General features: G+C 42.2%; 1 protein-coding gene across 1 annotated transcript; it reads right to left on the reverse strand.

The window, feature by feature from the left end:
• Positions 1-7,808: 7,808 nt before the first annotated feature.
• On the reverse strand, positions 7,809-56,855 carry lama4 (laminin, alpha 4). Its single transcript, XM_034212406.1, has 40 exons — positions 56,591-56,855; positions 40,469-40,567; positions 40,264-40,391; positions 40,092-40,172; positions 39,598-39,812; positions 38,955-39,055; positions 35,172-35,352; positions 34,619-34,699; positions 34,358-34,509; positions 34,060-34,170; positions 33,650-33,761; positions 33,275-33,439; positions 32,186-32,379; positions 28,669-28,785; positions 28,352-28,500; positions 26,048-26,189; positions 25,871-25,964; positions 25,655-25,771; positions 25,059-25,244; positions 24,266-24,405; positions 20,690-20,854; positions 19,347-19,492; positions 18,979-19,141; positions 18,754-18,887; positions 18,238-18,409; positions 17,947-18,078; positions 17,711-17,853; positions 17,194-17,323; positions 16,648-16,785; positions 15,943-16,076; positions 14,975-15,139; positions 13,866-14,019; positions 13,587-13,777; positions 13,306-13,495; positions 13,074-13,229; positions 11,704-11,863; positions 8,926-9,053; positions 8,725-8,818; positions 8,107-8,226; positions 7,809-8,020 (listed from the first exon to the last, which is right to left on the reverse strand). Exons 1-40 carry the CDS (start codon positions 56,690-56,692, stop codon positions 7,875-7,877), a joined length of 5,628 nt encoding a protein of 1,875 aa, XP_034068297.1. The 5' UTR covers positions 56,693-56,855; the 3' UTR covers positions 7,809-7,874.
• Between the last annotated feature and the right edge of the window lie 15,234 nt (positions 56,856-72,089).

The following is a 72,089-nucleotide window of genomic DNA, read 5'->3' on the forward strand; positions in this document are numbered from 1 at the left end:
GAGACTCGAGAGGGGACTTGAGAGGGAACTCGAGAGGAGACTCGAGAGGGGACTTGAGAGGGAACTTGAGAGGTGACTTGAGAGGGGACTCGATAGGAGACTCGGGTAGGAACTTGAGAGGGGACCCGATAGGGAACTCGATAGGAGACTCGGGTAGGAACTTGAGAGGGGACTCGGGTAGGAACTTGAGAGGGGACTTGAGAGGGAACTTGTGTCGGTCGGTACGCCGACAGGACACGGGGAGCTGGCGTTGGCTGGAGAGCCAACAAGAGACGAGGTGCTGGAGTCGGCCGGTACGCCGACAGGACTCGGGGAGCTGGTGTTGGCTGGAGAGCCAACAGGAGACGAGGTGCTGGAGTCGGCCGGTACGCCGACAGGACACAGGGAGCTGGCGTCGGCTGGAGAGCCAGCAGGAGACTAGGTGCTGGAGTCGGCCGGTATGCCGACAGGACTCGGGGATCTGGCGTCGGCCGATGAGTCAACAGGTGACGAGGAGCCGGAGTCGGGACCATGACTGCTGGGGCCGGTACTTGAGCCGGAACCATGGCTGTAAGATCCAGTTCTGGAGCCGGAAACATGGCTGTAAGGTCCGGAGCTGAAGCCTGGATCATGGCTGTGTGGACCGGCTTTGTAGCCAGAATTGAAGCCGGAACCATGGCTGCCGAGGCCGGAACTGGGGCCGGAACCATAGCTGCTGGGGCCAGAACTGGGGCTGGAACCATGGTTGCTGGTGCCGGAACCATAGCTGCTGGGTTCAGAACTGGGGCTGGAACCATGGGTGCTGGGGCCAGAACTGGGGCTGGAACCATGGCTACTGGGGCCAGAACAGGGGCCGGAACCATGGCTGCTGGGGCCAGCACTGGGGCCAGAATCATGGCTGCTGGGGCCAGAACTGGGTCTGGGACCATGGCTGCTGGGTCCAGAACTGGGTCTGGAACCATGGCTGCTGGGGCCAGAACTGGGTTATTTCCAAGGTTTGACATAATGAATTGTGCTACTTTTAAAGCAAGCAACGATGTTTTCAAATCTGTAATGAAAGTCAGTTTTATAAATATATTTACATTTCTTCCGTTACGAAACAAACTTACGAAGCATAAGATGGAAACATTTAAGATTAACTTCGACCTCTGGGGGGGTCTTACTATGGAGGAGTGAGGAGTGCCTATCTCCAGAAAAAAAAAGCACCTAAACGACGACATGCAGAGCTACGTGAAGAGCAGGTAGACCAACTGGAAAAGTACCACCATTCAAAAGCTTTCTGATGCGGGTCTTGAAACTAAGCAGAGAAATTATGACCGTTAGTGGCCACAGGTGCAAAGCTCTCTCCAGAGCTACTGGAAGCCCAATCTCGGGGACCGGAGAAAGTGGAGCAATATTCTCGCCACGCCAAGCAACAGCCTAGAACAACCTCAACCTATACAAGTAACCACATAAGCCAGTCTACTGATGCTGGACAGGTTTTCAGTGGGTGCACAATAAACGGCAACATACAAATGAATGTAAATAAATAGCCACATAATGGATCAACGCTCTCTGTCTAATATGTTCGCTAGCTGTTAGTGTTGTTGCATAGCAACCACCTCGCACTATGTTTCGTGCAGAACGCAACAGAGGGACTATTTTATTTTGAACATCATTATTTACTAATAAAAACTATTTAAATTAGAGTGTGTATTTTTCTTTCATATTGCCACACTTGGTAACCGTTTTATAAAAGCTCACTTCAGGCCATGAAGTGAGCTTCGCGTCGGGCCGAACCACGCCCCTTAGCTGTGATATAATGAGCATATACCATGGCCTGTCGTGAGCTATTGCTTAAACATACTTCTCCACACACAGATAGAATTATGTGTTTTATGTGGTTTCTAATTTTAAGATAAAAAACCTTACATAAAAGTCTTTCAACCTAGACTGTAGAATATTCAAACACCATTTTATTGAAGTTAACAGTTTATGACATTTGCATAATTCCATACGCTTCAGTACACACTGTACACAGCAGATTTGGATTTTCACCATATTTCCATTTTTCATATTCCAAAGTCAAAACCATACACTGTTCATTTTTATCTATTTAATTCTGATTTAAAAATGTGCATAATTTGCATTACATTTTTCCAATTTCAAAATTTTAATTACATTTTTCTCATTTCTAAATTTTGATTTACATTTTCCAATTTCAGTTTTACAACATTTTAATTTAGTTTTTCCGATTTCTGTAAAAAAAAAGTTAAGTTCTGACGCCATAGGATACTTTTATAAGGAATACAAAGGTACTAGTCAGAGGATTAGTGCTTCATCTTTGATAACTTAGTAATTTCATTAAAGTATTTAAAGAGCCTGTGACAGCATCCCAACAACTGTTGTGCAATGAAATATTGGGCTACTAGTAATCTCGAACCGTCAGTTTAAAAAAGAAAAAGCGATACCGTTCCGTTAAATATCAATAATTTCGAACATCGCGGGGAAATTCCTTCGACTCATTTTGAAGTTTTGGGGGAAGCCGGAAGTGACGTCAATGCGGGAACGCTTCACTGTGCGGCGAGAGAGCCAAACACGGACAAAGTGTGTTGTCATGCGTAGAAATGGTGAATTACTGAGTTTAGGCACGTTAATAACGTTTGAATGAAGTTGACTACAGTATATTCATATTTGTCAGTGCTTTCATGTCAATTCGGCGAACATAAACATAAATGATCGTGGTGAAGATGATGATTACATTAGGATTAAAAATCGGTAGTGAGAGCTACTGAATTTCCTCCCGTAGGATGTGATATAAAAACAAATCGATTATTTTTGTAGTTGTAAACTCAAGTGGATGAAACTACATGTATTAGTGCTTTCATGTCAATTCGGCGAACATATGATAGATTAAATGATCGTGAGAATGATGATTAAAAATCGTTTGTTTGAGCCGGTCTGCATTTCCTGATGAGAAAACAAACCGATGCTTTTTGTAGTAGTAGTACACCAACATGGATTAAACGTGTGGTTTTTTTACCACAATGTTGGGGAAATTAATGGATAAAATGCACGGATTATTATTATTATTATTCCCACTCCGATCGGGACACTAGGTCCACCGTTTCCCCGCAGCGAGGCTCCCCCCGTTGACAGTTTACGTGGGCTGGGTGCAGTCGCGGACTGGCCATCGGGACGAATCCCGATGGGCCGGTACCGAAGTGGGCCGGTCGGATAAGTCACTAGCACATCCCCCATAGGCGGCGCGTGAGGCTCAGGTTTGGGAAGGCTAAATAACTTTTTTTACCTGACGCTGCCCGCCTCCGGGGTCTATAGAAAAGAGATCAACTCAGTGTGCGGAGTTTAAATCTCTCAAGTCATATTACAGGATAAAGGAAATACAGTTTAAACTGCCGTAGGCCTATGCAGAGAAAACGCAGACGTGTCGCACTTATCATTCATATTACATCATCAATCAGATCATCGATCATATAATATCATAATATATCATATATTTCCTTATCTGCCATATCTGGCCGTGCAACACTTACAGTGTCACATATTGTATGCAGAAGTATTATTTTAAGCAACACATTATGTTGACGAAACACTCGAGTCAAATGTAATTAAAGTCAGATCCACTCGTGTCTTTAGACGTGAACGCGCTCTCAGCTGGTGAGAGAAACCCTAGCTTGATTTACCGAGTTGATAACCAGCGTGACTCGTAGGACCGCTTAGCGAGATCTCGTTTGTTAGTTTGTTGTTGTTAGTTAGTTTGTTACTCAAACATATCCAGGGTATGTTGAACTGGCTTCGTAGTACAGGGCACAGGTGGCTGGCAGCGCTAATGTCAAAGACACACACATTGCATTATATTTGTATTTTACCAGGATGCAGTGACACAAATATTTACATATTTACATTTACTATCTACAGCACCCGCCGCCCCTGACATCCCCCACTCCCCCCGTTGACAATTTACTAGCGGTACCGAAGTGGGCCGGTCGAGAGTCCCGGGATGATTTTTAGTCCCAGTCCACCACTGGCTACATGACCGTATGATTGCCCATATTGACGCACCTAATTCCTAAACTTCTAACAGATACAACATAAACCAATCCTTCAGCCTCATATGAGCTCTCAGACAGGTTCAAAATTAAACTGTCATCGCTGTTTTAGCTTGCTGCTGTGTGCGCCATCGTGCGTTTACATGCAAATGCTGGGATCCTGAACGGTGCAGCTGGAGCGCTGTGCCCGCAATGACGTCACACGTAATTTGGCGGGACTTGAAGAATCCCCGAGCAGATCCAGGAATGGTCAACATTGAAGGGCAGATTAATGGTTATCAAAGTACAAATATCCAAAATCAGTTCAGTAACGGTTTTCAAGGGGACAATATTTACTCAAATTGATGGGTTTGGATGATGGGGGAAACTCGTGTCACAGGCTCTTTAACGAACATGTCACCGAAAGAAACTAAGTTGAGACCAGACGCAGTGCCAGGCTCAACTGCAGCTATTAAGGAGAGGATACGCATAAGATCAGATGCTATGACACATCCAAATTTTAGACAAAAGACGTGCAACCAAATAGATAAACTGTTGGAACAGTGGCGAACGGGAGGATTGATTCCAGCAGATGATCAACCTGGACCAACAGAAGCCCATGTAATAGCAGTATTTGACTATGAACATGAAGAACACCTACAACAGCAAAGTGCATGGGTGAAAGCTGAAAAAAGAAAACCAAGAGTTATAGGTCTGTTACATCTTCTAAAATATGTCAGTATTGGGCCGGCAGACAGCATGGATGTGGTCCAAGAAGCAGATCTGCCAATGAGGGAAGACATAGCAGGGATAACAGAAGCCGCTCCAGTTATCCAAACTCCAAGGCAGTATCCAAGCCTGACCGGAGACTCTCCTCCCGACATACCAGAGAACAACACTTTTCACCATGCTTCAATTCAATTCACCACAGGAGAGAGATAATTGGCTTATGAGGCAGGAAACCTATCCAGTGCCACTCAGCTGAAGGCGGAACTCAACAGAAGAATGGGAGAACACCGCAGAGGAATGGAAGAAGGACTCAAGACACAAGGAGTTGAAAGGCGAAGAGAAGAAGAAGCATACAAATTAATTACAGAACAAGGAAACGCAGTGAAGGCACTAAACCAAAGACTCTTGAAGCAACACGTTCTCACTCCCAACCTGTCTCATGTTGACGGTCGGTCAGGGCCCCTCTCCGTCACGGAATTACGTACAGGGTACCCCTTGAGAGTCAGTTTTCAACGGGCAGGGCGTCCCATTGACTTGCATAGAGTTCCCTGAACGTTGGTAATAGAGGAGTTGGGATCGCGGCGAAATGCTCTCCGCAGATCCATTCTCACAGCGTTTATCAACCTTTTTCTTACTCAATATCAAGCCACACTGTTACGTGCCGTAGTGTTTGTGTGGTCGTGGGTGTGTTTTTCTCTCTCTCCCTCTGACTCCCCAGGTGCAGCCTGATTGTCCCCAGGTGCAGCCTCTCCCCAGGTGCTCCCAATCCTCAATCAGGGCTTCCATATAGGACCGGAGGAGGACGGCAGTGAGAGGCCTTTTCTCGCCTTCTCATCTGGCTGCATGTGTGCAGCATGTCTCTGTGTGAGACCCAGCATAGTTGTGTGTTTATTGTAAGAGTGTTTTGTAATTTGGCTGGTGAGCCGCCTTACTTATTTACCAATTAAAACCTCACTTAAACTCCTTCAGCATTCAGTTTCCTCTCCTTTTTCTCTCGTCCGGCTATCTTGTGTGTCGCTACTTCCCTTGGTACCCCTAGATCTACAAGGGAACGTAACACACACTTATTGTTTTTACTTCTTTATTTTAATTGAATAATGTAGGACTTTTGTTGCTGTCAGTTATGCGGAGAGTAGGGGCTCAGAATACTGAAATCTGTATTGTTTCATCGTTTTTTCCTTCTAATTTTGTATTATTTTCTAAACCACACACTGTTATTTACTCAACAATAACACATAATTATCCTTGTGTTTATTTATTTGTTTGATTAATAAACACAAGTTGGAGTCCGTCAGGACCGAGGGTCGGAGCAGCTCATAGTAGTTGCTTTAGAGAATTTTACACCCGGAAGTAAGTATTCTCTCCGCTTCGCTTGACAAACCCCGTGATAGTCCTCAAGCTCTGTGATTGGATGTTTGAGTGTGCGCCGAGGGTTACGCCGAGCGTCGAACAACACTTTGAAATGGGATGGAACCACGGGTCCACCCCGTCCCCCACCCCGTCCCCAGAACTACACATGCTGGCTATTGTGTGTTTTGCAACATGTTCTATGGCACGTCTCTACTGGGAATTGTAGTTTTAAAAGACGTTTTCGTATTTCCCTTAATAAGAAGTTGCCAGTATTAAACTGTGTACATCCCTGGAGGTTTAGGGGATAGGAAACACACATGTAAAACATATAATTAATAAATGGGTGAAAATTGCTTGTGCCCATAATGGGCAGCATTAATATATACCCACATGCCAGCTAAGGTCAGAAGAGCTTTATTTAACAGCTGGTCTTATGTCTGTGACCCCTCCTGTTGTTCATTGATAAGCCTGAAACATGCACTTGTCAAGGTTCGGAGGCACATTTTGCAAATATGGCAGTAGCCATCGATCAGCTTAAGATAAGATATACTTTATTGATCCCAAGTTGGAAACATTTGCGTTACATCAGCATGTGTAACAGTTGTAAATATGCAGTGGTGTTTATTTGTAAATCATTTAGTATAATCACACAAATTCTGTGTTTTATATTGAATAATTCTGTGTTCTTTATTTATTGAATGTTCAATACCTGACAAGGTTGGAGATGAAAAACCTGGGTCGCAGGTTCCTCAACAGTGCATTACAAGACATCTATCAATATGTGTGTATACCTCCATTAAACTGTCCTATTCTGCACATTTCTTATACTATCTACATACATCTTATAAGAGTATAATACATATGTATAATATCAGTTAAAATAAGTGCTTAAACATGCAGTAGTTAAGGAGACGTAGGCGCCCTGTGACCATCAGATTTGACGACGCTGATTGGCTGAATTTATGTTTCGGCGGCATAGTTTAAAGATAGCAACAGTTGGCTTCTGCTGCACTTGCTGCACTCTCGTCTGGGCACTATGCACAGCGCCCAGACGAGAGTGTAATGATACACGGGCAAGGCCAGGCAGGAAACATGTGACTTATCAGTAACTTTAGACATCGTAACGCAATTTTAAACGAGATTTTATTGTAGATTATACATTTGACTGATACCAATTATATAATATTTACCTTGTTTATTAAAAATAAAAAATATATTTTTTTAATATATATATATATTTTTTTAATGTGGGAAGAGGGGGGGCGGTGCCGTTTGGGCAGACCGTCACTGTCCTTAGTGCTTGTGCCTGGACTCTATCTAATTTTTGTAGGGAAGAGTATGCATATAATATATATATATATTATAAACATTGCAATTATAAACATCATAAGACATTATAAATATCTCAGTAAGTGAATGCTCGCATAGTATGGTTGAGAGGTAGTACCCATAGAATCCAGTAGAGGGCTCCGCCTGTGCTTATATAACTAGGGTTACAATACGTAACCCACCATTTTGAACACTTGGTACAAACAATGTGCCAATGTGATTAGTGGGATGGTGTAAAATACAATAACAGCAGATGTGTCCCTCATATTAACACTGTAAAGAATGATGGATTATTGTTTCTCAAGGGGGTTCTGAGCCTGAAACATTTCTTTTATAATTAATCATGGTTTTATTTTCTGGTTATATACAAAGGTAAAATAAAGAAAGAAGAAGAAACATCTGACACATTTTTTATTGAATGTTAACCAGCGAGAGTTTTTCATGTGTTTCAGTGATGGTTTATGCTGCTGGACAGGTTCCAACACTGACCGCTCCACTGACCAGAGCCGCTTTGCTGAAGCTCACCCGGCTGTTATTGATGGTCAGGTTCCTCATACAGCCTACGTAAGCCTTCCTGGTAGCAATGCCCTCTGGGAGGGAGGGATCTGAGAGGTGGAAGAGTACATCACAGGATTAGAAAGGAGTCATGTTTGTTTATCAGGAGATTATCAGAAATGTATTGGTGGTTCACCTTGGGCTCCACCGATAAACACCGGCTTCTTGGTATCTGTGGAGCTGGGGTTCAGAGGTCCAACCACATGGTTGACCTCAGAATCCACGTCCAGCTGGACAACGTTGGCATCACGGATCACTAACATCAAGCAGGAATTGATTACACAGTATTCTTCAAGGAATGTAAAAGTGTACATTCAGTATGTGAGCAAATGTTCTTAGTCTACCACTCAAGTGGCCAAAAGTGAACCATTGTGCCTCTCAAGGGGCTCTTCTTTTTTTATTTTGGAAGTTCCACCTCAGCTACTTAATTAAGGTTAAATAAAGTGTGAATTAAAAAAACAGAGAGTCAGAGATAGATTAAGGCATACAAATGTCCCCATGGAAACCAGTTAAAGTCACCATTTTTAATCTCACTATAAAAACTGCAAAATGAAACTATCCCATGGCAAAAAAATAACCCTTTAAATGATAGCTTTTGAACAAGTTTTAAAGTTTTAATTCCTATATCTTTTATGAATTGTCTTTTATTTTCCATTGTTTTATGTGTTATTGCCTTTGTAAAGAACTTTGAATTGCCTTGTGTCAGAAAATGAACTATATAAACTAACCTTAACCTTAATTGGGAAATTCTTACCAGTGATTCTGTTCCAGTGGCCAGCACACAGACTCTGTCTTGGTTTCACCTTTGTGAAGAACTCATGAGACCCATCATTCACAAGAACCACCACCTGGAAACACACAGCAGCATGTTATTATATTGAACAGAAGACGTGTTTTCAATTGACATAATTTGACCTAAATATGTTGTTTTCTGGATAGCAGTGCCATGACTTACCACTCCTTGATCAAGGAATATTGTGAAATCGCCCTCTGCTGTTTTCACATGCAACAGCATCCCAGATGGCACCCGGGAGCGCACCTCCATCACCAGCTCAAACCTCAACCCGAGGTCAAAAGTCTCATCTGAGAGGAGCAGGAGCAAGAGGAAGTGAATTCTGGGTACCTTATCCATTTAAAGCAGGGGTGGGGAACCTTTTTCCTCTCAAGGGCCATTTCAATTTTTTCAACATCCTCCGAGGGCCGTACAAATTATTGACCTCTGCTTAAAAATACTAAAATCACAGCCCATTCATTTGGCCTTTCTTTCATGCTGTGCAAAGAAAAAGCAACCTCTTAGTCCAGATATCTTACCATGACTTGCGCATGCATGCACGTGCACGGTGTGGCATGACCACCAAAACAGAAGGATATGGACACAAGATGTGTGCAAATGTATTTAGTTTCCTATCCATGTGAACATGATTTAAGTGGGGGGGACCTAACCTCCTCTAGGGGGGTCCGGGGGGCATGCTCCCCCGGGAAGATTTTTAAATGTTGAAGTTAAAAACATCAATCTGGTGCACTTTGAGAGCAACATGAAGAGATCTATCAATACATCTCTCAACACCCATATGAAACAGAAATGGAAGCAGATTTTATTTTTCTTTATGGATATTTTACAAATCACTCCCCTTTTAAACTGTATTCTTGTTTATTAATAACAACTTACTTTACTGTCATATAGTATTTTATACCTGTTTACTTTATTCTCTTATTTTTTAATAACTATAATGATCATATAAAGATGTGCCTTTACCTCACTGGTTGTAGAAAAAGCTTCTTATATTCGTTAGCATAGCTAGCTAACCAGATGCTAACAACAAAGTTATTGACTGTATGATCAGTATGTCAGATGAACAGATCGCCACTGGGCTTTCAACTGAAGACACAGCCACGCAAAAACTGCGGCATGTGTACGGCTCCTTATGGATACTGACATTTTTGAAGTGCCGGAGTGGAGCGGCGTTCTGGTGCTCTCCGTGAGCACTACACCCCTGTCAGACAAGACATATACCACGTGATGACACGTTAGGCTCGTGTTGTGTTCAAGGACCCTGACCTTGGCCAGGAAAAACAGGCCCTCGCTTGTTTAATTCTTTTGCGGTCTAGATTTGTTTAATTTTTTATTTTTAGCGTGTGTTTATGAATTACCTCGAGGGCCGTACCAAATGGTCTCGTGGTCCGTATACGGCCCGGAGGTCCCCCTGATTGATGATTTAGGGCTTCACATTTGTATAGACTCAGCCATGTTTCTCTGTGGTGCACGTGTGAAATGACTCTCTTGTTCAACAGCTGCAGATCAGCTCACTAGTTCGTAGGGGCTTTTTATTCCCCATCTGCTGCCCTCCCCCCTCAGCGGATACACTACTTCACCACAGTTGCAGTGAGGCTATCATGTTCCCTCACCCTACCAATCTCTCTCTATGTATATGCAGGGCCGGTTATAGCCAATTTGATGCCCTAGGCGATATTTTAGCTGCCCCCCCCCCTCCCTATGGAATATATAAAGAATACATGAAAAATCTATACAAAAGACAAATACACTACAAAAACAGAAACTTATTGACATAGGTAATTTACATCAAAAAGGCTTCAAATGTATTCAGTATTGTATGAACATGTTTGAATTGGAGGGTGGACATTACCACCCGGAAAAAAAAATGTGAACATTTTAAAGTAAAATGCTTCAATCTGGTGCACACAATTACTAGAGACTACATCTGGGGGTACAACTCTAAAACACCCATATGAAAAAGATTTAATAATCAAATAAGTATGTGAACATAACCAATAACATACCATAGCCAATAACAAATAAATGGAACACATTTTATTGTTGTTGTTCATTCATATCTTATTTTACCTAGTAAACATTTATTTAGTAATTTAGCAATTTTTTTATCCCTCCAGTTTTAAACAATACTTTTGGTTTACTGTCCTATAGTATACATTGAAATGATTTCAAACCTGTTTATCCCAATAATTGTAAAGGAGTGCCTTGGAAATATGTGTTTACATAAATTGTGATCAAACCGTTTGAGACCCACTGAAATAACTTAGACTAAAGTTAACTATCTAAACACTGAGAGAGTCCTTTACCTCATTGAGCTGTAGTTATCAGCCTCTCAGTCTGTCAGGAGAGAGCTCCCCTCCACCTTTGTTGTAGAATCATCTTCTTCTTATATCCGTTAGCGCAGCTAGCACCAGATGCTAATAACAACAGCGCCGGTACCTCGCTCCCACGCTCACTCGCACTTTGGCTGTGAGCTGCGGGCGCCAGATAAGCCAACATCCCCCACTTTCATCACTTACAGCGCCCATCGTACAGGGCAAATGAAAAGTGTAACCGGGGTGAAAAAGGTGTTACCTTTACTTAATTATGAATATTGTTACATCAAGGCCGAAAATTAGGATGAGCACCAACGGTCAAAAATGTTTTTCCCCCTCCCAGAGCTGCCAGCGCAGCACCCCCCCAGATCTGGCGCTCTAGGCGACCGCCTATGCCAAAAACCGGCCCTGTGCATATGGGATGGTGAAAGGCTAGAGGGGCTTTGAGTTTTCCAGAAGGAAATCTAATGCGCCCTGTAATATACCAGATGTTCAGTTTAAAAATAGATCCTGCCCAATGTAAATGGTGTTTCCACAAAAACAACCCTGTGCAACTTTAAATGTATGCAATGCGACAACTAAGATGTCTTTTGTATTACATTTTTGAAAAGTACTATAAATTTACCAAGCAGGACGTATCCTCCTTCCTCTGAGAAGAATGTCCCCACCTCAGAAAGTCCCTCGAAGCATGGGGTGACCCCAAAAGTCTCTGTCACCGAGGACAGCCACTGGCCATCGAGCTGCAGGTTCTTCAGACAGCCGGTGAAGCTGTATGCAGAGTTTCTCTGAAGGGAAACACATGGGGACCAATTTCAGACTGGTTAGTCTATAAACTCATAGGGAGGGCCCTCGTGTACAGTAGCTCAGTTGGTAGAGCTGACATCACATTTACTGGGGCTCGGTCCCCAAGCTGAGCCCCCGGATTCGAATCCAGCCCGGGAAGATGTGCCGCCTGTCATCCCCCCTGTCTCCCCCTTTCATAGCTGTCACTCAAATAGAGGCCCTGGTTACCCAACAGTCGGTTTCTCTTACAAATAAATAGTTGAATCATTAGGAAATAAAACACATCCCAAGGGTTGTACCCAATACAGTAATCTATGACAATTTCCAGAGGTGGCTAAAGTAAACTAACTAAGATGGATATGGTATGTAACAATACTCAATCAGACATGACTCTTATTTATTTATGCTACTGTTGTTACATTTAAGCAATTACAAGTAAGTGTAAATTGCTGCTGTTTAGCATGAGCTAAAGAGGCTAGCGAATGGGCTTAGATATGTCTCATAATTATTTGTGGGAACATAAAAATAATTTGTTTGTAAATATGTGATTTGTAAATGTAAAACACCATCCACAAATGCATTTAAAAGATTTGCAAACTCACCTTACCACTGCACTGGTAAGGTAAAACTAGGCCAATTTATAAGATGTGAAGTGCTTTGTAACTTTGACCCGCTTGACTGAATACACACAAAACAATGAAGAAAGAGTTATCTCTGGGCTGCTTCACTGCCAGCTGCTCCCCCGGGACCCGAAAGTGGCGTATAGCCTTTACTTCAACATCAATGCATACGAATGTGCTCGATATATGCTGTATTGAACCAATAAACTAACACAAATTAACTGTATCACTATAACATGATGATGGTGATAAAGAATACATCTAACGTTCCGCTGTTCATTATAATACAAAAACATCATGCTCTTACTTTGAAAACCATGCAGAAATGTCGTCATCAGCCGGCCATCACGTGTTTTCCGAAAATAACCGAGTGACACGAGTAGAGCACCCTGAGCTGAGCACAGCTGGGTGTCTGGATGTCTGCCGGTATAACCATATATGTCCGGTAGACACAATGGGTCATAATTTACAGAGACTTGTCAAAGGTTAGCCTTTTTATTCGGTGCTACAGACCTTGATAGAATTTTCATGCTACAAATGACCCACGCTGTGTTCATGGTTTAATCTCTTCAACAAAAACTTGCATCCATACCTGAATATTCTTTTGGGCTCTCCCAGGAGGAACCCCTCCCACGAACAGGGGACTGCTGACATGCCAGGAGACATTGCTTCCCTGAACTCTGTCCTCCAGCACTGTGAGCCCATCAATAATCAACCGGCCCATACTCCCATCACGGATAAAAACCACCTGCAACAGGAGAAGAGAGGAGGTCGTCAGCTTCATGGCTAAACATGCATCAACTCACTTTTGACGTCACACTTACATTGTGCCATGCACCGTCATTATATTTCTCCTCGCTCCTGATTTTGACTCTTTGCTCTTCTACATTGAAAGTGTATACGAGCTTCCCGTGGGCCAGGAACAGGGCCATGAAGTTGTCCTCTTGGACGTCAGATACATAAAAGATGAGGCCAAACGATGAGTTGGTCTTCAGGGACAAGGAGAAGTGGGACCTGTGAGAAGATAGTCGCATTAAGCACTGTGTTCAGAAAGAAAGAGCTGTGAACACTTGTGACCCTGAGGTAGGTTCTGTTCCTTAAACACCTTTCAGAGAGGGACTCCGGGAGGTTTGTGAGGTGCTGCCTGCTGTTGGCGATGCCGCCGTAGTGGAAGGCTTGGCGGGTTGCCCTTGGGCTTGAAGAGAGATAGCAGGTCTCCATGCTGAGCTCGGACGGCTCCTGCTCATCACTCCTCAGTTCCATCAGGCCCAGGGGGAGGCTGGACTCCCTGCTGACCTATGAGAGGGTTTATTGAATGTCAGGATGACACAGATCATAGCAACAAAATGAAGAATGACAGTTGTCCAGCACTCTTCGGTCCTACCTTCTGTGACATGCTCTGTCTGGCTCTAGAACTATGTTCCCTGTGCCTGGACAGCAGAGCAGCAGGGGGCCGCTGGACGGGGCAGTCCTGCAGGGACGTCTGCACCTTCTCTGTGTACCGCTGGAAGTCCTCAGGCTCTATGTCCCGGTCCTGTCTACAGAAATACAGGAACAAGAAGGACAGATGAAGGAGCTGTAGGATGTCTCAACACACCCGCTCGTCTCCATAGCAACAACTTCTCAGCTCACAGCTTTATTTGTTAGTCTCTTCCAGATGTGGCAATAGTACTCAGATCTTGTACTTAAGTAAAAGTAAAGTACTCAGATCTTGTAGTTGAGTAAAAGTAAAAGTACTCAGATCTTGTACTTGAGTAAAAGTAGAAGTACTCAGATCTTGTACTTGAGTAAAAGTAGAAGTACTCAGATCTTGTACTTGAGTAAAAGTAGAAGTACTCAGATCTTGTACTTGAGTAAAAGTAGAAGTACTCAGATCTTGTACTTGAGTAAAAGTAGAAGTACCAGAGTGTAGGAATACTCTGTTACAAGTAAAAGTCCTGCATTCAAAATGTTCCTCAAGTGAAAGTAGAAAAGTATTATCATCAAAATATAGTGAAAGTAGCGACAGTAAAAGTATTCGTTGTGCAGATTGGTCCGTTTCAGAATAATATATATGATATGTTTTATAATGATTGATCATGAAAGTGTTCTCAAAGCTGGTAAAGGTGCAGCTAGTTTGAATGACTTTGTATACTGCAGGGTAGCTGGTGGATTTACTCCAGGTGGAACTAAAGTCTGATTCAACACTTGATTATATTTCACATCATTCATCCACATCTGTGAAGTAACTAAAGGTATTAAATACATGTAGTGGAGGAGAAGTACACCATGTACCTCTGAATTGTATTGGGGTAAAAGTACAGAGTAGCAAGACATTGAAATACTCAAGTACAAATACCTCAACATTTTACAGTAGGCTACTTGAGTAAATGTACTTAGTTACTTAACACCACTGGTCTCTTCCTCACATAACAGGAGAGGAGGTAGAAGCTACAGAGATATGAAGGGGCAGCGGGCCCTGGGCGGTCCTGTGGGGACCCTCGGGGGGGTTACCTGTTGATGTAGGCGTAGCTGATGCAGCCGGTGAAGTTCTTGAAACTGCTGCTGGGAGAGCCTCCATAGTAGAAGGTCTGTACAGCAGAACCTGAGGAGGCTTTCGGGGCAGATGATGGACGTTTCTTCTCCTGCTTGTCTTTGTCGTCCACCAACAGTGAATACCTGGTGAACAGTTTAACCAGGTGCTCATAAATGATCTTTAGCCACAGTGCTCTTCTATAACTGCCTACCCACTAAACACCACCCTACGTGTCCTTTTTGGCTGCCTGTCTGCATTATATTTCAAATATGTCTCAACAATCTCTACATGAGAAGTTCTGAACCGAAGAGGTGTTCAGTCAGTGAATAAGTAGCTATATATCTGCCTTTAATGATCGGTTTCTAGAGGGACAGACCTCTTCGCCTTTTTTGTCATGCTGGTTAACTGTGATGCTGATAAAGCCACATGTTTTGTTTGTCTGGAAGCTGTTGGTTCTTATCAGTAAACTGAAATTGTACAGAAGGTCTGTAACTCTATTAGGAGGTTTATTAGTTACTAGTCCACACATATCAGTCTTGTTATTTGCAATCAGGAGATTGGTGGTTTAATCCCCGGCAGCTACGCACAACAAAGTGTCCATGGGCAAGATACTGAACCCCTAACACACGTGTGTGTGTGTGTGTGTGTGTGTGTGTGTGTGTGTGTGTGTGTGTGTGTGTGTGTGTGTGAGTGTGTGTGTGTGTGTGGTGTGTGTGTTTGGATGAATGTGTGTGCATGTGTTAATGTTGACATGTAGTGTAACACTTTGAGTATCAGAAAACTAAGGGTTGAGCAATCAAATAATCTTGAAATTGAAACAAATTGTTCTTTCTAAGAGGAGTCTGATGTCATACAGTTGAGAGGACACTGTATGAAGAGCTGGCCAACCCAACATAATTTTGATACATAAGACAGCTGTTGGCAGCTGTGATGTCGGCATACTTACTTCTGACTGTTTACTGAGGCCACTAAGAAGTGTGTCCTTCCATCATTGTATTGTTTCTTGTGTGATTTAACCCGCGTGCCTCTGCAGGTCAGCACCACGGCTCCATTCTCCAGGGATATGCTGAACTCTTCTGACTGAAGTAGGAGAGAATATTGTAAAAGCTAGAACTTAGCAGCACAATTACAACTTGTTACAAACTCCTCCAAGGAAGTATCTTGATCTGTCTTTTAGGACAACATTATACTTCTGTTTATCCTAGTTTTCCAATCCAACCATTTGAAATGCTGCATTACAGTCATTTCAGTCAGTAGGGGCTTGGACTGGGAGCTATAGGGTCGCCAGTTCAAGTCCCCGACCAGACCTACATTTGGAGTGTGGACTTCTACTTGGAGAGGTCCCAGTTCACCTCCTGCCCTGCCGTGGTGCCCTTGAGCAAGGCACCGGACATCCCCCTTCCCCCCCCCACTCCCATTGCTCCCCGGGCGCTGTGCAATAGCTGCCCACTGCTCCTAGTACTAGACTCCTGGTACTAGACTCCTGGTACTAGACTCCTGGTGCTAGGATGGGTTAAAAGCAGAGAACACATTTCACTGTGTGTGCTGTGTGCTCTGCATGTGTGACCATTAAAGAGGGTTTCATCCCTCCCAATTGTATTACACACAAGTGACTTTCCTATGGTGTGTAAAGACAAAGATTAATGTATACCCCTTCATTCGTGTAGAACAGGAGTCCGGCCGGCTGCAGTGTTCTGAAATTCAGTCCTCCCTCAAAGTTGTCGAAGGGTGAGACCTTGGCTGTTGATCCCAGGTAGCTCTCACCAGTGAAATAGGCTTTACGGGACATCTGTCACAAGAACAACACATATCACTTTCAGCACCTGTTACCTTTCACCCTCCGTTCAGCTTACAATTCAGTAATCCCCCAATAAGACTGTGAGTAGACTCACATGAAAGCTGTTGAACTATATATAAATTATTTTCTCTTGATTAACGAACAAACGATAACGATAATACTTTAATGGTCAGATCAAGTCTGAAATTTGACTTGCATCTCAGCAGCTCCATTTGTAACATCAACATGGACAAAAATACAAGACACAATACATGAAAAAAAATCACTGACAGAAAAATGCACAAAGATTGAGATGGATTGTTTGTTCTACTCATTGTGAGATCCATCACCCACAGTGTATTGGTTCCACAGGCACACATGCAGAGCAGACAGAGTGTGAAAAGGTGGAGCAGCACTCACAAAGGACTCCTCGGGGCAGCCACTGCTGATGCCAATGGTGCCAGGCTCCTCCAGCAGATTGAAGTCTTTTTTCTGGAACTGGAACCCTTTCACACAGCCTTTCAGACCCAGGACAGCAGACAGCTCCGGCCTGTGGTCATACACTTCCTGTCAGCATCTTTAGGGAAATTCTCAGCTGCACTACACAATGTGTAATATAATTGTTGCTGCCAAATTTCAAAGGGGGGGTTTCTCATATTTAGACGCCAACTCTCACATTTTGATATAGTCACCATAAGGATATCTTTTGACAAACTGAAATGTAAAATGTAAAAACTGTAAGTGGAATCCAAACGTTTTTACAATAAACTGTATAGACATTTTCTCCTCGGAACAGGTCTGCAACCAACCAGCTGTCTCTTGCAGATAAGATGGGCTGTTGCCACTTGGAGGGAATTATTTCTACATGGAAAACAGACCTCAGTTGTATTGAACAGTGTTCCATGTTTAATAAGATTTGTAAGTATTGTTAACTCACCTGGATTTTAAAATGCTTGAGGGAGCCCCACCTATGTAGATATCGGAGAAAGGCAGTGTAGTTTTTGGATTCTCCAAAGATTTAACATGGCTCTTGTCCACCAGCAGGATAACCTTCTTTGACTGATGGTAGATTACTGACACCTGTGCAAACGGCAACGCATAATTCATTTACAAGTTCACGTTGACTTCCAGTTCAAATGGTCTAACTAGCCAAATGAGAAGAGGGGATTATACCTCATGGTATCGTGCATCATTTATTTGCAGCTTTGGTATTTTATCTTCTAAAAGTTGAGGCCCTTTGCTGAAGCCAAAGTCATACATCAGCCGCAGGAAGCCATTCTTTAACTCTAAAAGGAAGAAATTATCCTGGAAAGAAAGATTGTTTAAAACATTACAAAACTGAAAAAGGAAGAATTAAGTCAGCGTGTGAAAACAATGTTACTCGTGAAAGAAAAATCTAAATTAAGTACAAATTGTTTTCAAATAAATCAAAGTTCCTTTGTGTAACATTAAAGCCAGTCTCACCGCCTGGACCATAAGGAGAAGGACGCCATCGTTTGCCACAGTTCGTACTGCTATATCAAATCTGGTGACCACACCAAACCGGCCCCTCCTCTCAATATTATTGATGAGTGCGTAGCCCGTTCCATCAAACAGGTAGCTGGCAATGCGACTCTGGGAAAATGCCAACTTGTACCTGAGAGCAGAAGGAGAAATATTATTTGATATAATAAAATGAACATTATATGTGATGAATTCCGAATGTCCCAGATCTCCTGGGGGCCCCGAAAGTCCCGGCGTTTTTTTCTGTATGCTTCCAATTGGTTTTGTTATTTTAATCAACAGATTCTTTGTTAGGGAATTTCAACCAATCAAGTTTAGTTCTTATTGTACTCGCATTGTGAAAATAAATATAGTGTATTTAATTACATCCAATAAATCTGACTGAATTAGCTGGGTAGGTGAGGATGAGTCAGGGCCCACAGCACATGTCTGCCCTGGGGCCCTGTAACTGGTAAATCATGCAAATGTGTACTGTACCTGGGGCACGGTGTTGATGTAATCAAGTCCATTTTGTGAGTGTCTTTGAAATTGTAAAGACTGATCACGTCATTGTTCAGCGAACCCAACTCGATGCAGCCCACAAAAGGAGCAAGACTCAGAAGAGGTGGGAGCTGGTCAATCAAAAAACGTCTCATTTTATTTCGGAAAAAGCATTGAGTTAATGATTCACTTGTAATGATGGACTCTTGTGAAAGGCCTTACCCTGATATCCGATGGGACGCCACCTACAAAGAACACAATATCCTTGGGGTCGATGTCGAACAGTGAGTCAGCGCCCGGAGCTTCTCCTTTCTGGATGAACTTCTGCTCATCTGTGGAGCTCTGGCTGGGGATGGTCAGAAATACTTTTCCATGTCTGCCCAGCCTGCAAGCAAAGAGCACCAAGGAGCATGAGAGAGACGAACTCATGATTTATGGAAGTATACCTAAGACCTTTTTATAGCTTTGGTAAAAGCATTGAACATTCAAATTACAAATTTGTTGAAATCATAATTGTGTTACTGTGGCAACTTTAACAAATCTGTTGTACGAGAGATAACAACCTCAAGTGTACTCCTAAAGTGTATTACCTCTCTACTTTGATGTAGTTGAAGACTGCGGGCCACTGGCTCACAGGCTTTGAACTCAGTGGAATCTCAACATCTTCTCCCCCCAGGTTGTACACGTACACCAGGTTGTCATTCTTGATAGCCAGTCCCATGTAGTCTTTCTTACCCTGTAAAACAGCAGAACATCCTCATGGTGAGTTCAAATCCTGTTTCCCTATCATGGCCTTAGTATTTCATCATTTTACAACAGCTGCATTCATTTCCCACTGAGAAATGACCTGATTTGTTATGAATGTTTTATGATCTATAACCCTGAAATGTAGTAGTTTGAAGAACATCACTCATTTCAGATTAGCTATAGTGCTCATGCTGAGGCTATTGTTCCACACTGAAAAGCCAGGGACATAAACACTGGATAGATGACAGTGGCAGTGAAATCACCAAGGTGAAGTGTTCAGCAGAACAGAGAGGCCTCACATGCTTTCTGTGTCCCGGTGAGCGGGGGCTAACACTGTCTATGTAAATTAGGTCTAACTTTGAAGCCACACACATGCACTATTGTCACTACCGTCTGTTGGAGACCTTTTGAAAGGGCAACTGTGCGTTTTCAAAGCCTGTCATTCCTGCCACTGTGATCATAACATATACATTAATATAACTATTCATGTCCACAAGTGGCCCCCTGCTTTTCTCTTCGCCCTGATCCACTTGTTTAGTGTTGTCAGCTAACGTTACATGCCAGGTTGTTCCCCACAAGTAATCAGAGGTCAGAGAAGTATTCAGATCATGTACTTGAATACAAGTTGTACCAGAGTGTAGGAATACTCTGTAACAACTTGTTAGTTATAAGTAACTAAGTACATTTGCTCAAGTACTCAAGTACAATTCAGAGGTAAATGGTGTACTTTTCCTCCACTACATGTATGTAATACCTTTAGTTACTTTACAGATCTGGATGAATGATGTGAAATATAATCAAGTGTTGAATCAGACTTTAGTTCCACCTGGAGTAAATCCACCAGCTACCCTGCAGTATACAAAGTCATTCAAACTAGCTGCACCTTTACCAGCTTTGAGAACACTTTCATGATCAATCAGTATAAAACATATCATATATATTATTCTGAAATGGACCAATCTGCACAACGACTACTTTTACTGTCGCTACTTTAACTATATTTTGATGAGAATACTTTTCTACTTTCACTTGAGGAACATTTTGATTGCAGGACTTTCACTTGTAAGTTGTTATAATGGCTCCCATCTGTATCCACTAAGCATTCCGTCTGGTAGGCTTTAGTTATATAGTAACTGATTAGCCTAACCCACATGGCAAAGCAACACACTTATTTTGTGTTCCTCACATTTCTGTCTCCCAGGTATAAGATGAAGCGGTCCTCAATGGGATCCTTGTCAGGGTCCACTCTCATGAACAAACTGATGGACGTCACTGTCTTCAGGTCTTCCAGGTTGCTGTGAGGATGGACCTCCACTGAAGACTGACCGTTAAACTTCATGGACACTTGCACCTAATGAAAACAACCAGAAAGGGTCATGGTGAGATACATTTGAGGAGTTTTTTTTGTAGCAAACATTGTAAATGTAAAAGCGATTCATTCAATATCCTAAAGAGGAAAACTCCCTGTTAGCTATAAGCATCTGACTATTTGGTAATGGTTTATTAATGAATAGTTCAAAGGTTTCAGCCTCTGTGATCCATGATGGTGATCAGTTTGTAATGTGATGGAACGGGAAATGCATCGCCGTGTTTTTCTAAAAAGGTAGGCTGCCCATCGACGGTTTAGGACAAGCTCACACTTTACTTCTTACCTGCTAGAGCTAACTTTGTGTAGTTTCCATTAGCTTAAACTGACAGATGCTGTAGTATGGAATCAAAAAAGCTTTTGGAAATGTGAGGTTGATGGCTCAGTAATTTTACTGTTTTTTTAGAAGGTTGCTACATTTACAAATGGTCAATGTCTATATAAGTTCTCATAAGAATGTGGCAACGTGGTCTGTGTGTGCATCCTCAATTTTAAGTACAAAAGTTCTAAAGCTTTAGCGCAGGGCTATTCAATTACAAATTCAGTTGGGCCAGATTTTATAACTAGAACATTCAGCTGGGCCAGACATTCAGCAGCCTGTAAAAAGCAGGTTTAAACCAACACATATTAGTGCGATGAAAAACATGCAATTTGTATTCATTGTTCATCTAACAAAGGAACGTCAAAAAGTGCATAAAAACACAACAAATTAGCATTAATTTAACAGAATCTGAGGCATCTCAAAGTGCATAAAAAACAAAAAGTGCACAGTTGTAGCATTTGTGTGCTTTAGAAGTAAAATATTCATGTTATTCTTTGAACCAGTCACATCACAACGTGCATTTAACTGAATACAATAATAGCAGTCTAACCCTCCGGTATCACTGTGGACGTTTTTGTCCATATGGGTCATTTTTCACTTTTCATTTTGCAATAACTTTGGTTGTGTTGGTGCAAAAGGCCTGATTGTTTGTAACAAGGCTATTTTCAGGATTTTAACCCTTTAAATGCCATTTTGAATACATGAAACCGCTGTTTTTTTCATGATGAAAACAGAGAAAATTAGTTATTTTCCAAAAAATACATATCTGGAGAATGGCTCTTTTTTTTATCACAGTCTTGGATATGTCAAAGATTAGCATCAAAATGGATTTTTTTGCATTATTAGTTTTTGCACAAAATCAGATTGAACAAAAAAGTCACAGTCATTCAGGACAAAAATGTCCACAAATGTCAACTCTGACTACTTTTAAATCCAGGCTGAAGACTTTTCTTTTTGTCGCTGCTTTAATTGAACTATTCATATCTTAGACTGCACTGTAACTTTTATCCATGTACTTTTTCTTTTAATGTTTAATTGAACTATTATATCTTAGACTGCACTGTAACTTTATCCATGTATTTTATTAGACTGCACTGTAACTTTTATCCATGTATTTTTTCTTTTAATGTTTATTTTATTAGCTTTTCTTTTTAATGACTGATTTTAAATGCCATTTTCTTAATGTCTTTCATTTTTTGTAAAGCACTTTGAATTGCCTTGTGTTGAAAAGTGCTATATAAATAAACTTGCCTTGCCTTGCCTTCCAAAAACTGCTCTAAAATGACAACAGATTAATATTTTAAAAAAGATTTTGGGGTTAAATCTTTCAATCAACTTCAGTCCTGATCAAAAATACCAAATGTTAAATTATGTTCGGGATTTTAACCCTTGAACTGCCAGTTTGAAAACATGAACTTGGTTTTCTATGAAAAACATGCACAAAAAGGTAGTTATTTTCCATATAATAAATGTTAGGGGGGGTCGGCTTTTTTTTATTATCACAGTCTTGGATATGTCAAAGATTAGCAACAACATTGGTTTTGGTTGATTATTAGTTTTTGCACAAAATCAGATTAAACAAAAAACTGAGGAGGCCCCCTCCGCGAGGTGAGGCCCCCTCCGCAAGATGCGGCCCCCTCCGCGAGGTGAGGCCCCCTCCGCAAGATGTGGCCCCCTCCGCGAGGTGAGGCCCCCTCCGCAAGGTGAGGCCCCCTCCGCAAGGTGAGGCCCCCTCCGCAAGGTGAGGCCCCCTCCGCAAGATGTGGCCCCCTCCGCAAGATGTGGCCCCCTCCGCAAGGTGAGGCCCCCTCCGCAAGATGTGGCCCCCTCCGCGAGGTGAGGCCCCCTCCGCGAGGTGAGGCCCCCTCCGCGAGGTGAGGCCCCCTCCGCAAGGTGAGGCCCCCTCCGCGAGGTGAGGCCTCCTCCGCAAGTTGTGGCCCCCTCCGCAAGATGTGGCCCCCTCCGCGAGGTGAGGCCCCTCCGCGAGGTGAGGCCCCCTCCGCGAGGTGAGGCCCCCTCCGCGAGGTGAGGCCCCCTCCGCGAGGTGAGGCCCCCTCCGCGAGGTGAGGCCCCACGCAGTCTGCGTGATCTTCCTGTAGGGAGGGACGGCCCTGACTACACGTCTACTATAATAACTGGGTGCTTACTATCACCTCATTTGTGATTTGTCATCGCTGACTTTCTCAATGGGAGAAGTGACATTTTTAGTTTTGAACAAGAGCAGTGATTTGTGGCTCATAGGATGTCAATGCAATCCTAAGACATTGGTGAAGAGTGCTGTCAGTCAGGTAGCAGCGAGCGGCTACTTTTTATTGAGTTCATGTGTGCAAAGCTTGACTCACGTATGCGTATGTTTGTTGATCCAAACATACTGAGCACACAGATCGCTACTTTCTGAATGAAGGGAACTGCTGTTTTTTGACGTCACTCCAAAACTTTGCGCTGCTCTTGTGCCATGGTTACGGATGAATGCATGTCAATAAGTTCCAGTGTAAATTTCCCCTCGTCGATGCAGGGGACCACTTCCTTTGCTCTGGTGGATATGCCCCCCTCTATTGCAACAGTGAAGGGGTCTCTGGCAAAGCCCATCACCTCTATGGGCAGAGCAAGTCCATCCAATCGACCGGCAAAGATCTCTTTCAACCTCGCAATGAAATCTGTCATCACATCCGTGATTTGTGCCGCGGATGTGATGTGTTTGGGGAGCGTCGGAAAATGCAGCATCCGACCCGTGCTCAAGTCGGTCGCGAAAAGGTCCAGCTTGACTTGGAATGCGCGGATGTGCTCCACAAGATCAATGACCGTTTTGTCTCTGTTTACGCTTCAGAGTGACATGTTTTAGAGTTGCTATCATAGGACCACCGTTACTAGCACCACTATAGACACACTTTCAAAAAACGCACTGTGTTATGGTTTGGTGGTTTCTAGGCAACGCGGAGTGTAGCGTTCATACTGTACTACTGTAGGAATTTGGCCACGGGGGGGTGGGCCACTCGGGAGTTGGTTCTGGGCCGCATCTGGCCCGTGGGCCGCCATTTGAATAGGCCTTAGCATGTTCAGTATGATGTACTCACCTTCTTGGCCACACTCCTGGCTTGGGCTATCAGCTCTCTGATCCTCAGAATGTTGGTGGTCACGTTGTTAACAGGCTTCTTCTGCTCCACCACCTTAAGCTTGTCCAGCAGCACAGGAACCAGAACATCTAGGTTCTCCACTAGAGCATTGAATGAGACTGTAAATATATGGAGACTACAGAAAGCGAACAGAAATCAATTAAATTACTCGCAGTGGAAATACTGATTTACAGTTATATGGCAATTTAAAGATGGGGATGTCCCACTAAATATCTGTGTAATGTATAGCTCACTAAAATGGCCTCTGCTCAATATAAAAATACATAATAATTGGCTGCAAATCCTATTTAAATGTATACACCAAGTCTATCCACACTAACTACAACAACCACATTCCTCCACATATAATCTGAGGCACTCCACACAGTACTTTTATTCCACTCCCTCAGTATCCAAAACAGCAGGTAAAAGATCATTTCAATTCAAAGCTCCGACTGTACAAAACTATGTTTGTATTTTTGTATTGCTAGGAAAATTGCCTCTCTGTGGCCTTATGTTCGAATGTGTATCTTTAATTTTTGTGTTGTGATTGTAGTAGTATTGTCTGTGGTTGTAGTGATGTGATTTAGTTTGGTTTGTATTTATTTTCTAGTTACTGTCTTGCTGTTTGTACCATATTAGGACCCACTTGAAAACGAGATGGTTCACCTTAAGGGGGTTATCCTAAATCAATCCATTTCAATTAAATATCCAAGATGTGTAGTGTTGCTGTGGACATTGCAGGAGATTGTACCTGCTTGGCCTGCAGAGAGGACGGCCTCTTCGTAGGCAGTTGTAGAGTATTCATTGTTCCGCATGTTGTTGGCCCACTCCTCCACCTTGCTGCTGATGGGGGTTATGGTTTGAAGGACTTCTGTTGAGCGGTTGAGAGTCGCCTCAGCCACATTCTGGGTGAACTCCAGTCGTTGTGGTGTTCTGTCTGGAATGAATGCAGAGGGGGGACAAAGATACTGTATTTGACATGGTAAATGGACTTCATTTATTCAGTGCATTATCCACTCTTTATGACTCCTCAAAGCACTTTACATATACAAGTCATCATTTACACCTGATTCTAACAGAAGCAGGGGAAACCATGCACGGTACCACCTGATCAATAGTGACAAAAAAGGCTATTGCTGATAGTTTGCTTGACGTGGCGAAACAGGCCTTTATTTCAAACATTTAATGGAAATGCTGGCAGGAACAACACTGAACTACACAGGCACTACATATTCCAGGGATAGTGTTTGTGCTAAGCTAGGCTAAACACCCTGCTGACTTCTCTCTGTACCGGACACAAAGATCTGAAATTTGCAAAAGCTGAGACTGTTACTTCCAAAAACGTACCTGTATGAATCCCACTGATATTATCCACTATTTCTGCAAGTTTTTTCGTGTTTTTATCCATGGTTTCTTTGGTCTCCTCAATGTATTTCAGCTTGTCCATCACCTCTGCTTCTACCTCTGTTACAGGGAGGCAAAGTAAAGGTCAAAGGGACATTGGATAGTGGACATATGAACAATGAAAAAGCACTTCTTTCTGATTCTGTGACAGCCCCATACCATTTTGTTCTGAATGTAGAGAAACAGACTCTTTGAAGACGTTGCTGCTCTGTGTCACCAGGTTCCCGAGCTGCATGTTGATTCCATTGATGGTCTGAAACACAGAACACACAACAAAGCTACAGACTGCGGACAGTTACTACAGCGGCTGTATGCTTTGTATTTCTGTGATATTACTTCTTCAGCTCTTTGGGATAAGTTGTGTGTGGTGAGCGAGGTGATGTTGGCATCATCGATGTATTTCACGATGTTATTGTTGACGTTGGCAGCGCTGATGGCTTTCTGAACAAAGCCATTGGCGTCACTCTCTCTCAGATCCCTGGTGGAGACATAATTATACATGTTGTATTATTTCTATACTGTCATTGCATCAACAATTTCCACTTCAGATACCAGTCATATTACATAAAATCTGTAACATTTGTTAACAATGGATTCATTGACTATTTACACTTTATAATGGGTTGCTTGAAATGTCAAATCCTAATATAATTATCATCACCAACATAGTTTAATGTGTGTCAGCTTTCTTTAGTGTCAGCAGAAAGTACTTCAAATAAGAATTCCAAAAATATGAAAAAAATATATATCTTAAAATATATTTTAAGATCATGTTTAGTCTTCTGATTTGTCTGTACAGTGCTGTTTTAGTCTGCGTTCTTGTAATTAGTGTCTACAGTGTGTGCCTATTGAGCCGTTTAGAGCAATGTCCGACAAAACCCTCTCTCTGCTGTAATAACGTTTTTCATTCATTCATTCATTCTCCTGTCAAGATGAACGTGTACTGTAAAAACTACACTGCGCATGCTCAGAGTCTTTTTCTATTCAATGTGTGTGGCAAAAAAATAATCACCATAGGGGCACTGAGCTGCCATCCCCACCATACGTCATCTGACATATTTCAGAGCTGATTGGCTGTAAGTACGTGTGCTGCGAAAAGTGTAGTGAAGAGGAGACGAGAGAGAGCAGCGTAAAGCGATTAAAATCAGTAAAACGGAAAGAGAATGATTGAAGTTGACCGTCTACTTCAGCTTTGGTAAGTTCATTTTATGTCATATATTTTGTTGATCTTCTGTGTTTTGCCTATAGGCTTTTGCTCTGCTGGATCGATTGATATTGTGACACGGTATTGTTAACATGGCCCACCAGTGCAGAAATACCCGGATGTTGACAAGCAAGCCTCTATCACGACTTTTGGTTCACTATAACACACAGTTTTGTGGAGAATACGAAGATTTTTTCAGTTCTTGTCAAGCAAATGTATATGTACTACATATGTTACTAAAGAGGTTTTAGATGGCCAGTGTCCATGTGAAGTTATCGTCATCTCTCGGCGTGAAAACAGTATTTCCCGTGTTGGCATTTTCATAGTATGGTGGTAGCTAGGGACGCAGCTCTCGCTGCTGGAAATGAGTTTTCTCGCCACTGTCCAACACATTCTCACTCCCAACTCGTCCTTTATGTCAGGATCCCCTTTAGCGTAGATTTTCAACTATCAGGGAGTCCCATTGACTTGCAATCACAATCAACTCGAAATGCGGCGCAGCTTTTACGGGCTTCACGTAACGCCCATATTTGCCTATAAATAGTCAAAGAAACGCCCGTATTAATATTCATTCTGACTGACTGCATGAAGAAGATCGCAGGAAATGACGACAGAACAGCTAAAAAAGACATCTCACACCGTGTCAGATTTTGGTTCTTTTGGGGAGGTGGAGATAAATCATATTGTTTGGTGGATGCAGTTTGAACCAGAGTAGCAGCATGGAGGTCGCATCGTCACCAAAATAAATAAATAAGTGGTCCGAAAAAAGTAAAAAAAAAACGTCAGTTTAAAGTAATCCTGTCCTCCTGTTTACCGCATCATTTATGAGAAAACATTTCTTAACAAGAGAACATAATCGAGGGGTGATAACATATCCGTATTTATTTACTTCTCCAAGTTATGTTTTTGTGTGCACTGAGGAGTCTCAAACAGGCGTTTGTTTAATCTTTTTAAGATTGGCTTTAATCAATGTTTGAAAATGAATTCTTCATATATGATAAATGAGAGGTAACATTTTATTTATGGTATTATTTCCACACATTTCTCTCCATTCTTCCTTCTGCCAACGGTGTCGCAGTTTCTCGTCTCTCCCGTTTTTGTGCGTACCGCGTACGGATGGGTCAAAGTTTGCGTGGAGGACCGCACATTTTCCCGTCAAGTTTGTTTTTTTAGAAATCGCAAAGATTGCATAGAAACTGGTGTACGCCATCTTTTGAGCGTACGCAACGATTATAAATGAGGCCCCAGGTGTAGGACATCCTGTTTCTCTTAGCATACTGTATTTGACTTACTTTGCATGTCATACTATATTACTAGTTTGGAAAAAGGCAGCGTCTACCAGATCCATTCCTTCTGTTTTAACCTCTCACAATCACAAGGACTTCATGTATTGTTACTTAAATATTATATATTTTTAATTCAGACGGGTGTCTCACTCCTCCAGCTGGTTGGCCTGGCGGTCCAGGTCTTCAGCGTGGTCATCAGCCCTCTGCACCAGATCTCTGTCAGCCAGCGCCAGGCGCTCAGTCTTCTCCGTCAGCTTTTGGCCGGCACCATCAATCGCTGCATGGTACTGACTCACGTTCTGACAAATGTACACATGCAGACTCAGACACATTGAACATATATCATTCATAAACTATTTGAAAGCAATTGGTAATTATGTCAGAATCTACAACAGGCGTATCTCTGGACTATGCAGTGCTGATCTCCGTTTCATTCTAAGTAACCCCCGTAGTCATGTAGGCCTCACCTGCACCATAGCCTCCATCTCAGCCACAGTCCTCTCAGTGTCAGAGATGGAGCCTCTGGATGTCTCCAGTGTGTCGTTGACAGCAGCGTATTCCTCTGTCAGCCTCTGCTTCCTGGCCTGGGGACACAAGGTGAAAACACAATTAAGAATGTATTAAGCTTTAAAGCTAATCTAAAATAGGGAGATAAATGAATGTGAAATATCTAATCCTTGGCTCCTTCTTGATTGTTAGACACAATTTAAGCTTCTGTTACTTTTTTTATTAACCAAGATGTAATATGATAACTTAAGTATGGTTACTGTCTTTATACTATAATGGTGTCGACAGATGAAAAACGGTGATATTGGGCTCTCATTGTGGCCTAGTGGTACACTATATCCTCAGCACCTTTGGTTGTTTCTGGCCTGGGACTTTAGCTGTCATTCTTTATAGTGCTTTTATTTCATACAGTTTAAAGAGAAGGCTCTTCTTGTAGGAGGAATGTGGTTGGTTGTTGCCTTCAATGTGTTTGCATGACTGACCAACGATGAGAGAATTTGATTGGCTGTGGTAACCCTGCAGTGCCCCAGATTAGGGGAGGCTCAATGTTTGGTTAGTACACCATTCATGGCATTGATTTACAGCAGAGACCCTGATCATGGAGATCCCTACTCCTGATAACACATGCTCAACCCAAAAGACATGAATACAGACACACAGGCAGATACACCGAGTTCAGCAGCAGCTGTTCTGCTGCAGCTGAGCCATAATATCAACCAGGGCATGACCACAACTTCCTGGAGTCAAATTCCTACACATACTTACATAGGATTATAGGAGACATAAATCAACAAATCCAGGGAACAACATACAAATATAGTATGTACCCTCAAATACTGAGAGGTCCATACTTGTGTTGCATATTTGTTTTTTTTCTTCTGTTCTTTTTTTTTCTGCCAAATGATGTGCACTGTGAACCTTTTCCCATGGCTAATATTTTAATGCGAGTCATTCCATGCAGCAGAAGGTCTCTAAATCTCACTATAAACCCGAACATACAGAAGCTAGAAACTTGCCTCAGATACAGCAAGTAATCCATCACAGTGAGCATAATGTCTGAAATGTATTAGTCGGCTCATACACCAAAGAGGGTATTTATCCACATACTTTGAAATAATATTTTTGACATTATTACTTGCAAAAACATACATATTTCACTTTGTAAAAAAAAAAGTATACATTATATGTATGCCGAACATTAAAGGTCATGTTATGTCTCTACTATTTTAGTTTCTTCTTAAAGAAAGGTAAAGTATTTACGGTATATATTCTGCAAGTATGAAGCAGCACACATGTATGTAAAACATACATGTAGTATTGCAGAACACTGTTCACTGCCCTCTAGTTAAAGCTCATTAGCTTGCTGAGAGGACGATAAGTATTTCAGAGATGTATCTGTATGCACTACAGTCTTTTAACTGTCTGAAACACATGCCTCTTGGGTGGAGCAGTTTTAACTCCAGCAAAGAAAGGTTAAGCTGAATGTGCAGTGCAGCTAATAAGCTACAATAGCTTTCTCCATTAAAATGGCCCTCTGTTCCACAAAGTACAGCACTTGGGAGGATATAGCGAGAACTTGCTTGTCAGAGTTCACCAAAGTTGACCTCACTTTGAATGCTCTAGGGCAGTGTTTTTCAAAGTGGGGGCCCCGACGCAAAGTTTGAGGGAAAGGGGAATTATTATTATTTTTCAAAGTTACCTTTTTTTTTTTTCTTCAGATGTTATTAATAGCTGCATATCTATCAATCTATGTGTCCTTTGATGCCAATCTTTTAATAATTTTTATTTATTAATATTTTATTTTTATGTTTTTAAATCACACGACCGCCCTTCAAGCCAATCAGAATCGAGCTGCCGCTACTGAGAGTGAAACTGAGTATCTGCTCAGCTTTTGGAGCAAGTGAGAGCTAGTGAATACTTCGCTCTGCAGCCGGATGAGAGCACGGATGTAGCAAATATTGTGGTTTATATATGAATATAAATATGTTTATTGTTAATATTACTGTTGAATATTATATATAATATTATTAAGGCATGAGTAGCTTTCAAAAATGCTAAAAATATATGTTAATTGTTCATATTACTGTTCAAAATTATATAATATTATAAAGACAGAAATCACTTTAAAAATGCTTTAAAAATATATTTACTGTTGACATTACTGTTTAATATTGTGTTAAGAATATTTATAACAGAAGACACAATGAATGTAATGAATGACAAACAAAAGATAAATACAATTTTTTTTTAGAAGAATAACTGATTATTAGTTATTAATACAAATATATATTAAGAAAATGTATTAAGCTGTATGATTCATTTGTCATATTTTCCATCATAATGTACTCATCATTTAAAAAAAAAATTGTAACAGGGGGGTCCCCGCCAGACGATAATGCTATATGGGGGTCCTTCGCATGGGAAAGTTTGGGAACCCCTGCTCTAGGGTACAAAGGTTAGTGTACTGTATAGCTGCTACACACCACAACCAACCCAGTCTCATGGCATTTCGTGTTATAGTCACAAAATGTATCTATTGATTCGTGTTCACCAACACGATTTCCCCCTTTTTTTCGTGTCACACAGAACGATTTTAAAAGCAATGTATTTCTATTGGTAGTATGTTTCGTGCCTGCAGCACGTCTTTTTGTCCGTTAGGGTCTTGGAAGACCGGAAGCTGTGGAGTTCATAAAAACATGTTCTTACTCAATATCAAGCCACGATTATTGATTTTATTTTAAATTGTATAATGTCTGACTTTTTTTGACGTCCGCGAGGAAAATAAATGGCTCAGAGCCTCAGAATACTGACATCTGTATTTTGTAAATCTTTTTTTCCTTATAATTTGTTATTATTTACATTGCTTTTAAAATCGTTCTGTGTGACACGAAAAAAATGGGGAAATCGTGTTGGTGAACACGAATCAATAGATACATTTTGTGACTATAACACGAAATGCCGTGAGACTGGGTTGCCACAACATATGCTATAATGTTAGCTTATCATTCAACGGCTTTTCAGAGTTTCTTATTTTTTTCTCAGAGTTGGGATGAGATTCCTCAGTGCAGCGATGACTCTGGGGCGGTATCTTGTGTGTAGGCTCTGGATATTATCATGGGAAAATGTTTTTTATTGCAGCATTGCTGCTGCCCTGTGCGGGCCTCCTCCTAATGTAACAGAGCAAAGCTCCCACAGAAGGTTTGTGTTTCTGTTCTCAGCACTTAATACCACCAGTAATAGACTGCTGTCTCACCAGACATGCCGGGAAAACAACAAGTTCTCTCTCAGCCTGTGTGTGGGCAGTGCTTGCTGACGGGGGGGGGGGGGGGGGGGGGTGTCTTTTAAGGCCAAGTACCGGTTTCAACAGCAGGGACAGAGGGCTGTGAGCTCTTCAGCAGCATATTTATTAGTGCACCCTGACAAACCAAACTGAGAAGGGAGTTTTAGGGGAGAGATGCACTCAGCAGGAAGGGTTACCTCATTCCTCTGGAATTTGAGGACGCTGGCTCTGTTCCTGTCCTCCGTCTCCTGAAGGGTGCTGGCTGCTTTCTGCAGGAAGCCCTCAGCGTCCGACAGCTTGCTGGAAAAGCGGGAAAAAATCTCCCTGACAGGAGGGAGTCTGCCGTCTGTGATGATCAACTTCTTCTCCAACTGGCGGATTCTCCTCAGCACTGGAAACACAATCACACACAAGAGCCATTACTTTATCATTAGTGGCACATCTGGGTGAATCTCAGCAGTCTGGTTAAAGCAACTGAGAGCTGTGGGCTTTACATTTCTTAATCTTAAAGAATATCTAATAAAATAGCTATACCAATAGTAATATACAGATAACACATATTGGATGGTATGACAGTGATACAGGTATTTGTGTTTTAAATAATTGATACATTAAGTAATGAACCAGAGGTTTGGTCTACTGTACTCTATCTTGTCAGAACTAAACATGGTAAAGCAGCGTTCAGTTATTATGCTCCAAATATCTGGAACAAACTCCCAGAAACCTGCAGGTCCGCTGCAACTCTGACTACTTTTAAATCCAGGCTGAAGACTTTTCTTTTTGTCGCTGCTTTTAATTGAACTATTCATATCTTAGACTGCACTGTAACTTTTATCCATGTATTTTTTCTTTTAATGTTTATTTTATTAGCTTTTCTTTTTAATGACTGATTTTAAATGCCATTTTCTTAATGTCTTTCATGCTTTCTAAAGCACTTTGAATTACCTTGTGTTGAAAGGTGCTATATAAATAAACTTGCCTTGCCTTGAGTACTAATTATCATATTTTAGCATGCTAGCATGCTAAACAAAGATGGTTGCCAAAGTTCATTTATTTACAACATTTTAGGATGTTAGCATTTTGTTTGGAATAATGTGCACAGAAGCATTTAATAGAAACACTTTGCCTAAATTGAGCTTGAAGCTTCATTAAACCATCTAGCATCAATCTGCTCTCTTCACTTGCACAGCTTACTAAAAAGTCATTTCATGTGTGCGTTTAATTGCCATAACAAATAAATGTGTGGAGCATGCTTGTGTTTTGTGAACTGCTGCCTGTCTCCTCACAGTCGTGGGCTTCAGTGGACTCGTCAGTGGCGGTGGGCTCTCGTGGGGACAGGTCCAGGGTCCTCATCCACGTCAGCATCCTGTGGGCCCGCTCTGCGCTCTGTCTGGCCAGCTCTGGATCCACTTCCTGCTGCACACTGTACAGCTCCCAGTCATGGATCATCTCTACACACACATTAACACACAGAATCAGGAGCCTAAATACACAAATCACTCAGACTTCAAGTGTAGATTATAGATTAAATGCTTTTTATAAAGTTCGCCCTCCTAAGATATTGTATATGTAAAATCACTACATGCAGCCTGAAAAACTGCCTTCCCATGATTGCAGGACAGACAAAGACGTCACGTGGCCTGGATCAGATCTGTTGGTACCTTCGATGCGTATGTTGAGGTCGGTGAGGTCACTGCTGAGCTGTTCAGCCAGGGTGAAGGTCTGCAGCGTGTCGTTGTCCAGCTTCTCCCCCAGAGCCTGCACCACACGCTCCTGGAGAAACACCACCAAAAGAAGTCAATGCCACATGACTCAGTCGGTGGAGCCACTCTCAGGTGTCTCTATACAGATGAGGTGCAGAGTATATAACTGCACTTCAGGTCTAAATGTGTAGTCTATGCAATGTTGTGTGAAAAGTGAATTTTAAAGAAGAAAAAAGCTTTCTTCAGAAATGTCTTTAAAATGTTTTTGACTAAGATTACAGCTGTTGCTGCCCTGACACTTGATTTTCCCTTTGCTTTATCTTATCCTATCTTAAAGTGGTGTAATTGAAAGATGATGCTCTCCTGACCGAGTCTCCCAGCTGTTTGATGTCCAACACCACCGCGTCTGTGTTCTTCTCCAGCTCCCCCGCCTGAGCCTTCATCACAGCTGACTTGTTTCTCCAGCCTTGAAACTGAGTCTGTTGAAAGATGAAATATATTCTTTGGACAAGCTCTTTGAAGGAAAAAAAACGTACACAACTTTCACAAATGACACTTAAAAATTATTTGATCCATTGTTTATGTTTATTTGCAAATATTAATGGGTGGCTTCAACTTGTCTTCGATGCATATTATTTTGTTCTTGCATGTCATGAGCGTATGAACCTGCAGTCGTAGAGCAGTGTAGTTGTAGTATTTGAGCCTGTCGTTGGCTGCAGCCCCGGAGGAGATGTTCAGCACTGCCACTTTCAGCTGGTCCAGCGTCTTATTGGACTGCCGCAAGTCTCCAATCAGATGCCAAATGCACTCATCACAACCTGAAAGCACAGAGTCATTGTAGTACCACAGCACAGTTATAGTGTGTTACAATTTACATCATGTGGTCTTTAGTTGGGGGCTGTAGTGGTGTGTCCTGCAGTCACTTACTGATGTTGCACAGGTTGACAGCAGCCTCTGACAGGCACTCTCCTGTATGCATATCACAGTGTCCGCTCTCACAGTCACACTCTGTGAACACAAACAGCTGAGCGTCACCACAGAGGAAAGACAGAAAGTATTGCGGAACAGGTCAGTGTACAGTAACCACACACAGATGGCTCGTTGGCCTGAGTCCTGCACATCTGTCTTGTGGCTTCTCTTGTGTGGGACTGATGCTTTTAGCAGCTGTGTGTGTGTGTGTGTGTGTGTGTGTGTGTGTGTGTGTGTGTGTGTGTGTGTGTGTGTGTGTGTGTGTGTGTGTGTGTGTATATAGATTGGGCTGCATGGTGATGTCATCCAGCTCTCAGCAGAGAGGGCCAGATGCTTCCTGACATCATGTGTGTGTGCACTGTGGTAGATGGGAAGGGAACATGAGTACTCAGCGAGGCCTTTCCTCTGGGAAAGCGTTATCTGCAGTCAATGTTTCGACAAATGGTGCGGGGGTGTTTATTCAGGAGAGCCAAAAAGGTTTGACACACAGTATGACGGACAGGTGCCTTACTCTGGCAGCCAGAGGGGATATAGTCCCAGTAGCCGGGGAGGCAGCGCTCACAGTAACGGCCCCCGGCCCCCGGGCGGCACGAGCAGCTGTGGGTGAGGGGGTGGCAGGTGGAGCGGAGGGAGGCCGGCCCGCATTCACACCTCCGACAGCCCTGACAGCTGGAGAAACCAGAGTAGCCCTCCTAGAGTACATGAATAAAAGCGTGGTCAGACAATCACACAGGCTGTCGTTATAGTCTCCAGCTCATAGGGTCCTGTTGTGAACCCGGAAATGTTCAGTTCCAAACATTTTATGTTAGAAAAAAGTGTAAGACATGCAGCTGCAGAAAGTGCATACAAATCAACTTTGGAGATAACAAACAGTCCACGAGGACATTCTTAAAATGTTATAAAGTATTAATAAACGGTACAGACATTGGAGACAAATTAAGTTTGAACTGGTGCATATTGATAGCTATTTGTGTTTTGTTTACTGTTCCATTAAAATAATGTATTCATTTGCGTTGTTTGGATTTGCTTTCTCTTGCATGTGTTCAATGTTTCGTAAGCATTAGAGCATTTCCGAACATTTTAAGTAATTAGACCATTGTTGACTTTGTTTAAGCAAACAAGAAAATGCTATCCTCCCTCTGTCACCAGACTAACATGTTAAGATTTTGAAACTCAGTGGCGAGCCGTCAGCCCTCTAAGATATTCTACAAAATAATATTTCAAAACATTTTTACCAAAATAACTTGATTTAATTGTATTTAAAATAACATTTCCAAAGAAATGAATCCTTCGAATCTGCCTATTCAGTTTCTGCTGGAATGTGAAGGGTTCAATTAAAGAAGCTCGTCTCTGCGAGGTGAAGACAGGAGCTGATTGGTGGTCCAGCTATGAACTCACAGAGGGCCAGCTACAATAACTCAACGAGAAAGTAATGTCAACTGACAGTACAATTGACCAATCATACCTTCCTTCTAAATGGGTGGGCTTTATTATCGCGGACTTTATGACAAGTTCCGCCCGCTGGGAAGTTTATGCATGTGTTATAGAGAGGCGAAGTCCCTCCCCTTCCGGTAGACCTCCATGGGACCTTATTTCGGAAAAATTATGTATTGAAGTCAATGGAGAGAGAAAGATTATCTTTCGATCCCGTTTGAATTGTGCCACGAATTACACATATGATGTTTGTCAATTTAAAAGATAATTTTGCAAGTTAAAAAGAAAAATGTTTTGCCGTAAAACTGTGAAGTAAGACTTTGTTTGTGTGAAACGGCCAAATAACTACATCTCTGGTCTCGCACAACAACACACGTCACCAAGATAGTCGTCACTACTGTCTTGTCAAAAAAGGGATTGACTACCCTCACTATCACCACAATGAAACACATCCAGAAGAATGTCATGCAAAGCTGCCTGACTGCCTTCCTTTGATTCTCTCTGAACTGCCTGGTCTTTTTAATGTTTAATGTCAACCATTTGTGCAGATAGCATGAAGTAGAAAAGACTGCAGATGCTAATGTAGCGTTAGCATGTCTCCCCGAGGGGCATCCGGGCTTAAACGGTGTATTATAGGATGATCACACCGGTGTGACAGTAGCCTACTCTTCAAAGGGTTCACGAAATATGACTACTACTCTTACTGCTTAACATTTTGGGTTACTTAATGTTACTTCATGTTAAGGCTAATAAAAATGACAAGGCTAAGGCTGTAATGCTAACTAACTCGCTTGCTACTAGCTAGTTAGCTAACTTGATCCAGCCACTCCTGGTCCTTTCATCAGACGGGAAGCGAAAGAACGAGCAAGACCCATTTCTGGTATGATAACAACCTGCTCCTAAGCACACAGGCATCTTGTAAAAGTTATCTTATCTTAGCTATCTCTTATATTTAGTGGAGGAAAACACTTATGACATCAGTTATGACATCACTTACGCGACTCTGGGATTTGTAGTCTTTCTAGTTGCGTATTTTTCATAGTCTTATATTTCAACAGTTTTACGACAAACTGTGACTTTTTTGACATGGAAATTATTTTTTAAGATTGACAAACATCATATGTGTAATTCGTGCCACAATTCTAACGGGATCCAAAGATAAGTTTTCTCTCCCCATAGAGTGCCGCAGTGACGCATCCTAAAACCCGGAAGTAAACTCCTTCCGGTTCCTTCAACAAAAAACAATGCAATTTCTCCATAGGATTTTGGAAAATAGCTGGAAATAAGGTCTGTGGTTGACACACATTTAAGAGACGGATCACGTTTTGTTCAGCCGGATAATATCCTCATGTCTACCCTACTTTTATAATTTTCAAATCATAAATCTTATCAATAGATTTATGCAGTGGCGTTTTTATATGTACAAAAGTGGTGGGGCACAACAAACTTAGATGTCTATATGTAAGCTTCTGCAGTGACGTGACGTGAGGTTCATGGCTGGTGAGGCTCTGGCACTGACTCTTCAGGTTTACAAATATTATTTTGACCTAAATCAAAATGTAATATTTGTAAACCTGAAGAGTCACAACCTTTTTTTGTCTGATGCTTCGATTAATTTTAAACAGACAGTTCAACAAAAGGATACCCAAAAAATGTAATTTTATCATTTAAATATTGAATTGTTCTCTCTTAGTAAGATCCCATTTTCAATAAAATTGCGGTCTTACCTTGACTTGAAGATGAAATCCATTTGCCTATCCTTCTGGACAAAAATCTCTATTACTTTTTTGTAAAAGTCCTTCTTATCTTCTTGTAGTTTCAAAAGTCTATCATAAATCTAATCGATAGATTTATGATTAGAAAATGATAAAAGTAGGGTAGACATGTGGATATTATCCGGCTGAACAAAATGTGCATTTATCTAACAGGTACGTTTCCCATAGATCTTATTTTGAGCTATTTTCTAAAATCCTATGGAGAAATCTCATTGCTTTTTTGTCGAGGGAAGCCATGCGCAGCATACTTCCGGGCACCTCTCTCGTCTCCTCTTCACATACCACACTTTTCGCGGCACACGTACTTACAGCCAATCAGCTCTGAATTATGTGAGATGACGTATAGTGGGGATGGCAGCTCTATGCCCCTATGGTCATTATTTGTTTGCCACACACATTAAATAGGAAAATACTCTGAGCATGCGCAGTGTAATTTTTACAGTCACCATTCACTTAGACAGTGAGAGGGAGGGGCATGATCGGGTTTTGTCCCACATGGCTCTAAACAGCTCAATAGGCACACACTGTAGACACTAATTAGAAGAACACAGACTAGAACAGCAATGTACAGACGAATCAGATGATTAAACATGATCTTAAAATATATATATATTTTTTTTTTTTTGCATTTTTATGTAATCATTATTTGTAATACTTTCTGCTGACAATAGGTGGGGCTGTGCCCCACTTGCCCCTAATGACCAGTCGCCACTGGATTTATGATTCGAAAATGATAAAAGTCATCAAAAAAGATAAAAAGTCATGATAAAATAATCATAAATCTTATCGATAGATAGAGTGCGGGGTCAGATGGCCTAGGTATAAAAGTCACGGCTCGCCACTGTTGAAACTAGATATTTTTACAGCAAGCAGGCAGATGTTATTCTCAACATTTACAATTTAGGCATTTACTTTCCAACTTTTACTGTTTATATAATTCGTCTCCCCAAAAATGGTGCTTACCCTGGGTCGAATTTTGCATTCCGAAATAATGTTTTTGTCACTCATATGAATGACGGCCCAAAACCATGGAATTAAGAGCTACTGTGAACAAACAGGAAGTACAGTCACGTGGTCTCTCTCACCTCACACTGGTCGCAGAGGCGTCCTGTGACTCCCGGCTTGCAGTGACACACACCTGTCCTGTCGTCGCATGAGGAGGTGCCACATTCATTGCACTCACAATCTGTGACACACACAGGGCACATTCACTGATGGGAAAAGTAGAGGTCAGAGACTGCTGACAGGGTTATTTTTGGACAGGCAGGGCCTAAAGGCATATGCTAATCCTTGATCCGGAATGTTCACCTCATCAGGTTTTTCCATCGAACATCTTCAGTTGACACCACAGTCTAAGTCTAACTTTTGCTGCATACACTGAAAATAAATCTGAAACTTTACCTTTATTAAATGTATAATGACAACTGATTTCACACAACTGTATTAGGTTAGTTAAAAGCAATAATAATAAGTTAAAAATATTATTGCTTTCAACTAACCTAATACAGTTATGTGACATTTGTTGACACAATAAATGTAATTAAAGTCAACGTTTCAGATTTTTCAGTTTATGTAATCATTCTGAAATAAAATAAAGATATGAACATATATGTGATGTCATATGCTAAATTCAACCTGGAAAAAAAGTCCCAGGTCATCCTGTGTTTAGAGCTTTAAGCCACAACATGGGATCTCAAACACATCTTGCAGTTCACTCGTTGCCCCCACCTCTGCAGTTCTTGGCACTGATGGCATCGCCGTAGAAACCGGGGGCACACCTTTCGCACTTGGCCCCCCCGGTGTTACCCCAGCAGTGCTGGCAGTGGCCCGTCACGTTGTGGCACTCGCTGAAGATCAGGTTAGGGTCGGAGTTGCCATTACAGTCGCACCTCTTACAGGAATTACCAACCTCCATGGGCTTGCCGTAGTAACCTGGAGTACACCTGATGGAGGAAGTGTACACATGACTCAGTATCACTGTGTCTAACAAAGGACAGGTTGAGAAAAAAATGAAAAAATACACAAAATAAAATATAGAATAATTCATAATTTTTGTATTTATTCATCAAGTGTTTCTGTGTTTGCAAGTGTTTCTTGATTTGGGTTTAATTAATTTGCAACATTTCTAGACTATTATGTTAACCTCAATCAGTCATCTGTAGATTTGGTGTTGTATTATGCACAGAGAGCTGGTTGGTGTTTTGAACCCCCCCAGCACTGACCTCTCACACAGATGTCCAGCGTAGCCCTCTTTGCACTTGCAGCGCAGAACGGCAGCTCCTCCGTCACAGTGCACTGCAAAGCTGCACACACACAGGGGGGGGGATATTTCAGAGGTTACACACTGCCAACACGCAGCACTGTGGCTGTACAAACAAGATGAGAGGGGCTTACTTATTGGAGGGAAGGGACAGGGGGCAGGCGCAGGGGCGGCAGATGTGTCTTCCATCCCGGCTGGGGGCCAGCATGTAGCCATCCTCACACATCTCACAGAAATCTCCTGTACTGTGATCCCTGCAGTTCTGAAGAGAGAACATTGGCTATGGAAATGAAGTTGAATGCAGTGATGTGGACAGATAAATAATGTGGGGAAACTTACTCTGCAAACACCAGTGATGTCTTCACAGGAGTCTGCGTGGCCTTTGCAGTTACACGGAAAGCACTGGTTTCGCTCACTCAGGAAAAATCCCTTTTTACACTGTAAAGTAGAGGGAACAGACATTTTTTATAAAGTCTTTAAAATCCTTTGGGCTCTGGGACTTCTTCTCCCTGAGTAGAGTAGTTTACTACTCCCTCTGCAGAGCCTCTGTGTACATTAAATGTTGTTCATAATAAATGACGAGATTACTCCTTTGATACCAATAATATTCCTGATAGTTCTGATAAATAGAGATGTTTTTACAATTTAACATAATGTTTCAGGCACCAGTTGGCTTGTGTTCTACAGAATGACGTTTTAAAAGCTGCATCCTGTCTGATGTTTGTTTACCAGGATGGTGTGATATGAAAGGTCAGAGCCATGAATCACACACACACACACACACACACACACACACACACACACACACACACACACACACACACACACACACACACACACACACACACACACACACACACACACACACACACACACACACACACACACACACACAGACCTTTGAATATCTTTAAACACTTGAAACAGAACCATTCAATGAGGCGTACAATAGCAGTCTGTAGGAACTCCATAGTTTGACCTCCTTGTTCCACTCAGTTAACTGAAGCCTCCAGAACATTCCACAGCCTAACAGAAAGCGTACAGTGCTGTATGCGTTACCCATGATTCACAATTTCCTTTGATTTTTCCACAGATGGGCTCCGACACAAAGACATGCTTCTGTAGCTTGCTAATGTGATAGACCCCGTGAACAGCAGCACCGATTCTTCCTGCAGACCCCCTGACCCATAGGGCACACACACACATGCTCATGCTCTACAGCAGGGTGTCCAAACTCTTTCATTGAGGGCCAGATACAGAAACACATACGAAGGGCTGGGCCCCTCACATAAGTTAATTTGTAAGTTAGCAAAATCAATCAAATGTAGGTAAGTTATTCTTGATACTTGAATATGTTGAAGAAAAAACAGCCTCCATCACAGCTCTCCAGAGGGTTTACTTTATTACAAAAAGTGTTGCAGCTCATTCCATAAAACAGAAGCCTCAGATTGCTTATGTAGCAGGATGAGTCCTAATCACCATTGTAAGGCATATTCTTGTGAGCCTATCACCACCAGGGAGCACCCTATAAAGGAGCAGAGGCTTCTAGCTGGCTGCCTCTTGTTCGTTGGTGCCCAGACCTGCCCACTTCCGTCCTTGCCGTGTTTGCTTCTGCCACCGGCGTAGGTATGTTGAAAGAGAGTAGCTGGCTTCAGGTAAAGTTCCGCAAATTCTCCATCATACTTAAATGTAGTCACGTTTTGTCTTGCATAGCGGAGGGTCTTCCTGTTACGCCTGTCAAGCAGCCGTAACGTAGAGAGTAGGGGTGTAACGGTTCACAGAATTCACGGTTCGGTATATGTACCTCGGTTTGGGGGTCACGGTTCGGTACAACAAGAAAAAACAAAAAAAAGTCCCAAATGCATAATTCTAGATTTGTTTTTTATTTATTTTGAACAGTAGTGCAAGTTTCAGTTTAAAAATAAGGAACTCTAACATTTTGAATAATTAACTGTATTACACAGTTAAAAACAAACCACAAACAGTAACACACACACTCATATGGCCATATTATCTATAATGGCTGATGTCAAACAAAAAGGTTCAATAAGCTGGAAAACTAAAAAGAATGTCTTGAAAATATTACAAAATAAATAATAAGAAAGTGTTTCAATCACAATCAGTAAAAGCTGCGGTCCTCTACTATTGCATAAGGGCCGTACATAGAAATTTAAATTTTGCCAAAAGCTTCCGTTATTTATTTTGGGCTCTCATGTCTATTGGCTTCTTAAAAACAGCGGGGATAAGCTGTTGAACTGCTGTTGTCTTTTGCCGGGCTCCGGTGATTGCCAAATCTGGGTGATGCCTTCTGATATGATTTAGCATGGCTTGTGTTACCATTAGCAGACCGCACCGCTATCGAACAACGCCGGTATTGTGTCAAATTATGCACCCCGTCGTGAAATGCACCCCTTGACACGGGAACGCGCATTTGAACGTATAGTCCGCATTCTATGTTGTCTTTTAGATGGTTGGGTTGTCGAATCCTGGATTTTGCATTCATTCGTCACTTATTTTTCAGTTTTTTTTTTTTTAATATATGTTTTTATTTAATTGTGACGTCCTGTCTGTATACTTGTGCTTGTACTTGTGCTTTACAATGTATTGTTTATTTTTACATCAAGTGCTTGAGGGTGGGATTAATAGAAACATTTTATTTTTGGGGGTGCTTTTTATGAACAGCCTGGTTGCCACAATATGCACCCCTTGCTCTCTCTGACAATAAACGTGTCACATACATGAAACTTGCTCCATTTATTGGTAGGCCTACTAGTCCTACAACTATACCCTCCAAAGTGCTTGAGGGTGGGATTAATAGAAGCATCTTTTTGTGGGGGGTGCTTTTTACGGCAGGCCAGGGGGTGCATTTCACGACGGGGGTGCATCATTTGACACAACACCGGCACACCGTCCTCGTCCGATCCACCACTGGTACTCCCTCGTTATTTTAGTCCACAGGGAACCCGAAATGTTCCCACACAGCTGATTTAAAAGAAGCAGGTAGGTCTTCTAGCTCCTGTGTGTTATCTGAACTCGCCATACTAACTTTTCTTCTTCTTGTATTTTGTTCGTTTTGTTGTTTCTTCTTCTTCTTCATTTGTTGTTTAAGGGCAGCTGGCAAACAGATTTTAGGCACAATACCGCCTGGATTATATATAGTGTAGTGGATACTGCCCTGAATGACAGACTTTTTTCACACTCGTAAAAAATGCGTATTCGTCGTGGTGTGACTGCATGCACCGAACCGTGACGGGACGAATACGGATACCGTTACACCCCTAGTAGAGAGCATGAGACTCTCCCCTCTCAGCCTGATCGGTATGTATGGCGATTTATTCAGTCCATTCACCTCACTTTTTCTTAATACTAATATTATATTTCTGTGTTTATTATTAATCTAAAGAACCGCTGCTGTTTTGCTGCACTGAAAAAAATGTGTTTCTGACGGCAGTATCATCACCTGTACCAGTGGCGGCCGGCCCATAGGGGCACTAGGGGCGCCGCCCCACCTCTTCCCACATTCTATATTGTCATTAAAAAATACTTTAATTTTATAAAAAATGTTTTTAATGAACAAGGTACATATTATAAAGTTGGTGTCAGTTAAATGTATAATCTACGATAAAATATAGATAAAATGTGTTTGCGATGTCTAAAGTTACTGATAAGTCACGTGTTTCCTGCTTGGGGTGCAGGAATCTTTGCCCATTGACTTTCGTTATAAGTGGTGCATGCACAGTCCGCACCTCTTCAATGCAACAGATAGGAGCAGCTCTTCAATGCAACAGATAGGAGCAGCTCGGGGCGCACCAAACTGCGCCCAAAGCAGCTGTTGACACTGCCAACAACTAGGGGTAAGCAGGAGCGGCAGAGTGAGTGATTGACGTTGGAATGAGAGAGAGTTATACGGAGACGGAGTGTAATCAAAACTAAATAGCGAATATGTAGAAGGAACATGATGTTTAATCACTTAAAGAAACACTCTTTGAGAGGAGGACACTGGAGGGAAAGCTGAGAGTGAAAGAGCTCGGACCTGATCAGCCTGACATAGGCAGGAGTTAAGGACAGAGGAAGGCAGTATACCTGCTCTTTTTCAAGGAGCTGGTTTAGTGCTATAGTCCTGCCGGAGTGCACCGGAAGGAACGACACTATCATAAACAAATGCCCACACACACACACACACACACACACACACACACACACACACTCCCTGGCGACCGGACATATTCTTCATAAAACTAATAATATGGCGTAATAATTGGGCAGTTCGATGTGTTTTACCATAAGAAAATATCTTGTGCGAACGAGAAAGTATATTGTGCGCAAAAATTAATAAAGCGTAGCCTCGTTTTATTTAAATTGAGGCCACGGCCTGCGCACGAGAAAGTATCTCATGCAAACAAGAAAGCCACGTTTTATTTATTTTTCTCTCTATGAGCCCTCCAGGGCTCCGTAGTTTTCCCTTTTTTCCCTGTTTTAGTTACTGAGAGCTGAAGGTGGTGGTGTTGGTGTCCGGGGTGGTGGTTCCCCCTTTCCGTGTGCTGTGCTCCCCTCCCCCCCGGGATTCTGGATGTTCTAGGTGTGGTTGTGAGTGTGGAACACGTGTGGCTAGGGTGCCTTATGTTTGTTTTTGTGGGATCCCTCCACTCACTCGTTGACCCTATCCCCCACTGGTAAGCCTCAGCCCCTTATTAGTTGTTTTCTTTCCTTTGGGTATTGTAGTGAAATGTTTGTATTTATTCATGTTAGCAAACTATGGATAAGCTTAAAATGGGAATAATTTGGGTAAAACTGTGAGCTGGATTTGGGGCCTGTTGACATGTGTTTTTGAGGACAAAGGAAGATGGGGGAAGGTGAAAGCATGTCTTGAGTTGCATTCAACTTATATCTAGCTACAGTGATTGGGGAAACCTAAGGTCTAAGGTGTTAGGGATATTTGGGGCTGCCAATCAAGGAGGTCCAAATGGGAGGATCTGATAACTCCTCCCATTGTCAAAGAGTATAAACACAGACACACACGCGGTGTTCAGCCTCTTTCCTCTGGATGGCTCACGTGCAGGTAAATTCGGGATCCCAAAGATTAACTGTATTGAATTTGTACTGTATTGATTGTATTGTATGGTCATATTATCATTAAAGTAACGGTTACTTGGTAGCTCTGGATTCCTTCCTGTATTAACCAGCTTGATAGGGACGTGCGGAGATTTGAAAAGCGGACCAGATATCCCTTTAAATCTCTAACAAAGTGGTGACCCCTGACGTGCCAGATATAACGAAGCTGAGGAAGAATCCAGATGACCGGAATGGGTCGGGAATAAACGCTTTCAAACATCTCAGACAATCGGCAGGTTGGTACGCAGACGCCTGTTATGAAATTCGACTGTCTGTAATTGGATACGCTAAAACTTTAGGATTGTCTGTAGGCGTTTCACAATGTTTTTAAAGTTTAAATGGAATATACAATGCATATTTTACTATGTTAGGAAAGTTATATACAAAACGTAAACGTTGATCGCCAGGTAGACGGAAAGTCCTGCGTAACGTAAATAGAGCAGTTTGGCGCGGATCTGCAGGTAGTTTATTCCTGAGTGGCGTGGAGACGGTGCAGTTTTGTTGGTTGCGAGGTTTGATTCCTGCACGACAAAAACCTGGAAACACGATATTTTAGATCGGGTCGCGTGTTTAAAACTGGGGTTAAATAACAGACCAAGGCTGAAAGCTAAAAGCCAGAGGTCTGTTATATGTTAAATCGAGGGAGAGCGTTTCCCTTTGTCTGTAAACTTCTGCTGCTGCCATCTAGTGGCTGAAAGGGGGTATCACACCCTTGAAATGTTTATATGGTTTCTTCGAGTTTAATCTGTAAGCTTCTGCTGCTGCCATCTAGTGGCTGAAAGGGGGTATCACACCCTTGACATTTTTCATTACATTGCTGGCCGGTATTGAAGACGGGAAGCACGTTAATAGTAACAACGACAATAGCCCAGTATATTAATTAGAACTGATTTTGGAAAAGTGGTACAAAACAATAAGGAATTGAACATTTTTTACAACGACAGCACCAGGAGATGAGTAAACTCAAGAATCTGTAGAGTGTAAATACATTGTGAAAAACACATTTTACACTCGAACTGTTTGCACATCATAGACAAGGAATTTAGACAATATAAATAAATGTTCAGAAAGTAGACATAGGCCTACGCTTGATTCAAATTTCATTACTGTGATCCGATTGGTGTGCTCTGCAGGTTTACTATTGTTCGAAGTAACAGTGGGATTTAAAATGAGAGAAGATATGGAGATGTTCTTTCATAGTGTGTGGAATATGTGATGCTGGAAACATGTAAGTATTTCAGAGTTGTGTTGGGTAAATATGTAACAATGGATGAAACAATTTTTGGAGTGAGTTTTTGTAATATCATTAGTAGACATTAATTATGTTGTTTAGATGGCATTTAACAACTAAGACAGATAGTATGATTAGAAAGAGACAGAGTGGAAAGGGTTGGATTTATTTAACATCAGTGTGCTAGACTTCTTATAGGTAATGCGTCCCGAGACCTGGACTCCCCCTCTGAGTTAGAAAGGCTTCGATCCCGACCCTCCAAGCAGACAAAAGACCTAACCCAACAGGAGACTCCTCCTTCTCCATCGTACAGACAGAGAACCAGAGCTGAACCAACAACAACAACAAGACTACATCAAGACTGCAGCCAGAACTATCTCCACCTGTGGCATCCAGAACCAAACAGCATGCTGACATACAGAGAGATACTCTCATCAGCCCCTCAGACAGGACATGAGAGCAGAATTCGCCCTCCATAAAAACAGCAGAGAGACTGTAAAGGAGGAGTGCAACAACAGTGGCATGATGGGGCTGCAGATGTAACTGGGCCAATGGCTGCCTGAAAAAGTTACAGCGGATGGTTTCAAAAGCTGAGGGACTGAAGAGAAGACAGAATCAGAGGAGTTGGCATGGTCGATTAGAAGTGAGGAGGCCGGGGTCACGGCTTGAGAAAACCAGGGGAGGAGAAAAGGAGAACGGGAATGAGTGAGTTACACATAAACACACTTATTCACAAAACGCACATTTAAATAACTTGAATTAACTTCATAAATACGTAAAGACAGAAAGATTTATTAATCAATTGGTAAATTAAAAATAGCAGTAAAGAGGAAACTATTAAAGTAAAATGATAATCATCCTAAAACACACTGACAGAGTAGAACTATATTCTTCAATATTTTCATCATGTTAACAAATCATTCTTTAAGAGATTTTTATTCACGTGTGAATAAAGTAGCGATCTCATTGGTTACAATATTGATCACCATTAAAAGGATAGTTTTAGGAACCGCTCTATAAGACAAATCTTTATTTGGATTAATAATGTTAAAGGGAGAGCTGGTGCCAAGCCACATATAAAATTCCAATCTAAAGTGTTGATTTCACCATTGTGGCATAGTTATTACCATCCTTGATAAAGATGGGAGTAATTGTTGTATGTTCGGACACCCAAGGTTCCACACACTGCTAAAGAGTTTAACATTGTTTTTTAAGTAGACCAGAATTAAAGATAAATGAGTATAATGAGCTATGAAATGCAGAGCGACACAGATCCTAGTAATGTTTTGACTCAAGATAATAGTTATGTACACAAGTTTCTGAAATAGATCATTAGACATTTTAATATTAATTAGGTGTAAATGGATTGCAGTAGTAGTAGTACTCGAAGGAAGTGAGTTTTGTACCAAGTTTCAGGAAAAGTGGGAGGCAGAAGTCCCAATGACAAGTGAGAATCATCTTGAAAATCATAGTTGAAATCGTGACATATTTTTGTAGACAAAGGATACTGGCCTATGCTGAAATGTCAAAGTCTCTGCAGAGCACGACACATGGCCAAAAAAGACGGAGACCAACTGACCTTTGACCCTGACCGACAGTGTAACTTGACAAGGCACTGTGGATGACTGACTCTGGGGTGAAGCTGACCAAACTTGACATGACAACCAGACAGTGTGAGTGTGAATGAATGCCGGCATGTGATCAGTGTAACTGCATGATTCTAAAACAATAACCAACCAAGCATGTTTTTGGACTAACATATTATTTTGGTGCTCCAAGGGAAACGAGAGGTTTCCTAAAAATTCCACAAAAAGGGGAAACCACACATGTGACCCGGTTATATTTTACTCTCACATGAGTTGGCGGTTTGCAAATGTCAAACTAAAATCTGAAGATTCTGTTTCTTTTAGGCCTGAAGGACGGAGAGGAACACTTCTTTTCACTGAAGTGTTTACTGTGGAAATAATGATAATGGATGTCAAATTGTAAATAATGTCCGTTATGTCCCTAACCAATTACCTGACAGTTTTTGTTCCCCTCCCATTACAGGGTTTTGTTACACATGATTTCATGTGTAAAAAGGGGGGAGTGTGTATAATGTATAAATGTCAACATGGCTGTAAAATTCACAATTTAAATGTTTTCTTTTAAGGATTGACAGAAACCTTCCGCCCCAACCCAGATGTTCAAACTGAGCATTGAATGTAATTAACCTGCTCCATATCTGGGGATAAGATACTGTTTGATGAATGTTGAGATGTTTCTAAATATTGATTTGAATTATAACAGGTAACACAGAATCAGTGGCCAAGGGGCTACTGTGAAACCGAAGAAGTTGACCTGTGATAATGAAACAATTTTGTAATAGTTTAACAGACATTAGAGTAACTGAGGTTTGAAATGTAGAAAGAACATATTACAGTGAAAGCTAAAACATAGTAGTGTATTGAGACAGAATTTAATTTAGACAACATCATGTAACTAGCCTGGTAAAGAAGTAAAAGCCATAGACTTTATTGTTTAGGTCATTATGGGGATATACATTTCATCTAAATTTATAATAGAAAGACATTTGATGACAGTTTGTTGGAATTCTGTATTCATTTTTTCAGCTTGATAATATCTAAGCACTGACAGGTAGAAGCAGTATCACCAGGAAATCATTCACTTTGTTAGTATCGTGATTTTGGTTGTTTTTGAATCCATAACATTAGTGTGTTTCTTTACCAGAAACATTAGCAGTTCATATTATATTTGGATTTTAAATAGGATTTCATTTAAAAATAAACACGGATGCTTGCCAGAAATTCAGAGCTATTGAAATATGTTATTTAGTTTACCTAAAGATGTTGAGGTTCTTATTTAGTTGGCACAATCCAAGTATTAAGATTCTGAAGCTGCACTGGCAGATAGGAGGTCTACAATTAATTTAGAAAACCTGTTCACAGACGGCTGTTGTTTCAAGACACCCCACCAACAGGCTCCAAGTGGGTCAAAACAGCTGAGCGTAGGCTTGAGGGAGTTGTATCAGATTTCTCCACACAGGTTGCTGGCGCCAAAAGGGGGACCCGAGAAGCACGAGGCCGACACAGCAGAGTTCGTCTGGCTGAAGGTCATCAGGACAAAGTGGCTCAACCCCAGGCTCTCCGGCCCCGACCGAGTGACCCAGCGGACCTCTTATGCCGTCTGCCTGGGAGAAAAGGGGGACAGCTCGTACCACGGGAGCCAGTGTGCGGCGGGGAAACCACCTGCTAGGACCAGGGGACGACATCAGGACGGACGTGGCCCTGGCAGACGTGGACTACTCGGAAGCAGCGGACTGGAGGAGCAGGACCCTGGAGACATCCTTACAGCAGACGACCCGGGAGGCATCATCAGCGGGCCGGAGAAGGAGGATCGGGAAGACATCTCTACAGCATCGACCCGGAAGCCGCCATCAGCGGGCCGGAGAAGGAGGATCGGGAAGACATCTCTACAGCATCGACCCGGAAGCTGCCATCAGCGGGCCGGAGGAGGAGGAGGAGGAAGACATCTCTCTAGCAGGCAGCCCAGAAGCTGCTGTCAGCGGATCGGGGGGACAAAGACACGGCAAGCCAGGACGGCACAGGGGACTTGTCGAGGCAGTAGAGGAGTCTACTTCTCTATGATCAGTTCCACCCGTGAAGGGAAAGCCGCATCTCCCCCTCCTTATTAGCTGTCCTTGTGGGCTATTTCTCCGAGGGGGGGGGGGGGGGGGGGCTGATGATTCTAGCACTCAGCTGCCCCCTCATGGTTCCTTCACTGCCATGGAAAGTGGTGTTCTGTCTCCATGAAGGTTTCTAGTACTCTAAATACCAGCTTCGGATGGATTTATACAATGTTTGGGGGACGGACACAGTAGAAAAGAATGACAGTGGGTATCTTTCAAAATGCCTTGTCTAAGTTTATCTCTGGAGAAGGAGATAAAAAGGGGGATTTGTAGTGAAATATTTGTATTTATTCATGTTAGCAAACTATGGATAAGCTTAAAATGGGAATAATTTGGGTAAAACTGTGAGCTGGATTTGGGGCCTGTTGACATGTGTTTTTGAGGACAAAGGAAGATGGGGGAAGGTGAGAGCATGTCTTGAGTTGCATTCAACTTAGATCTAGCTACAGTGATTGGGGAAACCTAAGGTCTAAGGTGTTAGGGATATTTGGGGCTGCCAATCAAGGAGGTCCAAATGGGAGGATCTGATAACTCCTCCCATTGTCAAAGAGTATAAACACAGACACACACGCGGTGTTCAGCCTCTTTCCTCTGGCTGGCTCACGTGCAGGTAAATTTGAACCTGATTTGAAAAGCGGACCAGATATCCCTTTAAATCTCTAACAGTATAGCCCTGTGACTGTTTTCAATTTCATTTTAACTATTGTACAAAATAAACTGTTCTATTTTTGATAATTGAAACACGTCATGAGTATATGAACCTGTGTGTGTTAGTGACTTAAAACTTGTTCTATTTCCCTGGGTGAAATTCCCGGGGTGGCGTTGTGGGACTGAGTGGTTTAATCAAACTACTTTTAAATAAATACATTTCATCTGCGGCTGCTGCTTATAAACACATGAATACTATGTAATATATTTATACATATGTATTTAAGAAGTACAATATAAGTCAAGTGTCATGTGTGGGCCAAATTCCATTATACTTTTAGAATTAGCTTCAGGCCAACTAAAAATGGACCATGGGCTCTTCATCATTATCTTATACTGTACATATTCAATGTGGCAAACTTCCATGTAAACACATCCTGAAACTGCAGCTAATGAATTTAAAATGTGTTGGTGCCCACAGAAAAACAGATGGAACATTTGGCTCCAAATGGTAGTCCAAGCCATCAGGATTAATGACCCACAGGTTTATGTGAAACCCCTGAGATCCCGAGCTGCTTCCCATTTGTAAAGCTACTTGTTTAGGCCTATTAGCTGTGTGACAGTCAGTGATGGTTCAAACAGCTGCAGTGTGTGCACAGGGCCCAGCGTTAGCAGACAGGCAGCTGGTGGTCTTGAGATATGACATGAACTCTCTAGACTCCTCTAAAAATGAGAGGAATGGCATCAGTATAAACACAGTAAGATGTGGAGTAACAGTTTCCTGCCCAAGTTTGGATGACTTCACGTTGCGATCATTTGCGTTTATGATTTGGGCTCCACCACAGAAAGGAATAGTTCAACATTTTGGCAAATATGCTCTGTCATTTACTTTCAAAGAGTGAGATGAGAAGATTGATTCATCTAATGTCTGTCAACAACTATGAAGCTTAGACTTACACCTATAGCACAAAGACTGGAATAAAACGGGAATGAAAGAATGAGCGCAGCTCTGTCTGAAGTTTAAAATATTATTTTAAACTCCTGTGAACAAGTAAGATGGTGTCCATTATTTAACCTGATCATCAACAGAAATGTAAGATGTGCAATTGTAGATGCATTTTAACTATTTGATAAACAACATCCATCCACCCAGCCCTTTCCAGCTACGTTAATGGAAAAAGCATTGACGAAGACACTGTACACAGTGCTCAGCAACAAACAGCAGACAGACACCGGCCTGTTGGAGACTCACACTCTGTCACAAGTTCGACACATTTATAGTTGTTTTTGGTTTGAAATATTATAACTCTCCTGTCATTTCAGATCCCGCCTTCCTCCAATCAGCTCACTCCCATCACCTGGTCTCCCCAGCCCTCCACCTCACCTGATACTCATTCCCTCATGTGACGGCCCCAGAGCCTGTGTGTTACAGGTCTTACGGTGGGGTGGAGCTGAAGAGGCCAATCAGCGCAATCGCGGACACCTGGCCGGCGCCGAGGTGCTATTAAGCCCAGCTGCCCGGAGTCACGGGGGCCCCTGACTCTCTCCAAGCCGGCCGCATGAGGAGTAACACGGCGATCCTCTCCCCTCGTCCATCTATTTTGTACATTATATTTAACAGCCGCAATAAATGTGCCGTGGCTTTTGGAAACTCGTGTACGTTTTGTTATCTTTCCGTTGTGGCCTACGAGCCGGGCATAACACTCATTAACTCCACAGTTTATATACCACCTCACTGTCACTTGTCCTCTACCAGATTGTCTTGTGTGTTTTGCCAAGCTCTCCAGCGTTTCCTATTATATTTGCCTAGTTATGTGTTCTGCCCGGTTTTGACCCTGCCTGCCTGATTTTGGACCTGGAGTTTCCTGCCTGCCCCCTTTATTGGATTTGTTTGCCTGTCTGAGGGATCTCCTGGTTCTGAGCCCTGTTCTGCCTGCCCCCTGATTGGATTTGTGTTCCTGACTGTTGGATTTCCTGGTTATAACCCGGCCTGTCCTTGACCTGAATAAACCGAACCTTTTGAACACTGCTTGTATCTGTGTCGTGCTATTGGGTTCAAATCCGTACCTGTAAACGTGACACACTGAGCTAAAAGTGTTGCATGTTTGGAGACAGCTCTAAATGAATGCTTATGTTACTCTGTACTGGTGTGTACAACGATATTTGCTAAGGAGAAAGCCATGGACACAGTGTAAGGTTTAAATGTATTGATGCATTATCATGTTTCTTTTTCTTCTAACATACATTGAAAGTGACATTGAGAGTAAAATATGTCATTTGATTGTGACTGAAATGTTGTTTGAACATAAGCCTATTTCTTTCTGTTTTCCTCCTTGTCAGAAAAAAACTACCTTTTTTTTTACGTCTGTATGAATCTAGCTTAGCTGAGATTTTTGATTAATCGTTCACTCCATATTAGTGTTGTCACGATACCAACATTTTGGTTTCGATACCGATACCAAGTCAAGAATTCCGATTCTTTTTCGATACTTTTCTTAAAAAAAGGGAAACCGTCTTAAATGTAATTATTGTGCTTTATTTCACACCAGAACCATAACCACATTGGTAAGTTAGCTAAAAAGATAGCCATATTAGACAGTTATCATTGTCATTAATTGCAAAATAAATTACACTGGTTTGACTTAGATTTGAGGGCTTGAGCATGATGTAATTATGTTATCTATCACATTCGCTAACCTGTCTGTCTGTAAATTCTTTAAACAGCTCTGGATGCCGGTTGGCGAGGTGCTTAGCCAAGTTTGATGTGTTGGCTCCCTTGGTTTGCAGGGATCTAAAACATGTCTTACAGACAGGCCTTGTGGTGTCCGTAGGCTTGCCCTCACTGTCAGAGATATAGCTCAAATACTTCCACATTTCGCTTCTGGCGTCTTTTTTGTCAACAAGTCGAGGCGCAGCGGCAGTCGCACTCCCACTTGCAGCCATGCATCTCGTTTTCTCACATGCTCTGGCAGCTAGAGCGTGCACGAGAGAGGGGAGGCACTTAGAGCGTGCTTGAGAGGGGAGGCACTTAGAGCGTGCTTGAGAGGGGAGGGTGCAGGCACGGCTGCAGTGCAGGGAGTGGCAGCAGAGCGCTGAACACACACGACTCTTATTACATCGGCGCTTTCTCACCGGAGTACTTTTCCCCGCCATTCTTAAAGTACCGATACTAATGAAACGGAGGAATCGTAACGTTTTTAACGGCAGGGTATCGCGGTACCTTTCAAGTATGGGTACACCGTGCAACACTACTCCATATTGCCCTCCTTGATATGGCCACTAGTGTGGGAGAAACATCCTCAGTGAACTTTAGAGATGTCAATAGCCATAGTTTAACTTTGAGCCAGGCTAGCTGACCCTCCTCCGTTTTTAGGGCGAGGTTACATATTCTTTATAAAGCCCAGAAACTACCCACAAGTTGATATACTCTTATCTTAAAAAGACAGCAAATGTTTTGACAAGAGCCCTGTTTCCCTGGGGTTAGTGGAATCTGAAAATGAGAATAGGAATGTTAACCATTGTGCTCATTTCAATACCGCTTAACATTCTGAGAATTAAAGAAATTGACATTTGCAGCCTTCGCCAGCTATGAGGTGTGAAGTATTTCTGTGGCCATCCCACTGCCCTAACTACAGTAGAGAACAAAGATGACATTCAACATGTTAGCCTCTCCCTGTTTTCATGTGAAGCGGCTTCTTCCCTTCCAGGAATCAGTACATTTCCTGTGTGTTGACTGAATGCTTCAAGATACTATACGGCTCTATCTCTGCGATACACAGCCAAACACATGCAGCTCAAAAACAGGATTTGTCTCTCAGTGCTTTCCAAAGTCAACACTCACTCTGCCCCAAAACTGTAAGTGTGTGTGTGTGTGTGTGTGTGTGTGTGTGTGTGTGTGTGTGTGTGTGTGTGTGTGTGTGTGTGTGTGTGTGTGTGTGTGTGTGTGTGTGTGTGTGTGTGTGTGTGTGTGTGTGTGTGTGTTATAAAGATCAGTTTCAAATGTGTTCAGTTTAATGTCCATTTGCCTGCCGACATCATTCTGCCAGACTGGGAAAATGAAGTGGATTAATGTTAAAGCTTGTATTTCATTTCCTCTCTGCGTCCTGACTGAAGCTGCTGCTGTATTTGTTTTGACATCGAGGAGAGGTTCAGACCCTGGATGAAGTCATGCTTACTCCTCCGAACTTCCTGAGAACAGGACAGAGTCAGGGTCATGAGAATCTCATCCTCAGTAACTGTGCACAGACAGTCTGGCTGCAGGGGCCCCTCTCAGGGGACCCTCAACAAAGAAAGCTCACACAGCGAGAAATAAACACTTACACAATAAATTAAATAAGAAATAAATGTTTAAATTGTACTTGTAGCACTGCCAAGTTTGGGCCTTAAATAAGTCTCCATTCTCGAGACATTTTCCCAGGTTGTGTCTATTCACTGATTGTACTCTATCAGTTTGAGAAGTCACTATACAGAGGATCGTCGTGGCTCTCTGGATCACTTCTATGTACCAATGGGTTCAAATCAACCCCAAAAACCTTCAAAGCAGCCACATAATTACAGTCTCGGTGTACGGGAACATTTGTGTAAATGGATGTAGTTTGGACCATGGCCTGACATGGGGTGCTAGCAGCTACAGACAGCTAGCACTGTAAATCAAATCAAGTTTTATTTATATAGCACATTTTAAAAACGATTTTTGGTCGAGCCAAAATGCTGTACATGCAATAAAAACACTTTACTGCGATAGCAAACCGAAGACAATAAATGACAACAGCAAATGTAAAAATCAAACACAGGGAAATGTCAGGAGTCGTACTCCGCTCAGACTAGAAGGCCAGGGAGAAGAAGTGAGTCGTTAGTGTAGATTTAAAAACCTGTGCAGCAGGGAAGACTTAGATGACATCACAACTGTTCAATAAAGGCTAACCTATTGTCAGCATTGGCTTATTATAATTGTGTCACACATCTGATGGTGTTGTGAATTGAAACATTAAGAATGTTATTCCCAGATTGAGTAAATGATATCAAATGTGTTGATAGAGAAGATAATCAATCGTGTTCCACTCTGCAAAACCCCAGATTACCATCAAATACAGTTGTTTAACATTAACATCAGTGCTTTTAAATTCTTGATTTCTAAATGTGGTTATGGCAAATTAATTATTGTTATGGTAAGATTTTGGGAAAAGCAAATGATATACCTGGTGCAGATAAACTGTACCAGCAACAATGAAACTGCTTTATGGGGAGACCATTACAGATTGTAAATATATTGTTTACAGAAAAAAACATTGGCCCTCAATACAGTATGACCAACATGGATTTCATTTAATGAAAATTGAGCAGAATATAATTTTAAATCAAAATAGATGAACTTTGGCATAGTGAGGCTTCTCATGCCCTTACTGTCTATTGTGCTCTCTGTCTCTCTCCCGGAGGTTGCTCAACATTTGGCAGCTGGTTTCTATTAGGGAACTGCCAGGGAGGGGTGGGTGGGGGGGGGGGCATGACAGTGGTGGAGATAGTAACTCAGAGCACTTCAGCGCTTTAGCCTTGGGCTACGTCTGATGACACAAACACACACGTATGAACACAAGCAGGACCGAGCTCTATAGACAACCATAACTCATCACCCTCAAACCTGCCTCATCTGTTACAGTTTGTACCCTAACCTTTGTACACGATCATCAGCCTTACACATGTGCAGTAGGTACAAAAGTTGTGAAACTAAACATAACATGCACAGTTTAGTAGCCAAAAAGAGATTTAAGCAAATCTGTCTTACATTCGGGAATGTCTGCTGCTGTTCCCCAAGCCTGGCGGCAGACGCTGGATAGGCAATCCCTGATAGAATGCAGAGAAGGCAGAACAGAGATCTAGCAGCCATATTTGTGTGTTTGCCCAGTGGAGCACTGGTCCCTCTCTGCCTGTCCCTGTCAGAGTCTTCTGGGCAGCTCCTCTCGCTCTGCTGCACCCGTTGGCTTCACTTTTCCTCTGCTCCGACCTCCAGATACAGTCTCAGCCGGCCAGTGAAACAAACTTGTGTGGACTTCCTCCCTTTCTCTCCCTCCCTCTCTCCCTCCCTCCCTGCCCTGATTCCTCTCCCCTAGCGAACTTGCCTCTCCCCTGAGCCCGTGCCTAAATCACATACAGATGGGAAGCCTGGAAACTGAGAGAAAGAGTGAGAGGGGGAGAGAGAATAGAAAGAAGGACAGACAGAGGCAACAGAGGGCTTCTGTCTGAGGCAGACAGTGCACCCATCCAAATATCTCCCATGACTGACCCAGTCAGATTGAGTGGTAGCTCCCTGTATCCATTTGCAGGTCCGTGGCACCCTTTCACCTTGGGCTCAAAAGACAGCATTTTTTATTTTGTATAATTTGTATTTGTTATAATGGGACACAGGTTTTGGTCCGGATTGATTTGCAGTTCGGTCCCGATTCGGACCATGGTCCGGAGTTTGAGAAGCCCTGGTCTAAAGCTTCAACACTCACTCTGCACCCTGCAGGAAGAAAAGAAGCAGCTGCTCTGATATCCCTGCTCCACCTCGCAGCCCCAGACTTGAGCTTTCTGCTTGTTTTCCAAGGTCAGACCATGAAAAGCTGCTATATTTATCGATATTGTGAGAGGCTCTTAAGTGCCTGAGCGGGTCACTTCCAGTACAAAGGATGTATTGTCAGAGGCTATTCTCCTATGATCTGAAGCTCTGCTCACTGTAAGGGCCACATGCTAAACCAAATAAGCCAAGTGAAGGTCCAAAAACAGCGGTGACTCAACCACAAAGACCATGTCATAGGCAGCTCCTAATACGTCCCAGTTATGTCGTTCTAGCCCATAGGACCATGTGGAAGTTAAATGTCTCAAGTGACTAATAAACAGGTTGCCACATTCCAGTTATGGATGTCAGAAATGTCATACACGAGCACAACAAGGCCCCAGGCAGTTCTATATTTACTTTTTAGACAGAGCCAGGGTCATAGTCCAAATTACATGAATTCTCTTCCCCTTTTGTGTAAGGAAATACAGGATTTGAACAACATTTAGGAACATAGGGGTTGCTAAAAACACAGATTGGGCCAAGTAACCATCTACTGTCAGTCAGTCCCTCTGGAAGTCTTATGTCTGATCTTAGCTAAATTCTAATTGTACTCTCAGTTGGACTTTCAAAGCAAAATCTGTTTAATAGAGCATCACAATATACAGTATTTCTCTAAATGAAAAGGTTATTGTTCAACGCTAACAGATTCAACCTGCTTTAGCCCTGTTTTCTTTTTTCTTATACCTGTGCTCTGTTGGAAGAAACTAAAGACTAAAGCTGTTATGCACTGCTGGGTTCAATTTCATCCTTTATATAACATTTTCATGCAATGTCAAAGACACACTAACCACCAGAAAGCAGATGTTGGGCTTAGCTGAGCCACGATGTGTTTACTTCCCCAGCTCACTGAGACGGAGAGCACTTTTCCTTCTCCATGTTTGGCCAACTGCACATTGGTATTCTCAGCAAAGACCTGGTGTAACACCAGAGATCACTCACAGCCAGGCTGACTAGTAAGTCAGTGATCTAGAGGGTGCATAGCAGCGGCACTGTATTCCTGACTCTTCTGCTAAGGAATGGTTTGTCCGGTCTTCTTTGTAAACGTATTCATGCATGTGATCTGAAGCTCTGTCAGCTGAGCGATACAGCAGTGTGAACATCACAAGATCATACTTCATGTTGCACAACAAGGCTTTGCCACCACTACAGTGGTAGTAGTAGTTTTGTAGTTTGGGTCGTTTCTAAAGGATATATATTATCGCACATGGAAACACATAACTAAAAACAAGAGATTTAAACTGTAAGCCCAACATGTGTGTAATAAAAACAAGGAGTAAAACTGTAGCAAACATCCATCACAGCTTACAGTCCAACTTCTTGAAAATCTAACTCATTAATCTTACTTTTTCTCCCAACATGAAAATTCATTAATAACATATTAAATGTTGAAAAGCCCCTCACTACTCAGGCTGCAGCTTGTGTTGAGCGAGGATCAGAGCAGAGGGGGGGGGGCATGGCAGCGAGGTCAGAGAGCAGAGTCTGGGTGTCTCCTTACACTCTCCATACATACCAGAGAAAACTATAAACTCCATCACAACAAACACCTCCTCACTGTTATATCTGGGATTACAATGATGTTTCTTTGCAACAGGAACACAGAACATGAACACCCAGCATGACAGGTCAGGCAGAGATAGTGAGATACTACATCTCAAGGGAGCACCCTTCCAACTAATTCAAACTGAGGCTACATTAAAACGGTTCATCTACATATAGTGTATAACGCAAGGTCAGTTTATTTATAAAGCACATTTAAACAACAAGACCATTTAAAGTGCTTCACAAAAACAAAAAAAAGCATTAAGACATGCAAAACAAACACATTATAGAATTCAATTTAATTACATTTAATATTCATTAAAAAGCAAAGAGAATACAAATCAAACAACTTAAATAGAAAGTTACAGTGCATTTGCACGTTGCCAACGATACGATACATTAACGGTACATTTGAAGCACCGGGCAATGCGATACGATACGATTCACCCCTGTTGCGAAACAGTTCGATACGATTAGATTAGATTAGATTCAACATTATGGTTTCTATAGGAACAATAAAGAATACAAATAACCTTTCACAAACAGGTCTTTCATAACTGCTTACAGTGAGGAAGACATTTCAACTATTGTTGGCAGTCACAGGCTGCTGTAAACTAAACACCACTCTCTCTGACAGAACACCTCACTGAGTGATTAATAATTAATAATTCCTTACATTTATTATAGCGCTTTTCCAGATGCTCAAAGCGCTTTACAAATACACATTACACATATCATACATGCAATGGTCACTGTGGACAATACCCACAGGAGCAAGTTCAGGTGAAGTGTCTTGCCCAAGGACACAACGGCTTTACAGACGCAGCACCGGCGGGTTTCACCCTTTGATCTGATGATCATTGCACAGCGCCCTGCGCCACACCGTCCATCTTCACGCCTCAAAGTCATCGAGGCGCTTTTACAGGTACACATTGGTATTATACATGTACTGTGGACATTACCCACAGGAGCAAATCCGGGTGAAGTGTCTTGCCCAAGGACACAACGGCCTGACGCAGTGGCGGCAGGAGCGGGTTTCAAACTGGAGTTCCCCAGCACCCCCCTTGATCTGATGATCAGATGCACAGACCACTGCGCCACCCGTCCCCATTTAACTCATATGTCTAACTATCAGGTTTCTCTTTTCAGCCGCAGACCCCATGTCGCCTCTTTATGTGCGTCGCTAAGTTCCTCGTACTACTTGTGTACTTTAAAGCGGCTCGGCATCGTTTACAATTTGCTTGCGATTTTTCAAGTTGTCCGTCTTTCTTGAAAAATCCGAACTGTTGCCAAACATTTGATTTGTAGGTATTGATAACTGAGACTCTCTGCCTCCGTAGTGCGAAGCAGAGATCAACGATCGTCTCTGCTGAGTGCTGACAGGATGAGGGGATATTATATGAATGAATTGTTTTTTTACCGATGCAAAGACGCTACAATTGATGCATCGCAAGTTCAACCCAAACTGCGCACTCTTTCAATCGGTGCACTCGCATTTTGAACGTTTATGCCGGTGCACCGATGCGAATCGGTGAATCTTAACATCCCTAATGTACTGTAGACGTTAAAGAGAAGAGGCCCCAGGATGGAGCCTTGATGAACTCTGCATATTTGTCTGCTCAGATATGTAATTCCCTATTGATACAAAGTTGTCCCTTGCCTTTTAGTTGGATTCAAACCAATATAGCACTGGATTTCATATCAATGTGGTGGATCAAAAGGTTTAAGTTTTACCGTCTGTTCTGATTGCATCACCAAAATGTTGGGGGGGAAAGCCTGCGGTTAGCCTCTAATGTTTGTTGTTTCCACATGATGAATTGTACAAATGGCCATTAGTGCTGCACTCTGTTTTACACCCAAAAGTAAATAAAGTAGTTTGTAGAAAACAAGGCGTAAAAGTCGGTTTCAAAATGTTTCAAAAGCTTTCAGAAGAGGTAAGAAAAGGTAAAAGGTGACAGCTAAAAAGGTAATATCAGATGATGTGATAAGTACTTTGTCCCTTACTGATGCCTTTACACAGTACAACATCTGAACTTATTGATGACTTAAACTTAAAGTAAAAAAATACAGGTGTAATAATTAATGGTCTAAGTATAGGCGACAAGTTTGCAAGTTATTCAAAGAGATCTGCATCTAGTTCAAATACATGGCTCACTACACCCAACTGCAAACTCTAACTGTGGATTTCCTGCTATGACAAATCCAAATGTTTGCAGAGCAAGATTGATCACAAAAGGTAAATAAGATGATAACATCTGATATTACACATCTCGACCTTAAAGCCTTGGCTTTTTATCAGCGGTGAAAAAAGTTATTAGAATCAACTGCAGTCCTTGCAGTTGATTCTTACACATATAATAATCAACAAACACTAAAAACATTGCTTATTGTCTATCACACCGATCAAAATACAGATGTATAATAAAAATACTGGCACATTTATCAGTACAGTACTACAATTCATTAAAACTAACATCTCGATTACAGTTAAATTAATGTTGGCAAGACTGGCTACTAAAATGTTTTGCACAGTGGGAAAAAGAGGGACAGTTTGTGAACAATTTTAAGCTCAGCTGGAAGCATATTCCAGTGCTGGATGGCCGTTAAGGAGCAAGCAGATTGTGAGTTTTAAGCTTTTTTTCCTGTCATACTTAATATTTAAGATTTACAACCACATAAACTAAAATTAAAACTGTATGTGAGCATCTAATGGGGTAAACATTTAGACATGTGTTGTGTAGCTTCCTGTGCAGTTTCATTATAACAACAACGACGGCGTGTTCTCTTGTGCAGCACTCTGTTGAATCCGTCTCTTACTGTCCTCTATACAGACAACTTCACCATTCCTCTGTGTGAGTCCCCTCTTCAGGGAGAAGTGTATCTCAGACTTGGGAGTGAGTCTTGATTAGAAACAGATGGAGGGAGGAGGGGGTGTGAGAGAACGATTTGAAAAATGTAGAGCAGAGGTCTGACTTGGTGGGAAAATGGAATGATTCTCCACTCACGTAAACTATCCTTGTAGAAAACTCAAATTACGAGGAACAGAGTGCTACAAATCACATGTGGAAATACTGTAAATTTCCCATTGAAGAGGCCAGGCTCTTACCAAGATAACTGATGAAGAAACAAGAAAAGTGCCGTGCCATAGAAATGAAATAGAGGAACATCATATGACCAGATTCAAGAGATCAAGAAACCAGATCAAATTAAATTAAAGCAATTAAACTCTGAACTGGAAATATAATTTAAGATTTAATAGCATCACATACTGTAAAACTAATGTAATGATGTGACATAATTCAAACTCATCTTAGCTAAACTAATCAGAACCAGAGGCCTGTACTACGAATCCAGTTCAACATAACCTGGATATGTTTGAGTTACCCGGCTTACCTAATCCAAAACAAACGCGATCTCACTAAGCGGCCCGACGATGCTGGTTATCAACTCGGTAAATCAAGCCAGGGTTTCTCTGTCCGGCTGAGTGCGCGTTCACATGAAAGGGGCGGGGTTAGCAACATTTGACCAATCACAAACATGGAGAAGCGTACTGACAGCGCAGCATCATACTTCCTGAATGAAAAGTGAACTATTAGTGTTTGAATGCGTATTAACAGGCTTATGATATCAATGCCCCGTCTAAGACACGAGTGGATCTGACTTTAATTACATTTGACTCGAGTGTTTCCTCAACCTAATGTGTTGCTTAAAATAATACTTCTGCATACAGTATGTGACACTGTAAGTGTTGCACGCAGTGGCGTAACTATCGACGGTACAGCCGGCCCCAATGGCATTGACCGGTTCACGCAGTCTTCAAAGTAACCAAGCAACCTAAATTAATTTGTAATTTGTCTGTCCAATGACCTTGCTCCCTTTCATGTCATGTGATACCTTGCGCGACGAGCGAACCGTTTAATCAACCTGTAATGTAGCTAGCAGCAGCAAGTTCGGTAGCAATATAAAAAATGTAATGGCTTGCATTTATAATGTACAGCAAACCAAAGCACAAGAGCAGCGCTCAAAAGAGAAAGGACAAGAGAGAACAAGGAGATGTAACAGCTAAACTGACAAAATTAGACCGTTTTTTTGGTCATACATCGTCCTTGAAATCGAGCGCTAACGTTAGCAATGTTGACGTGCAGCCGGAGCCGGAGGTTAACGATAGCTCACCTGCCTCACCACCATCATTGCCATCTAGCTCCACAAGTGAAGCTGTATCCGTGGCTGTGGCTGTGCAACCTTCTTCTCCAGCCAGCCAGGAGAAGAGGCTGGATTTGGCTGTGCCCGGCGGTGGTCCAACAGTTCCCCCAAGGGCCCCAACCGATAGGGGACTCTATGACGCTATTGAGACCCTCGACGCCAAGATCAAAAGCTATATTATAACAACCGGTCTATGTCCATTCCCCAGAGACGAACATCAAGGAAACAGGTTTAATCCTCTTCTACGTTCGCTGTGCCGTTGTCAGGCTGTGGTGGTCTGAGGCCAGGGCAGGCTGTTGTTGATAGCCTATACATGTGGCGTTTCTGAGTGGTTGTGTATGTCCGTGCGTGTGTGAGCGCATCAGCGTGCGCTTATGTTTGAGGGGGGGGGGGGGCAAAACAATATTTGCACCGGGGCCAATCACAACCTTGTTACGCCACTGGTTGCACGGCCAGATACGGCTCAAGAAGCTGACTCAGATAAGGAAATATGATACATTATGATGTGATATGAATGATAATGGGACACATCGACGTCTGCACTCAGTGCCGCGGACTGTACGTATTGTTACTTTGATCCGGTTACTTATGTTGCGGCAGATATTTAAGTAAGCTTTCTTAACGCTGATATTATAATAGTCAGATTGCTCTGAAGATGGGAGGTGATATTCTATTAATGTTCAGGTTCACACAGTCGGTGATTTTTGCCGGCCGTCTTTCCTGCAACGGCAGCTTTTCTGTATTTCCTTTCTCCTGTAATATGACTTGATCGCTTTAAACTCCGCACACTGAGCTCTGATTGGTCAGCAGGCGGCGCTTTCACTGAGTTGATCTCTTATCCTGGAACCAAACCTGCTCCAGAGCAGGTTAGCCGTTCAGCATAAGTTACCATGGATATCTACCCCGCTAAGAAGTGAACCAGCGTCTTAGGACCGGAAACCCAGAGTTTACCCTGAAGTTACCTCGCTAAGTGAAAATCTGGCTTCGTAGTACAGGCCTCTGGACAGGTTTGTATACGCACACACAGCATTCTGCGTCATAGTGGCCCTGAAAGTGATAACACAAACTTCCAACAACAGGTTCCTGCAGAGACACAGAGATACAGTCACAACTAGGACAATAGAAGACAAGAACAGCACCACAAATGTCTGTACAAAACAACAGCACTACATACAGTGTGTATATGTTACAGCACTTTGTGCATTATCAACATGTACATTGTACACAGATAATGTAAGATGTGCTGGCGTAAATCCTATATGGACAGTGTAATGAACATTGTTAAAATGTAGGGGGTATGGAATATTATTTCCCTTTTTCGGCAGTCGGTGAGTCCCTTATTTTTGGAGATTTTTCCTCCTTTGGTTCTCGTTTGAATTGTATTACCTTTTTGGGGAGTGACTTTGGATTTATTATTTTTGATTTCGTTGGGATTATTCATCCATATCAAGTAGACTGCATTCTAAATTGGACATTGCCTGAGAATCACTCGTTATTATTTGCGTTTTTACTTTTGTTGGAGGTGTTGAATGTGTTTGGGCTAATTAAACTGTCTTTGAGATGCCATACTGACTCTGTCTAGGTTTTAGTTTGGGGGGAACTTTATTATTTAGAGGACACACTACATTTTCAGTCACTCTCTTTGCCTGGATAAATTACCACAGTAGCTCCCGACCTTTTACAATGGTAACTAGGCTTAAAATATAAGCTGATTGTTACAATGTAATGATATAATAAATTAACAATAAAATAAACAATGTATTAACTAACTAACACTGTCAGTCATAGGCGGCGCGTGAGGCTCAGGTTTGGGAAGGCTAAATCACTTTTTTTTACCTGACGCTGCCCGCCTCCGGCGTCTATAGAAAAGAGATCAACTCAGTGAAAGCACCGCCTGCTGACCAATCAGAGCTCAGTGTGCGAAGTTTAAATATATCAAGTCATATTACAGCAGGGGTACCCACACTTTTTTGGCTGTTGAGCTACTTTTGAAATGAGATAAATGGGATAACTACAATAGGGCTGCAACAAACGACTCATTTGATAATCGATTAATCTATCGATTAATGAAACGAATAATCGACTATTCGGACTATTATGCGTTGCACAATTTCTCAAACGCTCTTATTTAGCCATCAACTTTTAGATTTGGCTTGAGGTTGTTTAAAGGCATGTGGAAACTAACAATGAAGACAATAAAGATGAATACTTGATTCAAAAATACATATATTATTAAATTAACAAATTGTTTACAAAACTAACATTGCTTTTTATTTAAATTAAATAAATAATATTTCACATCAAAAGAAACAACAATGTTTTAACAAATCGTATTAAATAATCTGATGACAGACTGTAAACAGAATAGCTGAAACTTTAACAAAATAAAAGAGTAACTCAGTTACCTCTGATCATTAACCCATGTTTGTATAATTGTGTTAACTCCGTGTGTTGCTGCTAGCATACATAACACCTGACGTGGAAACGTTACTCGTGGATGGGGCTACAGAGCTACTAGAAAGACAGTCGAACCCGGTGCATTCCTCCGTCTGAATGTGGAGCACTTTTGATAAATGTTTAGACAAATTGCTCGTGTTACCGCCCTTACATGCTAAACTCTCTTGACAAGGAGCATTGTCCACCTCAAGACGGGTAACATTTAACCACACCTTGGAGCGCTTCTCTCCGCCATCCCCTCCGTGTGTTGCTGCATGTAGCAGCCATGTGTGTAAACTGCCCCGCCCCCTCCCACACAGACGGGGGGGAGAGAGATCTCGTCTGGATTGGAAAGATCGAAAATACACCGACCATAGACGCATTTGTTTGTCTTTTTGCATGTTAGAAACGAGTTGGCGACACTAAGACTGCGAGATAATGTTTTTGTAGCAATAATTCTTTCCCACACAGTGACGTCACGAGCTACCCACAATGCAACGCGCGCCATATATATATATAAATACGCCATTTTCCTGGAGGTGCTAATATCCTGGAGGTGCTAATATAAACAGCTAGCTAACGTAGCCAGGCAGAGCGCACTAGGTTTTTTTTCTGAATTAACGACCGAAGAAATCGCTGCATGTATTCGGATTACATCTCTGGACTTGAGGGGTGTGCTCTAGGTCGTTACCAGCGTAAACTAGAGCTGTGTGGGTTGTCGGATTGCCCTTACAGACTGCCTGCAGATGTATAGAAAAACGACTCTCGAAAGTGGCCTTCGGTCGATTTTGGCAGCATCTACGTCTAATTTCTGGAAACACCAGGTGAATACCCCACTTGTCACAATAATATTATCATGCCAATGCATATATGTGGTATTTTAGAGTTGACTATATTGATTAAGGCAATAGACTATGATATTCTGGTTGCACCTCGTGTGAAATGGCGGATACCGGAAGTACGGTGTCGCCCTCGGCCCAATACCCGTATGTGTGTGTGAAAGAATACATGACCTTTCTCTTTCTCAACTCGCTACTCGGAGGGAAGTCGCTGTCATATGCTTTGTGAACACTCCGATAATGCCTCTCCACGTTACCTTTCTTTGGCTTGCTTTACAAATAAGGCAAATAACCTTTGAATGTGACATCACAGCAAAATATTCTTCCTCCCATCAGTGGCGTTTTCTCCTGGAGGCCAAGGGAAGCCAGGCTTCCCCTGTTTTTTCGGATTGTAGTTATAATTTTAATAAATAAATAAAAACACTTCGTTTAGTTTCGGAAATTCTGTGCTGTGTGTTGCTGCCGGCCCGTCTCTCCCCCATTCTCATTGAGTATTTTACAAAGAGTGAAACAGCGCCCCTCTACATGTTATGGTGAAACAGTAGATTGCACTCTCTGTTGCGAGAGGAGGCCAGCCGAATCTGGCTTCCCTTGGTGAAAAAAAATTGAGGGATTGACCAATCAGATGAGGCTCACGTGATGCCCCTTCCAACCTGTGATTGGTCAGGGCCATGCCAAGGGAAGCTGGAGGCGACTGGCTTCCCTTGCCTCACAATCCAATCAAATTGCATCAACTTAGTGTTGTAGTGACGCGTCCTAAAATCCGGAAGTAAGCTGCGCTCGGTTTCCCTCGACAAAAAATCAATGGGATTTCTCCATAGGATTTAGGAAAATAGCTCGAAATAAGGTCAGTGGAAAACGAACCTGTTAGATAAATGCAAGTTTTGTTCAGTCGGATAATATCCACATGTCTACCCTATTTTTATAATTTTCGAATCATAAATCTAATCGATAGAAGATAGATAGCGTCACTGCATCACTCTCACCGCCATTAGAAAGTAGCAAGCAACTGAAGCAAGTGCAATTATGGAGGGTGGAGATTTGGAGTATTTCATCAAAAATAATTGTACTAAACTTCCGCTACAGCAGCAACTACAAATACAATCTGATGACAGGCCGATGCCCAAACTGGAGCTGTGTACAGCGAGGAAAAAAGGAGCGAATCGGACGTAAAACGTTAAAGGTCTCCTGATTTAGTTTGTGAATGAATGCTTATTAGAGTTTGGGCTGGAGAGTGCGTGCGGACCTGTCGGTTAGATAACAGGCGTGTGTAAGTCCTGCATCTGATACAAATGTGTGTAAAATGATACCGGGTGCTGTAATCACTCATCTGGTTACGTTATTACATTGACCACCACACCCCCGACTCAAAAGAAAGGACGTATTATTGGCTTGCCCTAATTTTTTTCCTACGCCAAGCTACTGCCTCCCATTCTGGGTGGAAGTGGTATGTCTTTAGCTTTTTGCTCGGTCCCGCACTCATTTTGTTGTTTGTCTCTTTAACTAAATTTAAGTTTTCCCGGCACTTGACTGATTTTGTATCGCTTTGCATTCTGGGTTAACAGACTGCAAAGCGATAGGTCGCTTTTTCTGTCAATCAAGTAAACTCCTGAATTAAGTGGCAGGGAGGCCAAGGGAGGAGGGATCAAAACCTGTTTTGTCTATTTTAACGGAGCTGGATTTTTTTTTTTATGAATGACTCGCGGTCGACGTACTGGGCACCACTGTATTACAGGATAAAGGAAATACAGTTTAAACTGCCGTATGCAGAGAAAACGCTGACGTGTCACACTTATCATTCATATCACATTCAATCAGATCATCGATCATATAATATCATATTATGTGCTTATCTGAGTCAGCTTCTCGAGCCGTATCTGCCAGTGCAACACATACAGTGTCACATACTCTATGCAGAAGTATTATTTTAAACAACACATTGGGTTGACGAAACACTAAACTCAAATGTAATTAAAGTCAGATCCACTCATGTCTTAGATGGGGGAGTGATATCATAAAACTGTTACGCTTTCAAACACTGTAGTTTATTTATTTTTTAACCAGTTGTTATTCACCTTGCAGGTTCCTGGATTATATGTTTAAGTCATGGATGTTTAAAATTCATATTTGTCTAATATTAGTTTACTTTTCATTAATGAGGTATGACGCTGCGTTGTCAGTACACTTGTTTGTGATTGGTCAAATGTAGCTAACCCCGCCCCTTTCACGTGAACGCGCTCTCAGCTGGTGAGAGAAGCCCTGGCTTGATTTACCGAGTTGATATTAACCAGCGTCGTATGACCGCTTAGCGAGATCTCTTTTGTTAGGGTTAGTTAAGATAACTCAAAAGTATCCAGGATATGTTGAACTGGCTTCGTATTAGGCCTACAGGGCACAGGTGGCTGCATAGCAGCGCTAATGTCAAAGACACAAACATTATAGATTATATTTTTATTTTACCAGGATGCAGTGACAAAAATATTTGGGAAGGCTTAGCCTTGACTAGCCTACAGTACCCGCCGCCCCTGCTGTCAGTGTTTGTTTAGAGTGGTGCAGGAATTAGTCCTAACTAGGGTTGGGAACCGAGACTCCAGATGAGAACCGATAAGAAAATGCCGGGTACCCATACAAAATACTCAATTTCGGTTCTGCTTAACGGTTCCTAAACACGGTAGACCCTGTATTCTACCGGGTCCGTCTGCGCCGCGGCGGAATACAGGGTAACCAGCGGCGGACTGGCCATCTGTGTGTTCTGGAGAATCACAGAACGGCCGGTCGTCAGCGGGCCGTTGACGGCCGGTGTTATGCCGTAGATTGAAGCCTTGCTGTAGATTGAAGCCCTGTTCGCGGGGACGCGCAAATGTGACGTCATCGCCTGTATTGAGCGTTCGTCTAGTTTAATAAGCGTTTTCTCTCTTTTGAATGATATATTTCCCATCAGATTAAACAGCAAACGGCTGAATAAATAATGTGCATACAATTGCGAGGAGGCTCGTTTTAAGGACACTTTTCAGATGAGTCACAATCTTCGTATTGGAATAAACTTCCGTTTTTAAGTGTAGTCCCACTCTGCTATGTTCCTCCTTCCGACAGAACAGACAATGACAGGATAATATGTCATTTGTCAGTATAGTCCTATTTCTTAAAACCTTCTCTGTTGTTTAAGTGTCTGATAACCACGAATAGTAAGCAATGATATGACAGTAATGATATAACATATGTCAGACACTGTTGTTTTCAATCAAGCCTAAAAGATAATTTGTTCAAACTGGCTTCACTCGCTTTAATTGCTCCTTTGAATGTAATTTTCCTCTGTGGTTTCCTACTCAACACATGTTTGTATTGTAATGCCACTCATATTTTATTTTTTTATTGTATTTTAAGGTGACATTGAATGCTTTGAAAGGTGCCCTAAAATAAAGTGTATTATTGATCTTATATCTGTGCCTATATCACACTATTAATGTTCCTTATTTTAGACTAGGTTAATCCTGGTGTCCATAGGGACGATCTGCACTGTTCTCTACATAACATGTTCAGCAGAGCAGGTATTTCTCCTGCCAGATATGGAACCCTCCCTATCATTTTGTCCAGGATAGTCATAGACTCACCAAAATCACACTGGTGTTGCCTGTTCCCCTCTAGTTTGTGCTCACCAAAGCATTTTACTCTGGGCCCAGCAGGTGAAAACTCAAGAGGGGCTTCCAAATCCGGCAGAGAAAGTGTTGGTGCTGCCGGATTTGGAACCCCCCCCTATATCTTTGTCCAGGATAGTCACAACTTCACCAAAATCACACTGGTGTTGCCTGTTCCCCTCTACTTTGTGCTCACCAAAGCATTTTACTCTTTAAGCATAAGATATAGGGGGGGTTCCAAATCCGGCAGCTACAACATCTGATTGGCTGTTCAGCTTAGCGAGTCAGTGCATGGGAAGCGAAGCGGAAGTGAGGGACCAAAACAAACGATTAAGAAGGCACACACAGATGGTTCATCTTTTTCATTTTCATCTCACCCGGACGCAAGAGTTTATTTTGTATGTTTACATGTTTTCGATCGACGAGAGAGAGTGAAAATGGAGCCCAGACGCTATTTGTTGTTTGTTTATATCACGCAGCCTGTTCTTCTTCTCTCTGTGTATAGTCTGTCTTCCGGTTGTTGCCTCTTTTGAATGACGAATACACACTACCGCGGAAGGTTCACCTCTGCTCCGCGCCGTCCGTTGATGAGTAGTCTGTTACAAGGAAAGGACTCGAACACCGAGGAATGAGATAAGCAATAAGCTGAGTTTTGCTTTTAATGGTAAAATCAACAATACCAAATACATAGTACCCTGCAACAGTACAAAATACAGAGTATTCCGGGCTCAAGTTCTACTACCGCGTGAGATACGTCTCACGAACGGCCAGTCAGAAGAAGAGCCCCGAATGTAAGAATGTTACAGTAATTATACACATAAGCGGGAAGGAGTAGTGTAGGTTGCTCCTCCCTAGCTATTTGTTATTGGCAATTTCACTTCTGGGCGAGCCCTAGACAGTGAGTTGGTAGTTCTCCATTGGCCGGTTTCACTTCTGGGCGAACCCTAGGCAATGAGTCAGCAGCCGTTGACTCCGTCTGGTTCGCCCCATCTTCTTACATTAGCTAACACACAATATCACATGTTCTGCCTCTCTGAAAGCTATACTTATAATATGTTTAAACGTCATCGTCTCATGACATCCTTAGGATTAGTTAACTAACAAAGGTTAACTGTTCTTATACCCTAAGGCCTTCTCTGAACTTCCTCCAACCTCAAAGTCAGCTTACCTAAAATGAATACATCCATTGATAATTCAGAATGCCCATTGTCCCTCTAACTGTGTGATCCAATCGTCTCATGGCATCTTTAGGAGTCTTGCAGGATATTAATTATCCAATTAACTAACGTCTGCACATGAACGCACATACATTTTCCCTATGCAGCCTACCACACAAATGTCACATGTTTATCTTTCTGAAAAATATTATCAACGGGTAATCATTTCACTCAAGGCAGAAATCACAGGTTGTACTGTACCTTACCTACTCACAAATAGCCAAAAAAACACCTTTTGATTATAACACAACAGTGGAAGAAAAGACCATTTGCGCTAATCTACTTCTACTTAAAATGGGACATCATTTTAGGAATATTCAAGTTTAACACACATCCTATATATCAGGTGACATTAAAATGAATATACCAGAAATACGCTGTAATAAACGTTCTGCTATAACACTATTACAGCCGCTGCCTTCCTGGGACTATTAACTCTGTGTGTGTGTGTGTGTGTGTGTGTGTGTGTGTGTGTGTGTGTGTGTGTGTGTGTGTGTGTGTGTGTGTGTGTGTGTGTGTGTGTGTGTGTGTGTGTGTGTGTGTGTGTGTGTGTGTGTGTGTGTGTGTGTGTGTGTGTGTGTGTGTGTGTGTGTGCATGAGCTGCGCAGTTCTCCTGATACAATTGGCTGTCCCGCCCTCGCAACGTCTGAAACGGTGATTGGAGTTACGTCATCCAATCCCCGCCTGCTTCCGGAACGTTATCTGGGAGAGGAGTACAAAGATCATTCTGGAGGCTCTGTGTTGTAGACAGATGCCTCTAGCCCCTTGTTACGCTATTTGTTGTGCTCGTAAACCTTGTAAACCTTCTGTATTTAGT

This window comes from Gymnodraco acuticeps, unplaced genomic scaffold, assembly GCF_902827175.1.
Source record: "Gymnodraco acuticeps unplaced genomic scaffold, fGymAcu1.1, whole genome shotgun sequence".
NCBI lineage: Eukaryota > Metazoa > Chordata > Actinopteri > Perciformes > Bathydraconidae > Gymnodraco > Gymnodraco acuticeps.

Excerpts from the sequence above, each read along its gene's own strand:
- lama4 (XM_034212406.1), bottom strand. The coding sequence starts at position 56,692 with ATGGCTGCTAGATCTCTGTTCTGCCTTCTCTGCATTCTATCAGGGATT. Across the intron at positions 34,171-34,357 it reads ACACTGCTCTACGACTGCAG|ACTCAGTTTCAAGGCTGGAG; the intron begins GTTCATACGCTC and ends ATCTTTCAACAG. Across the intron at positions 20,855-24,265 it reads CCAGGAGTGTGGCCAAGAAG|GTGCAAGTGTCCATGAAGTT; the intron begins GTGAGTACATCA and ends TGTTTTCATTAG.